Source organism: Furipterus horrens, unplaced genomic scaffold, assembly GCF_987537825.1.
Source record: "Furipterus horrens unplaced genomic scaffold, mFurHor1.1.pri manual_scaffold_1, whole genome shotgun sequence".
NCBI classification, from domain to species: Eukaryota; Metazoa; Chordata; class Mammalia; order Chiroptera; family Furipteridae; genus Furipterus; species Furipterus horrens.
This window is the reverse complement of record NW_028327171.1, coordinates 33,249,508-33,315,107: the sequence shown is the minus strand read 5'-3', so window position 1 is coordinate 33,315,107 and position 65,600 is coordinate 33,249,508. Positions and strand designations below refer to the sequence as shown.

Below are 65,600 nucleotides of genomic sequence, written 5' to 3'. Positions count from 1 at the left end.
CCAGAAGTGGGGAACCCCTGCCTTAGCCTATCTTGACCAGATCAAAGGCCAATTTATTGGTAGTGCTCTCCACAAGAAGGGATACCCCCAGGGTGTGGGGTGGAGGGTGTCAAAAGCAGAAGCTCCCTGGTACTCAGTGAGACCCACTTCCTTGTGCCAAGCCTTGAGGCCCCAGCTAAATTTGCTCCCATCTTGCCAGCTGGGTGGGCAAGGTGGTCATTGGGAATTGTCTGCAGAAGGGAGTATGTATGCACAGGGTGACGGAACTTGAAACATGCATGCCACTAAGCAAACACTTGTAGTGCTCTATAAATAAAAATGTGCAAATAGCACTTTTACAAATAGCACACTTGCACTGCATTGGATGATGCTTTTTTGCATCAACAGTGCCAATTTGGTATTTAACAAATGTTTGTTCAGCACCTAGGATCTACCATTTAAACATTTAAAATAGGGCCTCTTTTTTTTTTTTTCTTTTGGTAGAATTTTGAAAGAGAGTGGCCTAGGCCTTTCTTAACCACCAGAGGGCCTGGACTGTCTTTGCAAGCAACTTAGTGAAGTCCTGTCCAAGAGTGCAATAAGAACTGTGATAGAAGTGTGGTCTTTTAGAAGAAGGGCTTGATTGAACCTGCAGAGGTCAGAGAGGAATTCCTGGAGAAGAGGACAGGTGAGCTGAGGCATGAAGGACTACAGGGTTCACCAGAATGGGAGGTGTTTCTGTTGAGAGTCCACTGTGGGCAAAGCCGGAGGCAAAAAGCTGGGCAGAGAATGCATATTCTGACAGTAGGATGACAAGTGAGTGAGTATAGTTGAGGAAAGAATGTAAGCTGCATTAGAGCAGGAACATAAGGCCCAGATCATGCTCCTATCAAAAATAACAGCTGCCGCCCTGGCTGGGTGGCTCAGTTGGTTGGAGCATTGTCCAGTGCACCAAAAGGTTGCGGGTTTGATTCCCTGTCAAAGCACATACCTAGGTTATGGGTTTGATTACCCAGTCGGGTGCATGCAGGAGGCAACCAACTAATGTTTCTCTTTCACATCAATATTTATCTCTTTTCTCCCTTCCTCTCTCTCTAAAGTCAATAAGCATATCCTTGGGTGAAGTTAAAAAAACAAACAAACAACAGCTGCCATCTATGGAATGTTTAGTATAATACAGGAGCTGGACAGCCATTACTTCAAATTAGGCTCATACCAACCCTATGAGGTAGGATTACTACTACTCTTACAGAAGAGGAAAACATGGACTAGAAAGGTGAAGTGCCTTGCTGGTGACAGGGCCTGGAGTAGGTGCCTCTGAAGACACCAGCTCACACTCTTAATGCCTATTTCCAAGCCAATAGAGGAGGCTGACTTTGTCTTCAGATGTTCCCAGCATGACCATGTATCCCCAAATACCTACTTCTCTCCCTCCATTCCCAAAGCCTGTGTCACCAACTCCCCTCACACCCTTCCTGTCTAGAAAAATATATGGCTGTGCACACCAGACTTCTTCCCAAGGGGAACCCTGTCTCAGGGGCTGGTGGAAGAACTATGGCAGAGCCCTTGGTTGTTCCCCAAGACCCATTTTCTCCTTCTGAAGTAATAGAATTGAAGCTGAGCCTAGGGCTGCTTAGAACAAAGACTACATTTCCCTCTCTTGCAACAAAACTCATCAACAGTAGTGCTCAAAGTCCCTAGAAACCACTTACTCCAGAAACACTTCTGAGGCAGCAATTAGAGGAACATCCAAGATCCTCCACCTGTCAGTTAGTCTTCACGGGACAGATATTACTTACTGCTGCCTTGGTAGCCATTTCCCTTTCTTCCTTTCTAAGAAAACTCAGGTTTTGTTCTGGGGGGCAATATACCACACCAAAATGTCCAGCCTTCCCAGAGGTCCTTGCAGGGCAGTCACATGACTCAATTCTGGCCAAGGAGATTTAGGAGGACGTCGCCTAGAAGGTCCTGAGAAGGTTTTTGCTTTCCTGATGCAGGCACCATCACCTGTTCTGGCAGTGAGGTTGCTATGAGGTTGCTATGACCACAATGCAAAAGGAGGAATGGCGCCTACTGAAAACTGCCTAGCTTTAGACTTCTTATTACATGAGAAAAATAATCCCCTTCCTTGTTTAAAGCACCCTTGATTAGGGTTTGTTACAAGCAATTGAATGCAGTCCTAATGGATACGCTGTTCTTTCCCCATAAAACCTCGAAAATCATACAGCCAGCTTTTAATAATAACAGAGTGTTATAGCAGAAAGAGGGTGGGTTTTGCATGAGACCATCCAAGGAAGAGTTTCAGCTCTTTCATTTTTTTAGCTAATGACCTTGGGGAAATTGGTAAAATTAGATAACATATTGTAAAATTTAAAAGTTTTCATAAAAACACAAGGCACAGGGACTGGCATATGGTGAGTGATTAATAAATGATCATTGAGATACTTCTCATCTAACAATTTATGGCCTCCACTAAGTGGATACCTGGCCAATGTGTAGATTCAGATTCACACATGCACTTTCCAGTTTCACTCCTTAGACACATCTTTCCGCCTATCTAGATATTAGATGCTTTGTAACAGCAAAGTCACTCTTAAAGCTTCACTAAAAACTGCCACTCACCTACCGTCTTGTTTCCTCATTCCTAGATTATATCTGCTCTACCAAAAAATGTTTTATAGTGACCAGGCATGAATCACGGACACACTAGTTTAACAGGTACAGGGGCATATTTCTGTTTTTGATTCTGTTTAAATAAGGAGTTCTAATTTCAATGCTTCTAGGTTTGTATTTTTAACCAAACTAGATGTCTTAATGGTCCAAAAACATGCTTTTGTTGAAACTACAACATATCCCTCTATGATGAAATTGAATAGCATTAAAAATTAATGTTATTTGCTTAGATTTTAAAAATTTAATCTCTATTGTATTTTTTCCATTACCACTTAGTCCCTTTATACTCTCCTCCCCCCAGCAATCACTCACCACACTGTTGTCCACGTCCATGAGTCCTTTTTCCTTTTTGCTCAATCCCTCCACCTCCTCACCAACACCCACCCTCCCCACTACTAGCTGTCATCTGCTCTCCATCTATGAATCTGTCCCCATTTTCCTTGTTAGTTCAGTTTGTTCATTAGATTCCACACATGAGTGAAATCATATGGTATTTATTTTCCTCTGACTGGCTTATTTCACTTAGCATAATATTCTCCAGGTCCACCCATACTGTTGCAAAGGGTAAATTTTTCTTCTTTATTATGGCCAAGTAGAATTCCAATGTATAGATGTCCCATAATTGTTTTATCCACTCATCTATTGATGGACACTTGGGCTGCTTCCATATCTTGGTGATTGCAAATAATGCTGCAATGAGCATAGGGGTGCTAATATTCTTTCAAATTAGTGTTTTGGGTTCCTTTGGATATATTCTTAGAAGTGGGATCACTGGGTTAAAAGGCACATTATTTTTAATTTTTTGAGGTATCTCCATACTGCTTTCCACAGAGGCTGCACCAGTCTGCATTCCCACCAAGAGTGAAAAAGGGTTCCCCTTTTTTCACATCCTCACCAGCACTTGTTTGTTGAGTTATTGATGATAGCCTTTTCATGTCTATTGGCCATCTGTATGTCCTCTTGGGAGAAGTGTCTATTCAGGTCCTTTGTCCATTTTTAAATTGGATTTTTGGTATTGAGTTTTGTAAGTACTTTATAAATTTTGTATATTAACACCTTATCACATGAATTAGTGAATATATTCTCCCATTTTGTGGGTTGTCTTTTAATTTTCTTGATGCTTTCCTTTGCTGTACAAAAACTTCTTAGTTTGATGTAGTTCCGTTTATTTTTTTCTTTTGTTTCCCTTGCCTGGGGAGATATATCTGATAAAATATTTCTACGAGCGATGTCCAAGATTTTGCTGCCTATGTTTTCTTTTAGGATTTTTATGGTTTCAGGTCCAACATTTAAGTCTTTGATTCATTTTGAATTTATTCTTGTTTGTGGTGTAAGAAGGTGGTGTAGCTTCATTTTTCTGCATGTATCTGTCAAATGTTCCCACATCATTTATTGAATAAACTATCTTTGGCTCATTGTATGTACTTGCTTCCTCTGTTGAATATTAATTGACTATAAAGGTGTAGGTTTATTTCTGGGCTCTCTGTTCTGTTCCATTGATCTATGTGTCTGTTTTTATGTCAGTACCAGTCTGTTTTGATTACTATGACCTTGTAGTATAGTTTGATATTAGGTAGTGTGATTCTTCCAACTTTCTTCTTCTTCCTCAGGATTGCTGTTGCTATGCAGGGCCTTTTGTGGTTCAATATAATTTTTTGAAATATTGATTCTAGTTCTGTGAAGTACATCATTGTAATCTTGATAGGAATTGAGTCTGTAGATTGTTTTGGGTAGTATGGACATTTTAATGACGTTAATTCTTCCTATCCATGAACACAGTATGTGCTTCCACTTATTTTTATCTCCTTTCAATTTCTTTCTTCAGTGTCTTATAATTTTCCATGTACAGGTCTTTTACATCCTTAGTTAGGTTTAGTCCTAGGTATTTTATTTTGTTTGAAGCAATTGTGAGTGGGATCTTTTTCTTAATTTCCCTTTCTGTTAGCTTGTTATTAGCATATAAAAATGCAGCTGATTTCTGGATATTAATCTTGTATCCTGCTACTTTACTGAATTCATTCATAAGTTCTAGTAGTTTCTTGGTGGAATCTTTGGGGTTCTCTAATATTTTTTAAAAATAAGTTATTTGCTTGTTTGTTTGTTTATTTATTTTTAGAGAGAGGGGAAAGGAGAAGGAGAGGGAGAGAAACATCACTGTGTGGTTGCCTTTCATTTGCACCCCCAACCGGGGACCTGACGTGTAACTTAGTAATGTGCCCTGACTGGGAATTGAACCAGCAACACTTGGCTCACAGGCCGACACTCAATCCACTGAGCCACAGCAGTCAGGGCCTACTAATATTTTTAATTTAATAAATAATGCATGCTTTCAATCACTACAGAAGTTTTTTAAGTTTAAAAAAGTGCCATAATTTATTTAACCTTCCTTCTATAAATGGACAGTTAGGTTATTTCTAATTTCTCTCAATTATAAACAATATTGCTTTGAACATCTTTGTCCTCACAGTTTTGTCCATTCATGTAAGAGGACCACTTGTCCCTGTTTTCCACTGCTTCCCACTCCAGGTCCAAGCCATGATCCATCTTTTGACTGGGTTATTGGAATAGCCTTCTAAATGGTTCCCTGTATTTGCCCTTGCTCTCCTTCAACCCATCTGCAATACAGCAGCTGGAATAGTCATGTTAAGATGTAGGGCAAATAGCTCTCTCTGCTCAAAACTTTATAGTAGCCTCCCTCTCGGAGTGAAAACCCGGCCTAGAAAGCGACAGTGCCTGCCCCCATTGCCCTTACCTCTCAGAGCCATCTCTTTCCATACTCCATCCACTCTCTGCTCCAGCCACACTGGCTTCCTTGCTGTTGTCATGTACCCGTCGGCCTCTATCTTAGGACCTTTGCACTTGTCTCCTGTTTTTCTCTTTTTTTTTTGGAACTCTCTTATTCCAAATGTCACATGACTTAGTCCTTCACTTCCTTTGGGTCTTTACTCACCTAAGAGTTCCCTGACCACTGATCTCAAATTACAAAGTACCTGATACCTCCAGGTCCCCTTCCATGCTTTCTCCTTTCCCCTTAGCACTTTTCATCTTCCCACATACTGTCTCTTTTAAGTGTTTACCTTTGCTACTGTATGTTTTTGCTCCACCCTTCCACCCCAGAATGCGAACTCCAAGAGGGCAAAGATTCATTTATTGATTTTTAGAGAAAGAGCAAGGGGGAGAAGGAAAGGGAGGGAAGGAGGGGGAGGGGAGAGAGAGAGAAAGAGAGAGAGAGACAGAGAGAGGCAGACAGACATTAACTTGTTCCACTTACCTATGTATTCATTGGTTGCTTCTTGTATGTGCCCTGACTGGAGGTCAAACCCACCACCTTGGGGTATTGGGATGACACTCCAACCAACTGAGCTACCTGGCCAGGGCTCACATTATGTTTCGATTGCACAGTGTTCCTCTAGGTTTTTTGTTTTGGCTTTTTTTTCATGCAGCAATGGCTTAGGCAAGACAGGGGTGGGTGTGGGGGCTGTTGGTGGGGACAGCATGGATCCTCAAACAAGTGATTTAAATGCGTTGGTGGTGAACATGCTGTGGTGAGGGGAGGATTGGAGAACAAAAGACGGAGATGGTATGCTCAGGACACTTGACAGGGAGACCCATCACATTCCCTTGTCTGCAATCAAAACTTTTCACTCCTGGTGTGTTCTTATCTGCCTATGTAAATGCTGCCAATAATCCGTGCCAGTCCTCTGTCTTTTCTAAGGTCAAAATCACACAGCCTGTTCCTTTTTCTTGTTCCTCTTTTCCCAAATATCTTGCTGACCAAGTTATGTTTATTTATTCTTTTGATTCCATACAGAACATAGCATTCAGAATATCCCCAATTATATGTGCTTCAAAATAAAACGAGAGGGGGAAAAGGTGAAGGCAATATCAATGAAACAGATTGGCTCTGAGTTGATCATTGTTGAAGCAGGGTGGTGGGTATTTGGGGGGTTATTAACTACTGAGTCTACTTTTGTATGATTGAAATTTTCCTTACTAAAAATTTAAAAACAAATCCCCAGATATGTATAACTAATTATATCCTTTAAAATAAAATAAACTTCCTCTTCATCAGTACCCATCTGTAGAAGGGAAGCAGGCAGGTACACTGTTAAATGAAAAAAACAATGGAGAGCTTTCAATTTGGCTGAGAAAACAGGCTAAGTTCATGGCAGGCAATAGCATGACAATTTGAGATTTTCTAGCTTATTTCTCTCTATAGGAAAAAATTGGTACAAAGTCCAAATTCAATGGTTAGTGCATTGGGCCCACAGTAGCCTGGCCTTATCAGTAACAGGTTTTCAGCAGCTGCTGTTTTCCTATGAAAGCGTGCTCACATCACTCTGAAACCAGGACGCCAAGTGGAAAGCACCGATGAATTGGAAAGTGTCCTTCACTTTACTTTGTCTTGCAGCAGTACTTACTCAGAGGTTACCTGGCAGCTCCAGCATAAAGATACAGATGCTCCCTCTGGAGTCAGACTCCTGATTTCAAATCCAGGATGACTTAGAGTTATCTAGGTTTTTAATGCTTTTTTTAAAATCTGAAGAATTGAAATAACAAGACATATCTGAAAAGGTGTTGTGAGAATTAAATGAAATCAGGTATGAAATGTGCTTTGTACTATCCCTGCCCCAAAGGAAGGACCCAGTAAATGTTAGCTGTTGTTTTTACAGCAAACTCCTGTTTCTTAATTATCTGACACTTTACAGATTCTCTGGCTAATTAACTATTCTGGCTTCCTCTCTCTGTAATACGTGAAGAATTACCAATTTTCAAATAATTAAATGTCTTTTCCATTAGACTCAGCTCTGTGAGGAAGGATCTATGTATTATTATTCATCTTTGAATCCTCAGTGTCTAGCATAATGCATCTCGTACCCTTTTTTAAAAGTCATACTGAATGTAACAAAATACATTTAATTTAAAGGTCTGAACATTGTTCTGGGGGTTATAATATGTTTAGGATACTGGTCTATCAGCAATTTATAACATGAAATGGATGTGGCTTTTGTGTTTACCTTTCTTGGGGACCTCATTCAACAGGTATTTATTAAGTGCCTCCTCTAAGGATGTGTACTGGGTGCCTCATCAGGGAGTAAGACAGACACAGTTCTTATGCCCACAGTTTATTTTTCACATGGGAGATGACTTGCATGACTACTTACAAAATCATGTACATATAATTGGAGAAGCACCAGGTGCTGAGAGATCTGTCTGTTAGGGCACTCTTAAGCAGTGATGTGCAGGGTGATAGCAGAAGCAGGAGTAGCTGAAGCTGAGCAAAGAGAGTGAAAGAGGATAAAGGTCAGGCTTTCGCACACTGGGAAGTAGCCCAGCCTGAAGCCTGAGGACTAGGAGATGCCATAAAATGTTGGAGGAACTGAGAGATGGCTGTTTTAACTAGGTATCCAGTGGGAGAATAGCCAATTGTGATCTGTAGTTAGAGACATCAACAAGGATTAGATCATGGCAAGCCATGTAAAGGATTTAGAATGTTATTCTGGCCCTGGCTGGTGTGGTTCAGTGGGTTGGGCACCACCCAACATACCGAAGGGTCTCCGGTCGGGGCACATACCTGGGTTGCGGGTTTACTCCCCAGTTTAGGGGTGTGTATGAGAGGCAACCAATCAGTGTTTCTCTCCGTTTCTTTCTCCCTCCCTTCCACTCTTTCTAAACATAAAATAAAAAAATCTTGGAATGTTATTCTGAATTCATGAACATGTCTCCCAAAAAGACATGACTTCTGGAATTTGCTTCAAATAATCTGAAAATATAGGAAAAAGTGGGTGGGGTATATATGAAACAAAATTGGCCAATCACTGATCATTGTTGAAGCTATGTGATTGGTACATGGAAGCTTATTATACTCTTTATTTTTGTGACTATTTAAATTTTTCCATAATTAAAAAAAAAAAGGAAAAAAAAATCCTCTGGCTACAATGAAGAGAAAGGATTATAGAGAAGTAAGAACAGATGTGAGGAGACCTAACTTTGCTACAGACCAGCGGTAGTCTTGAACTAAGGCGGAAGTGAATAGGTTCTAGTGATAACTGTGATAACTGAGATTTCAAATAGATAGTTTGGTGACTGATTAGATGTAAAGAAGAGGAAGAAGGTGATGGTACAAATGGGTCTTTGTTTTCTGGCTTGAGCAACTAACTAGAGAAGCTCTCATGAGAATGAGTGACCTGTAAAGAGTAGGATTTTGGTATCATCTTAATACTTCTTCCCACTGACTTTACCATCTCAAGGTTTAATGTCAGTCAGCAAACCTTTGTTGCATTCTTACTATGTGCTAGTCACTATATTGGGAGATATGGAGTGCAGTAAAGAGGAATATGCAATTATAAATACAATAAGCTAGATGAAAGAGGCATTTTACATGCCTTACCCATAATCCTCACATCCCTGAAAAGTAGATATTAGGCCCATTTTATAGATGAGGAAACAGAGATTCAAAGAGGTTATGTAACCTGCCCAGAGTCACACAGCAGGTGTCTGAGATGGAAGTCAAATCAACTTTTTTGTTTCCCAAGACTGGCTCTTCAGTACTGCCTCATAGGAGTGCTGAAGAAGCAGATGAAGATGATCTAAAAAATATTCTATCCATTTCACAGTTGTTTTTCTCAGATTTGTACTGAGATTGAAAACCACAGTTTCATGACCAAAGGGAATCTAATGCTATTACGTTACCTGGAAACTAGTGCATGAAAATTCTGAGACAGGTCAAGCCAATTCATCACTTCCATCATAAAGAACCACAGGTATCTCTTAATCAAGTTAAACTATCTTTTCCCAGATAATATCTTTAGCCCTTTGAATCCAATTATTGGAATAATGTTCCAGAGTTTTATATGTTTCTTCCCTGAGAACAGTACCATTGTTTTTCCAACATGAGCAGCAGACAGGATATCTAGCACTTTCTCTCCCTGTCTGTAGCTCCAGTGACTAGAAAATGACTGGTTTGTCAAATATTTGTATACTTACACTTATTTATTTTTAAAACCTAGGCAATTATTAAACAATAAAGTGCATCCAAATGTTGTTTGTTTCAATGACATAAGGTGAAATGTGGAACCCTTTTCCCCCCATAGCCTTAAAAAATTTTTTAAATATGCAAAAGAAAAATAGAACAGTATATAATAAACCCCTGTGTTCCTATCACCCAGCTTCAACAGTTAACTCATGGCCAGGTTTGTTTCATCTATACACACCCACTTCCTCCCACCTGTTTTGTTCTGAAGGAAATCCCAGACTGTGTATCATTTCATCTGTAAATATTACAGTATGTATCTCTAAGATGTAAGGACTCTTTGGAGGCCAAGTGTTTTGTCAAGCATTTCCTGAGACTGGTTTATGTGGAGATTTGCCAAGAAATGGCTGAGATGTTTTGCAGAAAGCTGCACTTGGAGAGGCAGGGAGAGGTAAGAGATGATGGCTCTGGTCCACAGTGAGCTGTTGGTGAGTGTGTGAGTGGTCACCACAGCACCAGCGCCCACTCGGAAAGTCAGTCCCACACTCTGTGAAAACCATGACTTCAAATCTTGGCTCCTACTCTTTGTTGTTAGCTCTCTCCTTTTTATGTGAACCTAGTGAGGTTTAGACAGTGTTTTACTGACCCCAGCAGTGGAAAGTCAGTAGAGGTGGCAATGTGGTGACTGCCATTTGGAGCGCATGCCTTGTTTACAGTGTCCTAGCACAACAGCCAGCCCTCTTTAATTGGATCAGTAACAAAGGGGACAGCAAATTCCTGAGGGTAGAGTCTGGATACACAGTTGTCTCCCTGCAATACCTGACAGAGTGCTTAGCACAGAGTAGATGTGCAGAAGATGGTTGTTGAATAAAGGAAGGGAAGAAGGAAGGAATGGATGACAGATGGGAAAAAAATGGCAGAGCTTTAGTTTAGAAATGACCACATGCGGCAATAAAGAGAGCAACAAGGAAATAAAAAACCTATGGAGAGTGTGGTAGGCAGAATAATGGACCCTCAAAAATGCCTTTGTTCTAGTCCCCACGACCTGTGACTATGTTGCTGTATGCGGTGGAAGGGATGGTGCAGATATGAAAAAAGTGACAACTGATGGAACCAGTAATAGAAGGAGGCTCCAAGGTGCAGACCAGTGACTGCTGGAGCCAGGCAGAAGGGCGGCCAGGAAAAGACAACATGACATTAAGTGGGCAATGACAGGGACAGCAACTATGGCAGGGAGGGAGCCAGCAGCATAGCAAGGAAGGGTGGGTATACAGCATGAGGGGTCTCAATAGGACCACTGTGGCCACTGGGGAGCATTTTGGACTATGATTGGGTCTTCTTGAACAAAAAGGAGGGATTTGGGGGTTAGGCTCCAGGTAATTTTGGTGGCTGAGTCTGCATTAGACCACTTTGTCCCTCCCTATCTACACTATTATTGTAATTTTAGCCCTAGAATGAAGACTGGGATAGAAGAAGGGGTCCAAAAGCCAAGCAGGAAGCCTTTTGCAGTGGGGCTCATTGTCATTACTGAAGTCTAGTCTGGTTCTGAGCTTCTGGCTTCTGAGATGGATGCTGTAGTTTTGGGAGTCAAGACTTTTTACAGGCATGTTGTGATCTCCTATTGCACGGAGGAGAGGGGGAGTTAAAAACAACAAATCTGTTACTTCCGGTCAAGATGGTGGCATAGTTAGACATGTTTTACCTCCTTGCACAACCATGAGGACTACAACTACCTCAAAACAACACAACAACAACAAAACAACAACACCCAGAACTGCCAGAAAATTGGACTGCATGGAAGTCTGACCACTAAATATTTATAGAAAAAATATTCATCTAGATGGGTAGGAGGGACAGAGACAGGGAGCTGGGGCAGAGAGGGCGTGGTATAGCAGAGGTGAGGTGGCTGTGGTGGTGGCAAGGTTGCGGGTCCGCACGGCAGAATGAGCAGTCCCACATTCACATGTGGTAGATAAAAGCTGGGAGGAACACCGGGAGCTATCCCAACCCCAGGCTAAACTCAAAGCTCAGAGTTCCAGCTCCAGCAAAATAAAGCCTTATAGCTTCTGGCTGTGAAAACTAGTGGGGGTTGAGGTGGTGGGAGAAGCTTCCCCCTCTCCCCCAGGAGAGTTTGTTTAGAGATCCCCCATAGTCCTAGAACATATGCAAACCCATCCCTCTGGGAACCATCACTAGGGTAACAGCTAGAAAGGTGCCAGTCGCATACGGGAAGCAGGTGAAGTGTCTGGAAAAGGGGCGAGCATTGAGCAAGCGGCGTTGTTCCCTGTCAGACCCCTCTTCCACATACAGCCCTGCACTGGTGAATACCTAAAGCTCTGCCCCTAATAATGTAACAAGTGCAGCAACTCTACCTAATACACAGAAGCAAACACAGGGAGGCTGTCAAATTGAGTAGACAAAGAAGTATGGCTCACATGAAAGAACAGATCAAGACCCCAGGAAAAGAACTAAGCAATAAGGAGATAGCCAACCTATCAGATGAAGAGTTCAAAACACTGGTGATAACGATGCTCAGAGAAATGACTGAGTATGGCAAATGCATAAGGGAAGAAATAAAAGCTACACTAAATGAAGTAAAGAAAAATCCATAGGGAACCAACAGTGAGGGGAAGGAAGCCAGGATTCAAATCAATGAATTGGAACATAAGGAAGAAATAAGCAGTCAACCAGTATAGAATGAATAAACAAGAATTTTTTAAAATTAGGAGAGAATAAGAAGACTCTGGGACATCTCCAAAAGTGCCAACATCTGAATCATAGGGGTGCCAGAAGGAGAAGAGGAAGAAATTGAAAACTTACCTGAAAAAATAATGAACGAAAACTTCCCCAATTTGGTGAAGGAAATAAACATACAAGGCCAGGAAACAGAGAGAGTCCAAAACAAGTTGGACCCAAAGAGGACCACACCAAGACACATCATAATTAAAATGCCAAAGATTCAAGATAAAGAGAGAATCTTAAAAGCCACAAGAGAAAAGCAGAGAGCTACCTACAAAGGAGTTCTCATAAGATCATCAGCTGATTTCTCAAAAGAAACTTAGCAGGCAAAAAGGGACTGGCAAGAAGTATTCAAAGTAATGAGAAGCAAGGACCTACAACCAAGATTACTCTATCCAGCAATGCTATCACTTAGAATGGAAGGGCAAATAAAGTGCTTCCCAGACAAGGTAAAGCTAAAGGAGTTCATCATCACCAAGCCCTTATCATATGAAAGTTAAAGGGACTTATTTAAGAAAAAGAAGATTGAAACTATGAACATTAAAAATGTCAACAAACACAACTATCAGCAACTGAATCTAAAAAACAAAAACAAACTAAACAAGCAACTAGAACAGGAACAGAATCATAGATATGGAGATCATATGGAGGGTTGTTAGTGGGGCAGAGTAAGGGGGAGAATGGGGGAAAAGGCGCAGGGATTAAGAAGCTCAATTGCTAGGTACAAAATAGGAGGATGTTAAGAATAGTAAATGAAATGGAAAAACCAAAGAACTTATGTACACGACCCTTAGACATGAAATAAGGGGGGTATTGTGGGAGGAAAGGGGGTTAAAGGGGAAAAATTGGGGCAACTGTAATAGCATAGTCAATAAAATGTACTTAAAAAAATAAAGAAGCCTCATTCGTTCAGATGGGTTGGAGGGGCAGAGTCACAGAGATAGGTCAGAGAGGTGGTGTGGCTTGGACAAGCGGCGGTGGTGGCAGAACAGATGGTCCCACATTCACATGTGGTGGATAAAAAATTGGAAGGGAAAACCTGGGAGTGAGTGATCCCAGTCCCAGGCCAGACTGCACAGTCCACAGTTCCAGCACTGGGAAGATAAACCCCCATTACCTCCAGCTGTAAAGACCATGGGGGTTGGGGCAATGAAAGAAGCAATAAGGGACAGTGGCTTGGGGGCAATACCAATTTAATCCAAGTCGCATCTAGGATGTTTGCTTTCACTGACAGCAACGCTGGAGGAATCATCTCTGACTTGCAAGAAACCAGTTTGCTTGAGCTCTTAGCTGCTAAGGTAGTAAGGGGGCTAATGCAGGCCAACTAATTTTAGAAGTACTGCAGCTGGGAGGCTTTTCAAACATTTATGCTGTCCTTTTCGAGAAGTCTCATAGCTGATGCTCTCAGAGCAGCAGGCCCTGTGAGTGATCAATCATTTCTTCATTAATTAGGCACATCCTGTGTGCTGAGTAGTGTGCTAGAATGAGGTAGAAAAAGTACTTGAATGGGAGTGGGGAGACCTAGGTTCTATCCCTCTAGCTCTATGGTTAGCTGCAGCATGACCTTTCAAAGCCCTTGAACCTGTCTGTGCAAATGTTTCTTCATCTGTAAAACAAGATGCATATTTAAAATTACCTCTCATTCTAAAATTCTAGATTCTAAGAAGTAAAAAAAGAAAGTCATACCTAGAAATTTTTAACTGAACATCCACTAAGTGCAAGATGCTGCGAAGATGTTAGATTCCCAAAATTCCTGGGTTAGAACATTTGGGAATCTTGTTTTTTGAAGTTGTAATATAAAAGGAACTTCCAAATTATGAGACTTAATTAACATGATGTTCTAATCCAGAAAAGAGTTGACATAGGAGGTTATGTTTTGTGTAATTCTAGGAACCCTGCTGTAGTGAAGAGGAGGGTTGTGAATCCCCACTGCTGTCCTGCCATGTCTTGGGAGTTGTATCTCATGGATGATTTGGCATTAGATCTCTGGACTCATTTTTAAAAAGCAATAACCAACTCAAATTAAATTAAATATGAAAATGAAACATTTTGGCACATGACACTGAAATGTCAGGAGACTGGCAGGGTTTAGCACAATTTGATCCCAGAATTCAGTGATGTCCCCAAAACTGGGCTTCTCTCCATCTCTTTTGTCTGCTCATCTCCATGTTGACTTCATTTGTAGGCTCCACGTGGCCAGATAGCTGCCAGGAGCTCCAGGCCACGAGCCCTATCTGGACTGATGGCTGCCACAAAGGTCCTGGAATTCACTGTGATTAGATTAAGTTGGGAATGCCTTAAAATAAGACAGCATTCATACTCAATCTCCATGGTTTTGATGAAAGCCTTTCCTTCTACTCTACCTATGTCATTTGATATGAGTTGAAAATATCACCAAATAAATGGCAAAGCTTGATTGACAAAGACTCCCACCCCCAGAGTTACCAAGTTATATTAAGTTCTTAGGAAAAGTAGCCAGGACTTAATATGTCCAGTCCAAGCCCTTGTTTTTTTTAGCAAGGGTGAATGTCACTGAAGTTTCTCCCTGTTTGCAGGTGGTGATGGGAGGACCTGGGAGAGATGTGTGTGCCTTTTAACCAGCAAGGCCCTGATTGTTCGGCTCTCTTGGCTTTGGTTCCCTTGGAAGCAGGCCCTGAGGTAAAGATTTGGTACATGTTGTTATTGGGCAGTGATCTCAGGAAGCATGAACTAGGGGTAGGAAAGTAAAACAAGGAAGATGTTACAGGTTTAAATGGTGACCCTCCTCCCCACCAAATTCATATGTTGAACTCCTAACCCCCAGTACCTCATAATGTGTCCTTATTTGGGAAAAGGATATTGCATATGTAATTAGTTAAGTTAGAACAAGGTCATGTGGAATAGGGTGGGCCCTAACCCTGTACAAGTGATATCTTTATCAAAATACACACAGGTAGGACACCCTGTGAAATCAAGGCAGAGATCTGAATGGATGCTTCTACAAGCCAAGAAACAGCAAAGGTTTCAAATAAATCACCAGAAGCTAGGTTAGAGGAATGGAATAGATTTATTTTTCTCACAGCCATCAGAAGAACCAACATTGCTGATGTCTTGATCTTGGACTTTTAGCCTCCAGAATTATGAAACAATCTCTGTCATTTAAGGCACCCCATCTGTGGGACTTTGTTACTGCCATGCCAGCAAACCAATACAGAAAGGAAGGTGCCAATAAAACATGTGTTGTCAAGCAAGATACCATTGTGACCAAATGGATCTTAATCTCCAATGGAGAACTCTGAAGACAGGATAGAAAGTGCACCTCAGAATTATCCTGCCAATACAACCTTGCAATAAAAACAATCCTAATTTAAAAATGGATGAGGATTGATATTTCTCCAAAGAATACATGCAAATGGTCAGTAAGTAAAAGAAAAGATGTTTAACATGTGCCTTAGCTATAACGGGATACCGCAGACTGGGTGGCTTAAACAACAAATAATTATTTTTCACAGCTCTAGAGGCAGGAAGTCCCAAATCAGGGTGCCAGCATGGTCAGGTTCTTGCAGAAGACCGTCTTGGTTTCCTGACAGCTGTCTTCTCATGGTATCCTCATATGGGGGTGGGGTGGGGGCAGAGAGAGAGAGAGAGGGATATATGCTCTCTTCTAAGCAGGATGTTAACCCCATCATGGGGCTCTACCCTCATGACCTAATTAACTTCCAAAATCTCACCTGCAAACACCATGATTTTAGAGGTTCAACATATGGATTTGGGGGATCACAGACATTTAGTCTGTAGCAACATCATTAATCATTAGGGAAATGCAAATCAAAACCACAATGAGATACCACTTCACACCTGCGGGGATGGGTAATAATAAAAATAGATGCACAATAACAAATGTTAAAGAGGGTGTGGCGAATTGGAACCCTCATGTATTGCTATATGAAGAACTGAATTTATTGTTAAAGTCTGAGTGGCTCTGACACTTACCGGAAAAGCTGGAGAATCAGGCTCAAACCACGGGCTGTGACAAGAGAAGCCATGCTGTCCGAGCCAAAGCCAAAGTCACAATACTTTTGTTTCCAAGGCAGGCACCTTCAGTAGTGCAAGCTTGAAGAGATCTCACACAGCAAAGTCTAGACAAAGGCAGGATTAGGCAGGATTTTGAGTCCAGAGCTACCTGAATCTTAAGTCCACACCCTTTCTTCTGCAGGTCTGCAATTTCCTTATAAGTAAAAAGGATACCATGATGGCAGAAAGGGAACCATGAATGATGATGCCACCAGGAACTTGGACAGTGTCCCTATGTGCCAGACGCAGTTTCAATGGCGTTATTATTAAATGCAACCATACTCTGCAATCATATCTGTGTCTCAAACAACTAATCACTGAAGTTGCTGGGCAATTATATTTGCCAGGCACAACTGGTTCGCAGGGAGAGGGTAATGATTTACACCCTGAGATTATCTCCTCAAAGCTTTTGCCCCTCCTCCATTCTGTATAACCTCCAGATTGAGGTATTTTGGTCTTATTCTGTCTGCTTCCATTTCTAAAGTCCTTCCTTCATCTTTTTTTTTTTTAACAGCATGGCTCTGTGTGTCACAAAACCATCCCTACTTCAGCCACATTTGTCAAAGGCCTTTAAATGATAAGTTGCTCTGGAACAGCAGCTCTCACACTTTTTGGTCTCAGGACTCCTTAAACAGTCTTAAAAATTATGGAGGATGCTGAAAAGCTTCTTTTTCTGTGGATTATTTCTATCAATATTTACTGCACTAGAAATTTTTAAAACAGAAACAAGTTATTAATTTAAAAATAACAGCGAAAGAGATCACTGGTTACCATAAATAACACGTTTTATAAAAAATATATTTTCTAAATAAAAAAATTGTGAGAAGAGTGGCATCATTGTACGTTTTTAACAAATCTCTTGAATGTATGGCTTATTTGAAGAAAGCTAGATCCTCAGATCTGCCCCTGCCTTTATTCTGTGGCCATACCACACTGGAAAACTCCACCATGCACTGTGAGAGAGTGAGCATGAAAAGGCAATACATCTTAGCATTATTATGAAGATAATTTGCCCTTGCAGATCTCCGGGAAGGGGACACTGGAGTTCCCAGACCGTGTGTTGGGCACTTGCTGCCATTTTTGGTGTAATTCATTCCTTTGTGTGGATCCATATTTCCATTTGGCATCGTTTTCCTCCGGTGTGAATAACTGCCTATTAACATTTCTTGCAATGTGGGTCTGTTGGCAATGAATTCTTTCAGCTCTTGTATGTTTGAAAAGTCTTTATTTTGTATTGGTCTTTGAAAGATATTTTTTTGGGGGGTAGTAGAATTCTATGTTGACACTGTTTTATTTCAGTATTTTAAAGGTGTGGCTCCACCGTCTTTTCATTTGTATTGTTTCTTTATTTAATGAGGTATAATTGACATATGTGAACCCTGAGAAAGAAGACATGTGCTAAGAAGGGCTTCTGGTGGCTAACTAGGCTAAAATAAAAGTAATTTCTTTTTTTTTTTTTTTACCTACACAGGGGCCTCTCATGCAAACTGCCCTTCAGGGAGGAGTCTGCACTGTGTTTCTGTCATCTGAGTCAGCCCTTATAAAGGAGTTCCTGGAGTCCTATTTCGACCAATAGGACCGAGACTTGCCTCATCCAATCAGAGCTGTGCAGTTCTGACCTACCAGAATGGCTGTCTTCTGACCAATCAGGACAGTGCCTTTTGGACCAATCAGGAACGAGGTGCGAGGCCTTCTGTTCACATAAGCCAGCACCCCTCTATCTCTGAGAGAGCACTTTCCCTTTCCAATGAAGGCTGCATTTCTCTGGCTGAGCTGAAACACTGAAGATGTCTCACTGGAGCAGAGCAGACTGGCACAGAACAGTACAGACCAAAGCACATCAGAGCAGATCAAGCAGAGCACACCATTGAGGAGCACAACAGAGCTGTCTAGCTGGGGAGGAGCCTGGCCCTGGGGCTGCCTCACAGCTAAGCAGTCTTCACAGCCTTGCTGTATCACAGTTGAGCTGTTTTGCATGGAAGAAAGTTTCCTTCTTCATCCCACAAATTGGGGATTCCTGTTGGCTTTGAATTTGCACCAATGACTATGGGTTGACACATATAACATTATATTAATTTTAGGTGTACAACATAATCATTTGATATTTCTATATATTGTGTATTGATCAGCACAATGTTTAGTTAACATCTGTCACCACACATGGTAACAAATATTTTTTCATGTAATGAGAACTTTTAAGATTACTCATTTAGCACCTTTCAAAATGCAATACAGTATTAACTACAGTTATCATGCTATTGGATTTAGAAATTTTTCTTCTACTTATAGTTTGCTAAGAGTATTTTTTTTAATTATGAAGAATTGAATTTTAGCAAATGTTTTTTTTTGAATATATAGAAATTATGTGATTCTTTTTCCTTTTTTTCCTGTAAAAATAGTAAATTACATTGATTTATTTGCAAATGACAAACCACCCTTGCATTTCTCAAATAACTCACCTTGTTGTGTGTGTATATTTACATATACATATGAATATCTACATATGATATATAACAATATACATGTGGTTATTCTAGAAATGCAAGGGGGGTTTGCTCATTTTGAAAAAGTATATATAATGTGTCACTGGATTTGATGTTAATATTTTATTTAGGAATTTTGCATATATATTCATAGTAAAAATGGGTCTGTATTTGCCCTTTTTATGTCCTTTTCAGATTTTTATATTGTTACACTAGCCCATAAAGTTAGTTTGAAAGGTTTTTCTTTTTCTATTTTTCTGGAAGAATTTGGATAAGACTGGTGCAAAAGACCCCTTGGTTTAAAAGGGGTTGACCCACCCTGGTAGCAGGAGTGGGCACAGATTCCAGGCCTGGTTCATCTGATCATCTTCTGACCTTGACTGGTTCAAGTGATGGGAAGGTAGCCCAGGCCAGGCAGATGAAGTACAAGCCATAGACTCTTACTGGATATACTGGGACATACACATTTTCTTTGGTACTAGAGAACTGGAGAGGAAAGTGTAACAGGATTGCCAGATATTGTCGGTTACTGAAGCTAGGTGAAGGGACACAGGTTCATTACTTAACTTTTCCATATGTTTGAAAATTTTGCAATAAAGAAAATTTTAATACAAAAAAATGGTGTTATTTCATCCTTAAATATTTGGAAGGATTTCTATGAAGTCATCTGAACATGTAATTTTCTTTGTGGGAAAAATTTTTTAATTGGATTAAATTTCTTTAAAAGATATGTCTCTATTCAGATCTTCTACTTTTTTTTCTCAAGTTCACTTTGGTAAGTAGTGTTTTTCAAGAATTTTGTCCCTTTCATTAATATTATCTCAGTTCTCCTAATACTCCTTGGGAAGAATGCTGTTCACTGAATGTTTTTCTTGTAAAAAATTCCCTTGGAGCATTTCTGGTGAAGCAAATTCTATACTTTATTACAAATTACAAATGTGCACATGTACATAAATGTATAAATTGTGCTTCATCTATTCAAATATGTGCATATTTTCACATTTTAAAAGCTCACAAATGAGGATGTGTCTTAAAGGAACTATCAGTGGTCATAATTAATTATCATTGCCTATGCATAGGTAAATTTGGCCATAGTTGTTAATATTGTCAGAAGGTCAATTGAGTTTTTGTACTATTGGTTCTTAATGTGTTGACTTTATATTTATAACTAAAAGGAAGTTCAAAATGATTACTTTATGACTCAGCATTGGAATGAAAAGTATGCAGACATGTGTGGTGATATTAGCAAGTTGTAAATTTGATATTGTTTCAAAGCAAAAACCATGTACTTTCCAGGACCCAAGAAAGAATGGTAGCGCAAGTGAATGCAGCTGGGTTACATCTTGTTACTGAGTATGTTCAGTAGGATTGCTTATCACATGCCAAGTAATGCAGTCAAAAACAGAATAAACCACCAATTCTTTCAGAATAGATAAAAAGAAATGTCAGAGCAACATAGGCCTATTGTTAAAGCACTGTACCATACATTAATAATTGGCAGTATTTTATTTTTTTTCTTAGTGATATACAAAGGGTATGCTTTACAACTAATGGCTTCTTAAAATTAGTGAACTATGATGGTGTATATATATTAAGGGTAAAGAGAGAAGAATTAGGTGTCTATTGCCCACTTAACAGAGGGGGTACCTAAAAAGAGAAGGTCTCTGTGGGTTAGAATTGGAATTATTGGTTCAGTTCTTCATGCCTTCTCATATGTATACCCTTTGTCATGTGACTCTGTACTCCCTCCACTAGAGATAGTTATTTCCCACCCTTGACTTTGTGACTTGCTTTGGCCAATGGCACTTCAGTGGGTGTAGCCAGACCGGCACTTGAATGGCTGGGTTTACCCTCTTGTGCTTTTGCCATCACCATGAGAAGAGTTTCTCCTGCATGGCTGTTGCCCCTTTGGCTTGGGCCCAGAATGGGCATATGCTGGAGAGACCTGAATCCACCCCACAGTTAAGAAGTCAAGCTCGGCCAGGCTCACAGCTTGAAGCAAAACCGCCTAGCCCAAGCCCAGCCTAGATCAGCCAATCCACCCACAGCTGACCCATAGACCTACAGGCTTGTCCCATTTTTCATTCCAACCATCTACTTCATCTCACCCCTTCATACCACCACCCTCATCCGGACCTCAGATCATAAAGGCTTGAGCTAAGTGGCAAGCACAATGGTAGAGTCAAGAGGCATTTTAAATACCTCAGTAAGTTAAGGGACATTTTTGAAGTAGAATGAATAGAATTTGATGACTGATAATACATGAGGACTAGGGATGACTGATTTTCTAGTTTGGTCAGTTGTTGCCTGGGTCACTAAGGGGTGGAGCCCTGTAGGGATGGAGAGTAAAGTTCCATGTTGATATTGAAGTGTCCATGGGATTTTGGCCCAGAATGATATGATTGAGTCTAGAGTACAAGATTTAGGGTCCCATTTGGAGCCAAGAAAATAAGTGTACTCTCCTGAGAGAGTGTATATAATGAGCATGGACCAAGGAAGGAATCTTGGGAGTCCCAACATTTAAGAGGCAGATAGAGAAGGGGTGGCCAGAAGCAGAGAAGATCCAGGAAAACAGCCATATCGTGGATGCTGAGGGAAGAGTGAAGTTTAAGAGGGCTGGAGGTGAGGAACTGGCGGATTATGGTGAAGGATGATGCAGAGATAAAAGTGGAATGAAGGTTAAAAGAGGCTAATTGGCTTAGCAGTTGGGAGAGGTTATACTTATCCAAATACCTTACTATTTGTTGGTCTGAGCACATTGTAGGCTGAGGGGCAGAAACCAGTGGAAGAAGCCACTGGAATAAATTCCTTTCTTAGTTGCTATTTAAGGTGTCCAATAGTATAATTCTCACCTGGCTTTCTAGATAGACTCAATCCCCAATATTCCTTATGATTAGAACAATGAAGACACTTAACATTTGTCACAAAATGCCCATTGTCTGTCTTTGGTTTTGTTTGTTTGCTTATGTTTGTTTTTACTCAGAATATAGCATGCCCTGGAATATTTCCATAGGTCATCCTATTGATTCCACATCCTGTTGGCCAGCCAAGGCACAGTCTTTTTCAGATTGAAAGTGTGATTTCCTGACTTTAAAATTCCCAAAGCACCTTGTATCTCTCTTATCTTTAGTCTGATTATGCCCTTGAATAAGAGTTATTTGGGTTCTAGTCTCATTGCTCCTTCTTTTTAGTGTAAGCTTCATGTCTGCGATTGTTATTTCTGCAGCACTCACCCAGCACAAGGCTTTACACATTAGGAAGGGCTCAGCAAATACTAGTTGAATTCACAATGAAGAGAATAGAAAAAATTTTAATAGAGATTGAGGTACAGTGGTCAGAAAGTTTGCAGGAAATTACTCTTCTAGCCACAAATCCACTCTCATTGGACACTGGTGGCTCTGTTCATTCAATGTTAGGTTAGGGAGCTAAGGACATGGAGCTAGCTGCACTTGGGGGTCCCAATCTGAGGGAAAGCTCACATTCATCTGTGTAGTTTTCTCTCCCATCCAGGATGTAATTAATCAGCTGTGCAAAGAAAATGAAGGAAATGCTGTTGAAAAGTTCAACGCAAAAGAGTACCTAAGATGATGGCGTTTATAGGAAGTTAAAAACAGGCAAAACTAATCCATGGTGTCAAAAGTGAGCCTGGTGAAGAGGGAAGGAGTCAGGTGGCTGAGAGGAGCACCAGACTTCTCTGTGCTGGTATTCTGCTTCTTGGTCTGACTGATGTTGCATGGGTGTGTTCACTTTGTGATAATTCACGGAGCCATTGACTGATGATTTGTGCACTTTTCTTTAGGTATGTTACATTTTATTTAAAAATATCTCTTGTGCATGTGTGCATTTTAAAATTAATTATCCAATTAAGCTGTTCTAGTAAGGAGACATTAAAAGGCAGGAGCAAGTTGATCACACACGACCTTAAAGCAAGCAAGCCATATTCTCTAAATGCAGAATTCTTGGCCATTTTGATTTGTGGGGGCGATCTTATGTTGCTACAGGAGGGACTGGTTTTATAGCACAATTCTTTTTGAAAAAATTTCTATGATTATTTGTTCTATCAAGAAAAAACAGCCAACAGGAAGGAAATGGAATTGTTTTCAACTGCATAAAACAATGTCCTGGGTTGCTTCCTCTTTGTAATGTGATAGGTGGGGGTGGGGGTAAACAAACATGAGCATCCTGATGGATCTTATTTTAAGCAGGGTTAACCTTAACTATGATAAACACAAGACACTTGAAAGATAAATGGAATGCTTATTTGATATTGTCCCAGACGTAAAGGCTCTGAGCAAGGAAGTATTCTTTTGTTCCCTTCCTTTCTACTTGAACAGTTGGATTTATAAACTCCTAGAGTGCAATATTGCCAATTTTGGAAATCATTTGTTGATGGCAAAAAGAAAACACAGGGACCAAATGATGACAGCTCTAAAATCCTTGCTTGTTGGTTAATTGCTGTCAGTTTTCTCTGCCTTCCCAGTCTCTCCTTCGAGATCTCTCTCTCAAAGCCCCACAACACTGGTGTTTTTTGTTTTTGTTTTTTTGTCTCTAGTGCACACAGGGTTCCGCTTCACAGTTGCGTTATTCCTGCCAGGCTGGAAGCTTTCAGGTGGTAGAGACCGTAGTTCTTGGGGTAGAAGACCGATCTCCTTCTGCACTGTTTCTTCTTGTGTGGGTAGAGCTGGTTGCTTGCTCCTTCCCTGGACTGTGAGCAGTTCGGGGGCAGGAACTGGACATGAGAGAGACTTGGTAAGTGTTGGCTGAATGAAGAAAAGAAGGGATGGTGGATCAAGTGTCCCAGATTCAAGATTCTTCAGATGACCTGCCTCCTGATTGCTGCACCTGTATCTCTCTCCAGACTCATCTCTCTCTCTCTCTCCCTCCCTCCACCCCCACCCCTGCTCCTCTCTCTCTCTCTCTCTCTTTTTTTTTTTTGTGGTTCTGCAAAGACCTTTATTGGGTGGTCCCTTCCAGAGCAGGGCACGGCCCCACACAGCTGTGGTCAGGCATTGCTCTCATTCCACTTTCTCCATGGAATGAACTTGGGGCAAGACAGACTGCCCATGGTTAGCATGACAGGAGGGCAGGCTCCAGCAGGGTCACTTATCCAGCCTCTTGACCAGGTTCACGTGGGCCAGCAGCATGCAGTAGTGCCTCAGCGTATGCAGGGCATCCCCCTTGGTGTACTCAGCCTGCAGCAGCCCCACTTGCTGTTGACGATCTTGCCGTAGGTGAAGCAGGACACAAGTGTGATCACAGTGGCAGGACAGCAGTCAGCTGGCTGTCTGACCACCGGCCACACTCCGTGATTCTCCAGACTCATCTCTTTTCTAGCTGCACCTGAACGACTTTCAGTTCCAGGAACATGCCAGACTCACTCTGTTGTCCCTTATTTTGCATCTTTTGCTGCACTGGCCCCAAATAGCCTTCTTTACCTATGCCAACTTAGCCTTCAAGATCTAATTTGTGATACTTCTGTGGGATGTCTTTCCTGATCCTCTCTGCTGGGTGGGGATGTCTTCATTTATGTGATCTTATAACCATGTCATAAATATTCTTGACATCACACAACACTCTGTTGCAACTGTCTCTCCCTCACTAAACGAGCTCCCTGAGTGCAATGATTACATAATGCTTGGCACACAGTAATCACCCCCAAACGTTTGAGTAACTGAAAGAAAACCTCAGTGTGGATAAGATCTTGACCTGCTTTTTCCATTTATAAAGTTCACACAAAAAATCCTGAATTTTTGTTTAGAAGATATAATCTATTTTAAAATAAAACCTCACAGGGCACATGTAACTTGCTAAATATGTATTTATGAAGTAGATATAAGATGTGAATATTAGCTACTAAATTGTACTAAATTAAGTGTAATTGGTCTTTGAATGTGATGTTATAATCCTGCTTGAAATACTGGTGGGTCTGATTAGCTAGGTCAGGGGTTCTCAATGTGGAACTCACAGACCTCTAAGGGACTTAAGGGTAGAATTCAGAGGATACGTGAACTTTGGCGGGGGAGGGGGGATTATTTTTCATTAGACTATAACTGAAATTTAGTATTTTCTTTGATTATAAATGCAGGCAACAACTCAAGAGTTTATTAGGCGGTAACTATGGATTTGTCAATAATAAGAATCAGGTATTTTCATCACATTACAGCTGTTTCAAAGATCTCAATATATTGTTTATACTACTTCAATACCATAGCAGTTTTTAAACTCCCTTCTAGATCTGGTTATTAAATGAACTTATTAAACAAACTATTACTGGATCATATATTTACATAATTTTGATAACTTACACTTTAATATTAGTTTTCTTTGTAAGTCCCTGCATTTTGTTTTCCGCACTTAAAAACAGTTTTCTAAGAAAGGGTCCATGGCACATAACATTTTAAATGCTCTGGGCATTCACTTAAAAGGAAATGAAACTGAAGTGTGATGATCTGAGGAGAAATTCATCCCACCTGCCCTCCCTAATGCCATGCAAGACTAGAGATAATAGGCCTTTTGTACAATCTTAAAACTACAAAACTATGAAAAGATATCCTCTCTGACTGAAAATTTTATCTGGATGGAAAAGCCATGTGATTTAAGTTCAAAGGGTCTCTGGACTCGGTTGGAAAAATTGGACTTACTCAGAAACTTGCAACTAAATGTTGCAGACATTAGCTTTTAAGAGTTTACCAAAGAAGACTAATTTCTTTGTGTAGTTATCCTCATATATATGTACTAGAGCAGGATTTTGGCTATTGAAACTCTGAGGACATACTCAGTAAGGTTGTGAGATCCCTTCTAATACATGTTGGTGATCAAGTCTGTCGAAGAAGTAAACAACTCATCAGAATTCATTTTCTCTTTAGTTTATTGGTCTTGGTTCCAACAGGAAACAGATGCTTCTTAAATTAAGATACTTTGGGGAGATACTATACAACGATGTGCGGTTGGGGACCCACGGGAGGAAGCGCAGTAGCTTCAGCAGCTCCATACTAGTAGCAGCAGAGCCGGCATCATCCCTGGCCAGAAGGGAAGAGAACAGGGAGAGGCAACTCAAGAGGAAAGCAGTGAAGGGAAGTTTGCAAGTGGTGACCTCTGACTGCTGATGCAGCCCCACTAGGTAAGGCAGAAGAATAGGTACCCTGACCATCCTCAGATCTCTGGCTAGGGCATTCCTTGGTCAAACCCACCCAGAAGTCAGGAGGCAAAAGAGCCCACTGCTGTGGTCCATTCATCAGTCTCGTGGGGCAGAACACCGGCGGAGCTGGAGAGCTACAGCTAGCTATCCAGCACATTTGGCAAATCCCTACCATAGCACTTACTACACTATTTGATGGTCCAAGAAGGCAGAACTGTATTTTTTATTCATGGCTGTGCCTAGTAAAATTCTGGTACATGGTAAGAGGTCAGTATTACTGAGTGAATGAACAAAGAACTGAAATGTTGCTGAACAAAGAGTAGAAGCAATCTATCTACTACACACAGTAAGGAACTAAGTACTTTTAGACAGAGTGGATATTTAAAATGTTACAGAAATACTGGAGCATGATCCAGCAATAAATTCCATTCTTTAGATATGTCACAGCACCCTAGTATAGTTAAGTACAGTCGATCTTCACTATTAGTGGATTCCATATTTACAAATTTGCCTACTCTTTTAAAATGTTTTGTTTTCACAGTCACATGTAGAGTGGGGAAAATTTTGACTTGCCCAATGCATGTGTTTCCAAGTTGAGGTTCACAAGGTGACATACCAGTTTCTTGTTTCACCTCTCATCTTGTTAATAAATGTCCTTTGCTCTATTCAGTGTTTTTGCATTTTTGGGTTTTTGATGATTTTGCTATCTAAAATGGCCCTCAAATGTAGTACTGAAGTGCTGTCTAGTATTTCTAAGTGAAAGGAGGCTGTGACATGCCTTAATGCAGGAAATATACAAATTAGATAAACTCCATTCAGGCATGAGTTTATAGTGCTGTTGACCATGAGTTCAGTGTTAGTAAATCAACACAACAGAAAGACACCTCAAACAAAATTGTGTATTGTTGGTTGATGAAAATGTGACCATTCCCCCATACACTTAAATCAATAAATATTTTGCTAGGACAAAACTTTAAAAATGATAGATTGCAGCCTTGATAGAGTTGCATTAACACCAAATAGCCACATTTCTGTCCACTTACAAGAAATACTATAAGGAAGCAACAAAGCTATGTGTAATAAAATGTGTCAGTGTACAGAATTAGAAAAATTTTACATCTTTAGTCAAACACTTAAATAAGAAACAGCCTAAAGGCCCACACACGCCACCTATTTCAACTATAAAGCAAAATGCTCTCACTGTGACTGAAAGAAAATAATTTAATATTCATGATCAAGTTTATAAGAGTATAACTCCAAGGAATGATTATGCTCATAAATAAATGCAAGATTTTACCAAAGATTTATAACTAAGATAAGCAAGACACAAAATCAAACTGCAAAATTAGCCCAAAGCAATTAGAGTCCAATGGTTCTATTATGTTTTCTTTTATGCTCTTTATTTTAAATTGATATTTTAGAACAGTTAATTATCTTTCATAACAGTGACTCCTGGTCTGATAATACAGTACCCCACTTCCGAATGTAGATTTAAGATAAATCAAAATGAACATTAAGGCGTACAAACAGCTACTTGAAATCTGTTCGTATTTAATAAGGATCGTTTTAATTCATTCAAATACATGGAATGTTGGCACAAAACTTGAAGCTGCTGTAGAAAGATCACAGATGTTCTGTGGGTTATTGAAACTTCCATTTCTCTAAAAACATACCATTAAATGGTCTTAATTTTACAAATTTAAGTGTTAAGAAAATGTCTAAATAATAAGTAACAATTAAAATAAAATGTTTATTTGTAAATTATATACAGAATACACTTTACTCTATGACAAGGAAACGGGAAGAGGAGTCGCTCGCTTCCCCAGTTGGAGATGACCACCTTTCGCTGAAGCACATGTACAGACCAGTCTGGATTTCCTAGGTTGGAATAGGAGAATTGGTAGCTAAACTAAAAGTGCTATTGCAGTATTACTAGTTGGCTTGTTTCCACAAAATGCTTTTGTACCCTGTTAACTTAGAATCTTAGAAATTTCTTGGTGTAATTTTATAATCAACAAAAGTTAACTATCAAAAACAATGAGTTTACGCATTTCATTTCAAAGAAATTTGAAATGGCTACATAACAATTACATAATTTGAAATGTTGATGTTTCTTTTTTATCCCTTTTATTTTGATTAGTCTAACAGTAAAAAGCCATATGACTATCAAAAATGCCATTAATCTAAATGTCAATGTGGAAAGTGCATCTTTGACAACTATCAAAATTAATGAGACCTACTTACTGTAAAATTATCAAATAGATAAAACTTATAAATGGCTTCTGAATGTACCAATAATAGTACTCTATGAAATGAAGGACTGAACAGTCCTTGGATGTCAAATACACTTCAGTGAATGGATTTAAAGAATGCTACAAATGTCATGTGTACATTATGATGATCCTCCAACGTAGAAAATCCAACCTCTTGCACTTTTTTAGTCCCCAAATTAGGAAGATTATGATTTTTCATGTGAAGATTTAGTTGTTTCCCCATCATTCTCATCTTCTTCCTCCTCTTCACAATCCCCATCTGTTTGTTGTTCCAGTTCCTCTTTTGTGATCATTTCAAAATCATTCCCATTTCCACTACTGTGCTGGGACCGGTCATCTTCCCTCCTGTCACTGTCTGTGTCAGAATGCCGTTCTCCACCTGAGCCTTCTGTTCCATGATTTCCTGGTCCTACTTTTCCTTCCTCATCTTCCTTTTTCTCACTGTCTGACTTTTCCTCACTGTCGGACTTTTGCTGCTTTTTGGTTTCAGATTTCTCATCTTTCTTTAAGTCTGCTTTTGGTCCTTTATATTCATGTGTGTACAGAGGCCTGAAGGAGTCAATGAAGCCCACATCAGCAGTCAGATTTGGCAGGAACCAGAAGTGGTGCCTTCCTCCAGTTATGAGCCAAATGATAAGAAACAGAATGCAACGAGCTGTGGGAGAAAAATTTCTCTAATTGAATAATTCAAGCATTGACTTTGATAGCAGGATATATGTTAATAAAAAAACTGGGAAAACATTCAGTTATTATTTATATATTACATGCTCCTTAAATTAAACAATTAAATCCTGATTAGTTCAGCAGCTATCACAGTATTCTAGGCACAGAGCATTCTGCTCTGAACTTGAGGGCCTAATTCTACAATGCCATTCAAAAAATTATGTTTATGTTTTTGTCATCTGGGTACTGTTTCATAGATGTACACTTATGATTTATGCATTTTGCTATGTTATAGTTCAATAAGCATAGCCATCAGCTGGATGTTTAAGTATGCACAAGAGCATCACATAAGAAAAATGAAATAAATGTGAGTAAAGAATGAAGGTATCTTAAGAAGCCTCTATAAAAGAAAAAGCAGGTCTGCATGATGACTTGCTTAAACCCTAAGCACTTTAGCCTTTGTAAGGCAATTCCTCCGTAAAAATATATATTAAAAATTACACTTTAATGGCCCTGACTGGGTAGCTTAGTTGGTTAGTGTCATCCCCATACACTAAGGTTGTGGGTTTGATCTCTGGCAGGGTACATACAAGAAGCAACAATGAATGCATGGGTGAGTGGAAAAACAAACTGATGTTTCTCTCTCTCAAATCCATAAATATTTTTTTAAGTATACGTTTATGACTGTATTGGTATAAATACAAATATAATCCTGCACAGGATTCATTCCTGTATGCATGTATACATATTATTACTTCTGATTTTAAAAGAAATGAAAATGAAAACACTTCTATGGGTCCAAGGCCATGTGCCTGCTCTACCTAAAGCATAAGTCTTCTAAGTAAAAACTTTTGAACAATAAAAGAACATTTTCCTAAAAGTTCTAATTTCTATTTTTATTTTTTTAATAGAGAGGATGGTGAAGAGACAGATTTGTTGTTTTACTTATTTATGCATTCATTATTCATTGGTTGACTCTTATGTGCCCTGACTGGGTTTCAAAGCTTCAGCTTCATTGTATCAGGATGACGCTCTAATCAACTGAGCTACCCGGCCAGGGCTTCTAGAAGTTGTAACTTTAAAAATTAAGTAATGAAATAATGTCTGCTTTTTTAAGGACCAACCCTCTCCCAATATTAGGAAACAATATAATGCTAATGAAAGCCAGATCACTTAAACAAATAGCGTTTGTGGTTACTTTTAAAGCAATATATGACAAAACTGTGGTTAGTAAATGAAAGAATTAAAGAACTTTAAAGTTTATTGTAATGCCTTACCACAAACATAAAGCCCAGTATTTCATATAGTTTTCTCTTAATTTACCAATTACATTGAGCTGAGTGATTTTCCTCTTTTTTAAAAAAGATTTTATTTACTTTTAGAGAAAGGGGAAGGGAGGGAGGAAGAGAGGGAGACAAACATCAATGTGAGAAACAAACTTGGACACTTGGACCAGTTGCCTCTTGAACGCCTCTAACTGGGGACCTGGCCCACAACCCAGGCATGTGCTCTGACTGGGAACTGAACCAGGGACCCTTTGGTTCACAGACTGGCGCTTAATCCACTGAGCCACGCTAGCCAGGGCTCCCTTTTTTATGTCATAATAATTATGTGCATGTAATCAACTAGTCAATTATGACAGGTTTTTGGTTTCTTTTGTTTTCCTTATAGACAATTATATCACTGTTTTCATATAAGGCTTAAAAGAAGCTCATGTATGCTTCTTCCATTATTTTGCTTTGGAAAAATAAAAGGAAATGGTTTTAGCTGTCTTGACTTTTCTGAGGTAGTAATTTCTACTTTCACACAAGAACATAAATATTCTGAGAGACTCTACACATTAATATATTATGGTATAAACAGAAAAGGCAAATATGCTTGAAATTATGATTTAAGAATAAATTCCACTAATAAAAAAATGAACATATTTTAAGGAGGCTGTATAACTTTTTCTTCAAATATAATTATAATGCTGTGATAGGCTTTATAAAACTTATTATTAAGACAGATGCTTCAAAGCCCTGGCTGCTGTGGCTCAGTGGATTGAGCGTCGGCCTGTGGGCCAGGTGTCGCTGGTTCGATTCCCAGTCAGGGCACATTACTGGGTTGCATGTCAGGTCCCCAGTTGTAGGCACAAGTGAGAGGCAACCACACAGAGAAGAAAAAAAAAAAAAAAAAAGACAGATGCTTCATAATAAATCTTGCCTCAAATCCAAGAAAAAATAGTATAGAAATAGTACAAAAAAATCTAAATTCTTACCATATCTAAAATGCCATAGCAGAATTCTAATATATTTTATGGTTTTTCTCTGTGTGATGTTAGATTACCAGGGGCAAAAGGGGAAGAATCATGGGAAAACCACTGTGACGTATATTGTCATACTGTTTCTATTCTAAAAGTGACAAATTTAGAAAACTGCTGAATGTCTTATTTTAAATGGCAACATTAATAATACATATTCAAAGTAGCACCAAATATAATTTTGACATATATATATGTGTATATATATATATAATACTTCATAGAATAATATAAAAGAAATATTCAGTGAGCTATAGATCAAAATTATTTGAAAGTATGTTTGGAACTGCATTTTCTAACAAAAATAACAAAATGCTGCATTTATTTTCTGGTTTAATTCACAAGATAATTTAATGCACAATGCTATTTAAACCCATAGAATATTTAAAATTTAAAAAATTATAGAAAATACAACTGAAGAAATAAGAATTTTAAAGAGCAAAACAAGATAATAACCATAAATTACTGTGAATAGTGGTTTAAGTAAAAGATAAGGAAGTGGGTTAATTCTATTCAGTGGAGTTAAACCTTTGCTGAAATTTTCAAGCATTTAGGAATCGGTGCCAGAAGATACCAACTTATATCTAATGTGAGATTCAAGTGTATGGCCTTTCACTCTTGATACACTACCACAAGCTACTACCTTCACAGTCTTAGGTACTATGCTGTGTTACATGCAGAAGCCTCAAGGGATTTTTATCAAGATCACTAAACTAGACGAAGGGAATAAATGAAAGACAGGTGGAAAGTCTTCACACAGAGTCAGAGAAGAGGCCCATAAGCATGATGACTTGAATGAAAACACAAGATGAGCTCCTGGGCGATGGATGGTGGCACCAACTCAGGACATTCCATGATGTCCATGATGAAGGGATGTACAGAGGGAAATCACTTAGGGCTGTATGAGTAATACTTTATAAACATAAGAGTCGAGATCACAGAACCTCAGAATAACATGCACACACTTCAGATACTCTTGGTGAAATTATGTCCTCTAACAACAGATATTAATATTAGATCAATAATGTGGGTCTTTGATTTTAATTTTTATACAGACTAGGATTTTAAGTAAAATAATATTTGTTCGATTTTTTTAAGTAACGTGCTCATTGTAAAAAATACAGACAAGTGTAAAAAATAACGTTAAAATCATTCAGACAAGTGTAAAAAATAACATTAAAATCATTCATAACTACTACCACTATTTATATTTAGGTGCATTTCCTTCCAGTCAAACCCTCAGCACTATTTCCCATTGCAAAAAAAATCTTCCTAATTAAATAGGAAAAACCCATTTCATTATCTTAATTTTACTGTTTGATTACTAGTGATAAGCATTTTTCATGTTATTAATCACTTATTTATAATTTCCTCTTTTGAATTGGGGTTTTATATTGCTTCATTTTTAGCTATGAAAGACATCCAGAAATATAAAAAAAAATGTTTTCTTGTTTATTTTTTAAAAAGCATTTTAAAACTCCTTAATGAATCTAGAATTTATTTTGGTACATGGGTATAAATTGAATTTTTTCTAATGGCAAATCGATTGTTTAGAATCATTTGTTAAATATATACGTAGAATGTAAACACTTAATACAAGTTTCATTTGTCAAATGTTTTACTGAAAATATTATGTCTAATAAATGAACCACTGTAAAAATATTAACATCCTTGTGATAGCTAAATTTTAAAGCATATCAATGTGCAGATTAAGCCATATTAAATCTTTTTCTTCAGAACAGACCAAATCTAATCGTGCAGATATACTTACTACTTTAAGCCTGAGTCAAATTTGGGATATGACCCAAAAAGTAGGCCCATATACTTCTTGATTTGCCTACATTAATTCTGGTATTACACTTTACTGAAGCTCCAGGCTACAGTTCTAAATGCTCAACATCTACCTTACTGAAATCAGTTTTACTAATAGCAATACTTACCAACAGCAAGGAGAAGAATGCTGGCTACAAAACAGCCTGCACCCACACTGAGGTAATAAACACCTACTCTCATTTCTGCTGGCCAAAGTGGGAAGAGGGTGGCTGCTATCACTGCAATCACTGGAACAAGAAATGACAAAGTTACACAGATAACTTTTAGATTAAAAATTTAAATGACTTGGTTGAAATAACAATGAATATATTCCTAGGGGAGGGGAAACTGAAACATAAACATATTGATATATATTAAAAATTGCCATTTTTATAGGTAAAAAGATAGTCAATCACCAGCCATTTCCCATAATTCAATTTAACATTTTAATGACTGTTCTTAAACCAGGTTAGGATTTTTCTAGTATAAATTACACATAGTTAAGAAGGAAGTGCTGTCAAAAAATGTGACATTGTTAGCTCCTTAAATGATGAACTGCTACTGGTATCCAGCAATGTCTACTTTATTTTTTGACTATAAGATATCTGGCTACTGAATAGGGGAGCTTAAAGAAACAACAACTTAACAATAAAGCTAACCAAAAAAAAAAAAAAAAAAAAGAATCCACAGATCGTCCCTAGAGATTCCGATTCTGGGGTGGAGCTCTGACAGTTAAGCTATGAAAAATCCCTATTTCTTTCCCAAAGTAAAAAAATTAAATTAGACCTGTCCACACTATATAGGAAAATCTTAAAAGACTAGGATATTAAGTAAAATAATATTTGTTGGATTTTCATGGTATGTAATACACTCATTATAAAAAATACAGACAAGTGTAAAAAATAACATTTAAATCCTTTAAAACTACCACCCTATTTATATTTAGGTGTATCTAGGTGGTGATACAGACAGTTTCCGGTAGTTCAGGAAACTGTGTACAGGCCTCTCCAGTTTTTTTCTAAGTACAGTGAGACAACATTGAATAAACATAAGAAATCAGCAGTCTGGTTATTAGGTCTTTAGAGCAAAGGAGATCAGGATTCAAATTCTAGCTATATCATTGAGAAGCTAAGTAACCCTGGGCAAGTTATCTAATCCCTTTGAGGCTATGTTACTTTATATTTAATATGTGTCTGTTCCTATTTTTTAAAAGGTTGTTTTAAGGATGAAATGAAACAATGCATTTAAAATATTTAGCGAAGTTACTAGTACATAGTAAGTGATCAACAGTTATCAGATATTTGGGTTGGAACTGTTTGAGTTTCAACCTTGAGAGTTATTTTGAATAGCATCCTATGATACCTTACTAATCAAGCTTGTTTGTTTAACTGACGTCTTTTTTTTTAACTTGTTAAATCACCCCCCCCACCTAAATAACACATAGCCATGGCTACAAAAACAAATAAAAACTAAGTAAAAGCTATAAAGTCTTTAACCAATTCTTTGTCTACTCCCCAGAGGTTAATTAGTATTATGTTTCTTATTTGTACTCCCAGAGACTGACTATATAAAATTAAAATTAGCTACACAGAATTTCTTTCTATATTAATAAGCTTATACTATTCTTACCCTTTGGCAACTTTTTTTTCATTTAATTTATTCTAGATACCTTCGTATCAGTACATCTTATCTAAATCTTTAAAAGCTGTATTGTATTCTAGTGGGCAGTTCCACCATTTTCCTACTGAAGAACTTGAATTATTTCCAGTTTTATCCTATTAGAGACAGAGACAACAGTGCAACAAATACTGAAGTACATGTACATCTGTGCAACAGAGTACAGCACAAGATAAATTCTTTGAGGTATAACTGTTAGGTCAAAAGGCACAGGCATTTAAAATTTGGAAGAAACTTGCTAATTACCCTCCTAAATATAATCTGAGGGATTTGGATTAGAATAGATAGCACTGTCGATGCACATTTCTGAATAGATTCTTTGTGCAACTGTACTAAGAACAGTCATGGAAAAAACTCCTAGAAGTAGAATAGCTGGGTCAGTGCATATACATTTAAAATCTGAAAAGGTATTGCCAAACTACCCTCCATAAAAACAAAAACAATGGACATACCATCAACTGTTGGAGAGTGTTGTTTTTTCCCAAGTGTTGGACCTTCACTAAGACTAGGCACTATCAAACGCTGCAATCCTTTTAATCAGTGTTGCTTTAATTTGTATTTATGAGTATGATTAAGTATCATTCATAATATTGGTCACTGTATTTTTTTATCTGTGAGCTACCATTATCTACCAGATTGTTAATCTCGTAAATATCTTTGCTTTAATGTGTTGTAAATACTTTCCTCATTTTATCATTTATCCTTTGACTTTAAAGTATACTTTTAAAAATAACTATTTTTTGTTAAATATATTTCTTTATGGCTTCTGCATTTTTATTTTCCTTTCTAAATTTTAGAGACTATACTTACCAAGAATTAATCCCATGACAAACGTTTTAAAGTGAACTGGGTCATAGATCCACACAAATACCTAGAAGAATCAAGAAACCACAGTGCTTTCAGTTTTAAGGTCGTATTAGAAAGTTAAGCTTAATTCTATATTTTAGATCTTCTAAAAGGGTAACTTCCAGCCTGTTAACATGAGAACTTCCTTTTGAGGCAAACAAATTCCAAAGACCTTTCCTTCAGTAATCATGTTTCTTTTGGTGTCCATTCAGTTAGAAATTTGTTTAAAAAACTATACATTCTGTAATGCACTTAAATAAATTTCTACATACTTACATGCTTTTAACAATTTGTTCATGTGTGCAAACCATTACTTATTCAACTTGAGGACCAATGATTGTATAACTTTTTTGTCTTTGTATATACACTGGCATGAGTAGAACCAGTTTGGGCTAAAAGCACAGTTAAATAGTTTCCAGCCAGGCCTATTACAGACCCAGCAGCTCTCAACTCCACCCTGTTCTTTCTCACTGATGAGATACAAAACCAAAAACAAACGAAAGAAAACCATTATTAAAGATCATGCTTAGTGAACATAAAGCTGCTGTGACTCCTTGCAATAATTTCATTGCTTACCTCCCCACAGAGGGTCTGTAGCCTGTAAACTGGGAACCACTGCTTTAAAGCTAAATTTACTTTATAAAACAGAAATTGACTTCATTCAGAACAATCAGAACTCTGTTTAATCACTGTCCATAAAATTCCTAGATTTCTCTCTTAATTTCTATAAATAACAGTATTCTTCCATTTCCTGATTCTATTTTGGACAGAACTCTTTGTTGTCTTTTGACTTGGTTCTACTTCTAACATTGGGGGTTCCATTCTTCTTTTTTTAAACTCTGAATATTTCCCCTGGAAATGAGATCTACTTCTGCCAGTTAGCATTCTAAAAAAACAAGTTTTTAAAGACATTCCTCACCTTTGTAAGTTTGAAAGCATGCTTCTTTTCCCATCCTTCTACAGAATAAAATCTAGCTTTTTAGGAATGCAAGCACCCATGGTTTTGCTCAGACTACTTCCTTTGCCTAACAGATCTATCACGCCTTCCCAGTGCATGTAGCAATATGCCAGTCATCCTTAAAGGCTCAGCTCAAGTGTTCAGGATCTCCAGAATCCCCTTACCCTCTCCTGATTAAATTAACTATCCTTAATTGGTGTTCTCATATTGTAACACTTAAACACTGTACCATCTTTAAAACTTTGCATGTTTGCTAGCCTATAAGAGCTTCTAAGAAGAGAATTTTATCTTACTAATCATGCTGTTCCTAGCACCTATAAAAATGTCTTGGCATATAACTGATGCTTCATGTCTAAAACTGAAGGTATTTGAGCTTTCATGTTGGGTCTTCAATTATGTGATTCTTAAGTATGGGTTCACATCAGAATCACCCTGGGACACGTTATACAACAAACACACACACACACACACACACATGACGCTCTCATGCAAGTGTACCTAGAATGAGCCAAGGGCATATGTTTTCCGAAAAGTTTTCCTAGAATTTCAAACTCATAGCTCCCAGAATCATACTTTATACACTTGTTTACTACTTTTGTATTAGGTATAGAAAGAAGAAATATATCTTGAAATTCACAACAATTCAATGGCCAGTATACAACTAATGCTTTTGTACTGGTTTGATGACTAAATTAAACAGTCTTCATGAAAGGTTATTACCACACAAATGTCCCATTTAAAAAAAAGACTATCTCCTTGAGGAAAGCATCAAGTAATGTTGAAAATCTTAGCCCCTCAAGTAGTGCGTCTGATTATAAGAGGCAAAACCAAGTAGGCATCCCTCATTAACCGTTCTGCCATTCTGCTCATTTTTCTTTTCTAGTAATGGATTTTGGCTGGGCAAATGACTGCCCAGTATAAAAAGCACATTTCTAAGATTTTACTGTAGGTAGGCATGACCATGTGACTAGTTTCTGGAGAATGGAATCCAAACAGATGTGAAACTGCCAGCTTCCTGAAGAGAAGGCTTGTCCCTCATTTTCCTTCACTCCTTTGGATGCAGATAACAAGGTTGGCAGTCACTTTGGACCATTAGTAATAATGGTAATCTTTACTACTAATTCCCTCACACTCGAGGGAGCGCACAGATGTACCATGGAGCTGCCATTACCTGTAGTGCTTACCCTTCAGATTTCATTGCTGACAGAGAAATAAGCACCTATTTTGTTTTAAGCCATTTTTATTTCAGGTTTCCTCTCACTCATACACAGCTGAGCCTAATTCTGACTGATTTTTCACAAAATTAAAAAATCTAAATTATAGAAATTACTGATTTTAAAAATATAATAGATTTTATATAGACATGGTTAGAGTGATCTAAATTGTTTTCTTAGTGAAGGCAACTCAGATAATTCTAAAAACTCCAATGGAAAACTGGATTTCTACCTATCAGCTACTCTTACCTCATTTCCATCCAGAAAAACTTGATCATCATGTGGTTCAAGTTTAAATTTTTTCTTAGTTTCCTTCTTTTTGGGAGTTCCTGGCATTTCCTCCTATTAGAACACAAGTTTAATAGAAGAAAAAACACATGCAAAACGCACTATAACATTCAAACAGTCAAAATTTTTAGTCTTTTAGACACAAAAATCAAAATTCTCAAATGACTTTTAATTTTTACTTAATCTAAGTTGAAATCACCTTTTTGGATTCTTCTTTTTCACCATCTTTTTTTTTTTCTTTTTCCTTTTTGGTCTTTTCATCCTTCAGATTTTCTTTCTTGCTCTTTTTATCTTCTTCTTTTACATTTTCAGCTTTTCCTTTTTCTTTTTCTTTTTTTATGTCTTTATCATACTTCATTTTCATTACTTTTAGTGCCCGGTGAAAAAACTGTTTCTTTAAAAGCCTTTAGAAAAAAAGGTATGACAATTAGAAGATATAAACTAAAAAGCAAAAATATCGAACAAGCCCTGAATGAAACAAGCAAGGAAAGATACCCCTTGGCAACTCATAAGAGAAATTATAATTAGTAAACCCATGGGAGGGGGGGAAATCAACCCCACTTCTAATCAAAAGAACTGTACAGCCAATGTGATTTTATAAAAGTTGTCAACCTAACTTTCACTTTTTAAACTACATAATTTAGATATGAGATTATAGGTGTGAAATTATCCTTATGAAACTTTTCTCTATGTTCATTAACAGTAATCAAGACTCTGCTTTCTTTAATGTTAAGTCTCAAATTCAAGAGCACACATAAGGGTTCAATGAATATAAGTTTAAGAAATGTTAACAGATTTAAAATACATCCGTGATTTGACTGATTCAGATAGTGTCTTGTGCTATCTTTTTCTGTCGTTGTTGGTTTGTTTGTTTTTTTCCTCCATGTACTTCACTATTCAGCCTGTAATTATAATTAAATATGCTAAGGTGAGATTTCTGGACTCTAAATAAACAACTTTCACAGTAACAAACTGAAAACTGTACAATATATTTGGCAAAACAACTACGTACTCTTTGTTTCACTAATTTCTCTCATGACATTGTTCTTCTCTCATTTTAGCAGTTATTTTTTACATTCCTACCTCAGGGTGTTTACACTGACTGTCCCCTATACCTGGAATGCTCTTCCCCCAAATAAGCATGTCCTTTTGGTTCACTACCTCACTTTCTTCAAGACTTACCTTCTCACCTAGGCCTACCCTATTGAAAATTATAACCACCCCCATCCTTCCTCCTATTTCCTGTTATCCTACCCATATTTATCTTCTAATTTTGTTATACAACTTATGTCATGCCTATTTGCCCTTACGAGATCCCTGCTTTATTCATTTCTCTTACCTGATGAGTTTAGAAGCTCAGCTGACACAAAATTAAATCAGTCTTGGTGGTAGTTACTAACCTCATAATCCTACTAAAAAACTGGTTGCCCTTACATCTGTTACCTAAAAGTCATCTTTAAAAATCTTTTGTTCCAGTTTCAGAGTTCCTCATTTGTGCCTTCATCTCTGCCTGATAGAGTAGAATCACCAAAACAGAACTCACTTGCACTATCTGTGTCTGTTAATGGTGATTATCCACCTTCTACCTCCATGGTGCCTGCTCAAGCACATCATATCACTTGGTAACCAGAAGCCTCCCTCCTGCCCAATGGCCACTTATTTCTGGTCATTATGTTGTGCCCTCTGGAGCACCTGTGTTTTTACCTGCTAGGCTGGGCTTCTTTCTACTGGCCGGTTAGTACCCCAATGAACATCTCCACAAAGATAACTTCTAGGTCTCCCCACCTGGCCTTCTACTTGTTCAGAAGATCTAGATAGCAAATCATTGTCCAACTGTTGAAATGCCCCCAAAGGCTTCACCATTAATATCTGTTATACATATACATATGTATGTAAACAAACAAAAAAACTGAATTGAGCCCCCTAATAATTAATTACGTATGAGTAGAAAATGAGACTTGAGTAGTGGTGGGTATATGAAGGGGTATTTTATTTATTTTTATTATTTTTTAAGCAGGTTTTTAAAAAATTCTCACCTATATTGATTGATTTTAGAGGAAGGGATGGAGGGGTGGAGGAGAGAGGGAGAGAGAAGAGAAAAACACCAACTGGTTGCCCCGGAAATCCGAGGAATTGAACCTGCAACCTTCCAGTGTACAGGATAATGCTCCAACCAATTGAGCTGTTCAGTAAGGACTAAAGGGGAATTTTAAATTTTGACTCTACTTCAGAATTTCTTATAAAAATTTATAATGAACATATTCTAATTTTGTTTACTCTTGCACTTATGTGATTTCCAGATTTTCTATCAGGAACATTTATTACCACTTAATATGACAACAAAAATATCCTAGTAATTGTATATTAATTGCAAACCAGCATTTTGTATCACAGTTCATATTATGGACCTCCACATATGAAGAGTATATGTATACAAACATAGGTAGAGTACATATTCTCAAATGGTAATGTGGTTATATATGTGACAACATTAGTAATTTGGATTTTCTTCTCTATCATTTTAAGAGTGGGAAAAATTGTTCTTAATAAATAAATAACTTCAAAAATAAAACACGGGCCCTGCTAGGTGCCTCAGATGGTTGGAGCGTCATCCCATAGACTATAAAGGTTGCAGGTTCTATTCCCAGTCGAAGCATGTGCAGGAGGCAACCAATTGATGTTTCTTTCTAATGTCAATATTTCTCTCTCTACCTTCCTCTCTCATTAAAAAAAAAAAAAAAAAATCAGTGAACATATCCTCAGGAGAGAATTAAAAAAAAAAATTTAAATTATAGAACTGTAAGAGGAAAAATAACCTTTTCCTTGGTGAGCAGACATAGAAGAGCACAGAACCAGTAGGAAAATCAGCTTCTGTCACCCCTCCTGCACAGTTTCCCAACTCCCATGAAAGAAAAGTAGACTAAACCAATCAAATTCATGTTGAAAAGTTTACATTCAGATAGATGGATTCAAATACCACTTAACTAGCTGTGTAGGGTTGGGTAAGCTACTTAATTTTAGTTTATTTATAAAATGTGGTATCTATCTCATAGGGATTTCTAGGACTAAATGAGAAGCATAGATTGTTTAGCACAGTCCCTGACATATATGCACTCAATGTTAGCTATTACTGCTATAACAAAATCTTAAATTTAATAGTATGGAACACACATACACAAACACATTTGGTTTCACTAATTATAGCATCATTCCATTCCCTAATAAGTATTAGTAGCAGTAATAAGTAGAATCCCTGACTTATTCCTTGATAGGTCTTCAGAGAATGTCTACTTTAACTCACTCTATGCTTTAAAAGTGAGATGACACTATTATAATATCAGTGCCTCCAATAATTAAGCTTTAAATACACCATATAGTACAAATCACACAAAGGTCTCTGACATCTTCACAGTACTATTCATAATTTCCTATCTTAGTATGTTGTGTGCCCTTTGCCAGAATCAAATGTCCTTTCTTCTACTGTTTGCTGGGAAATCACCTATTTATATTTGAAAATTTGAAAAGACACATTTTTCTTGTGAAGCCATTTTTAAAGCTTCTCCATCTCTGTCTTCCTTGCAGAAAATACTGCATTGTAATAGTCCTGAATCTTCTTTAACAGACTAGAATAGATGCTTTGAAGGCACGAACCAAGTCACAGTTATCTTTGTATTTCTGGGGCTTAGCCTATAATATTTGTCGAATAAACAAATGGATTAAAAGAAGCAAGTTATTAAATTGCTTTCCTCACCTCTTAATTTTTTTTCAGGTTTAACAAACATTTATTGATGCCAGATATGTGTTTAGAACTTGCACTAATGTGACAATGGTGAGGTTCCATTAAATGCCCACATTGTGCTGTGGAGTTACAATAAAGTATAAAACAGTCCTTCACCTGCCAAGAAATTTAAAACACTAACACGTGCAACAATTCTAAAATAATTAAGGGCACAACTATATGAAACCAGCTTTATAAATTCTGTACAACTTTAGATACAAGGATTAATGTGGGCTGGAGGACCTGAGGAACACCACATGGTACAGATAGATGGAACTTGAGAGATAACGTGTATTGAAAAGCAGTAAGGATAGAGGGAGAACCGTTTGGGAAAAGCGGCAGGTTATGATCAAGTAAAGACCAGAAAGGAGAATGAGTGTGGGATATGAATAGGAGTTGGAAAGACATTATTGGCCCACATGTGTGTGGGTTGGCGATACAAAGTCCTTGGGAGAGTTGAGATGGTGTTAGATTAAAAGCTGAGGAGTTTGTACTTTAAACAGGCCATAAAGAGGCATTAAAGCATTAGGTTAAATTTATTTCATGTATTATCCTATACTTTCTTTCTTTTTTCCTCAGACTCCCTTAAGCCCACTAGGCAGCTTCAGAAAATGAGACTTGGAAGTGTCCTTTTGAATTTTTGTCTACAGCCAAGCAGGAACCCTTGAGGGACAGCTATCACGAGGTCTCCATGGCTGTTTTAGAAGTGGCTTTGAAGAATCTAGGTGGTTATGTTTCCCTATTTGAGTGCAGAAAGGACACACCGTGGCATGAATGGAAATCATGTATACAATGACACTGAGTGTATCTCTAGGACATTCTCTGTACTCAGGTCTTTTGGGTTTTTCATTTAACAAGGTGCCAAGGCTCCTAAAAGGCCAAGAAATGTGGATTAATGCTGGCTGTTCTCCTCAGAGATTTGGGCTTACAGATTTAATATTCAAACTGTACTGTTTCTCTGCTATCTGAAAGTACAGTGTTTCTATGAAAACTTTTGTAAGCTGAAAGGGCAAATAATGAAGAGGATCATTCCCCACTCCTTGAAAATTCACTTTATGTCACTTCACTTTCACAAAAGACTTGCATTAGTACTTGTTTTTGTTAACCTAAGGAAATCTGAAGAGGATTTTCGCTTTTACAAATAAAGCTCTTACCATACTAATGTAGGTTTTTCACAAATTTTTAGAAAGCAAGATTATACTTGCATTGACAGGTGAATCCTTCATCTTAATTTTTGCTTCATTAAACACATCATTTTGTTGGAGGCGTTAATATAGTGTGCAGTGGTTAAGAGCATGGACTACGGAGCCAGGCTGTTGGATTTAGAATTCTGGCTCTCACACTTACTAGCTGTGACTTTGGGTAACTTGCCTAACATTCTGTTTTTGCATTTATTGCATCTCTTAATTTTTATATATAAACAATAAAATTAATTTGAGGCAAGGCAGGAAAATTAGCATTTTGGAGTTCTAAACACACAAATGGCTGTAAAGAAAAAAACCAACTACACTATTGTTAGCTTATCCCTGCCTCAACAATGAAATTTTCATTGTTTCTAAAAGGTCCATTAGTGACTCTAGTTTTTGACACCTACAAATTTTAAGAAATTTAAAATAATTCTTTATAGTTTCAGAAACAAGGTTTTTGAATAGTGGTTTTTAAAAGAGGCCTCATGTGGCTGATATTTTAAATGCCATTAAACAATATATTAGTAAGCAAGTAAATATGTGTACCTCCCTACTAAACATAAAATCTAAAATGTCAAATTTCCACCTATTATAAACTATCGTGTCACAAACACAAAATATGACTTATCAACAGCTTAATAAATATGATAAATTTTCTTGTTTATGACTTTAGAGAGAGAGAAAAACATCAATTTGTTGTTCCACTTTTTTATGCATTCATTGGCTGATCCTTGCATGTGATGACCAGGGATTGAACCCACAACCTTGGTGTTTGGGATTGACGCTCCAACCAACAGAGCTACCCACCCAGGGCCTAATATGCTTATTTAAAACAAGGGAAAAAAATGAAAAGAAAAACCAGCATACTTATTTCCAAGAGTAAAGTGATTTTTGTATACCACTCACCATCAAAAGATTTTTCCCCAAAGGAGAAATACTTATTATGAAAAACATGACTACGTTAATGAATTGTTTATTCTTCATCTTATAATCAAGAAAAGGTATATGTTATAGCTGCCTTGATCTCACAAGGAATACATTAGCAATCACTAAACAAAATAGGGAAGGGTTCTGACTATTAGCTCAGTGTGTAGGCTCTAAAAGAACAAACACACAAAAAACCAGAACAACACATCTATTAGAAATTCCTGACAAAGTTCTGGAAAAGACTCCTCAACCACTTGCTCTAGAAAAGAAAGACTTTGTTATTCACTGTAGGCACTAGTATATGATTTTTATTGCTGACCCTTCAGTTTAGTTAGACTGGCAAATGTACAAATGTTAATAGAACACAAATAAAAATTATAAAAATACGATAATCTTAACACCAAATAAATGTATTTCTAGAGGTACTAAAGAAATCCAATATGCATGTAAAAGCTGTTTGAGGTATGTTACAATATCACTATGTTTAATGATGAAAATGGATAAGAAGCTTCAGAACTATGGAGAATATTACTAAATTTGGTTATCCTTCACTAAGAAATAAACACTACCTGTTGCAGTAGTCAACCACAGACTCCCTTGTTGTAAATAAAGCTTCCTCTCCTTTCTTGGCCTTTGCCCACTTTGAATCCAAAAGGCAATCCACTGCTTTTGAAGCTAAAGAAGAAATTTGTTATTTTAAATTTAGTATACATAGAAATGTATTTCTATCTAAGTAATTTTTCATAAGGCAAATTTCAACCTTCTGGCATCAGAAAATAAAACCAAGTTCAACAGAAAATTTAAGTCTGACATGACCATGATAAACATTTCTTTAAAACCTTAATTTGTGAATCATATCAATAAGCATCTTTTTAAAGTAATGCTGGGAAATAAATGACATTCAACAATATTAACTAAGGCAAGATAAATTAATGGGGAAATGTTTTTAAAAAATTCAAAATAAATGTAAATATCACTCATCAAATAATCACCACTAAATATAGGATAAGTAAACCAAAAATCTTCTTATCCCACAGTAACATAAATTGTCATCATGCTTTACTGTAACCCACTGAGGAATAAACTCTGAACAATCTACTACTGTCACTAGAAGAAACTAAATATATTAGTTCTGAAGCAAATAGCATGTCTATTTTTCTAAACTCTTAATGAATATCAAAATCATTAATCATAATGGCAACTCAATCTTAATGGATCAAAGAGGTGAACTCAACAGCTACTTATAAACTATGGGGCTATTCCAAATGATATTAGCTTATAATGAGGGTGCTTGGATTATGTGAAGATCCAGAGCTCCTAAATTGGTTCCAACAGACCTGCTTCACATGTAATTCTATTCCAGAGTTTTTTACAAAAGGATTACCTTTAAGCATATATACTGTCTGAACAAAAGGTAGTATTAATACCGAAAATAAATTCTATTTAAAAAATTTCCAATAAATGTTATTATGAAGTACTTCCTTTTATCTTTTTACAACTGATAGTCTCAATTATAAAAAGAAAAGGATCATCAATTGTCATATGCTTATCACCCAACTTCACTAATCACACTTGGAAAAACACTTTTGAAACATCTACATATCCCAAATGTAGGTATCTTCATAAGATATGTACACTAATATAATTTTACTTATGTAATCCTACCAATAAAATAATCAACCCGATGACCCATCATATTGGTGGACTTTGTTGGACAATTGAATCGAAGATACTTGGCTACAGCCTTCTCTTCTTTGGATGGTTCACCAACTTCCTGCAAAGTAAAAAATATATATATTAATTTAATGTAATCATTTAGTTGAGAAATTCAGTACTAAAGAATAATTTACAGATCTGTTCTGCAAATCTTTTTAAGTGGAGCATAGTCCTTTCTTTCACACTTTCTCTGGAGTAGACCTGGTAATGTATACAAAAGACAGGATGAAGAATTTTTAAGATTACACGTCTTTCAAATACAATACATGTTGATAGAGTTAAAAACTGTCTGTCTCTTGGCCTCAGCTACAAGACATTTATTTTGAGTTGTTTTTCCAGTATGGTAACTACACTGCACTGGTTTACCTTCTTCACCCTTGCCTGGTCTCTTTTTACAAGCCACAGAGCAATAACTCAAAAGATTAAGCAGCTGCTAACAGTGAGTGCCCGAATGTCAAAGGAAGTAGAAATAGATTAACTAATGTTAGATGTCCCAGTGTGGTAGCCATAAGAACTATTTCAGTTCTGAGATGCTGAAGATTTGTATTCCCTTCCTTTTCCCCTGTGGTTGCAAATCCTAGATACTGTCTGGGACTGCTTTCTCACCTTGTCTTTCTTTTTTTTCCCTTATAAGAGTAAAGTGAAAATAAAATGCGACAGATAAATTATGCTGTTTTTAAAGAACTGTTTATGAAAGTGCACAAAGAGTTTTAGAAAGCCTACTTTAATCCTTCCCCCTCTTTTCTTTCTTCCATTTCTTTCTCTAAACTTTCTATTACTTTCTTCATTGTTTATCATTCCCCATCTTCATTTTATTTCCTTACATTCTGAACTACTTCTTTAACTTGATAATTCCTCCTGTGTACTTATTCTCCCCATCCATATACTAAAGAAAATGAAGGCAGTCTACATCTGTATCTTATATATATTTACTTTAGAAGTTGTGTTATTGCTGTAAGCTGTGGAAGTAAAAGTACTGTCTTTAACTGTATGTTTAAGCATGATACATAGAGAACACAAACAATATTTATAGCAATATATAATCTAAATGTGCCTAATTTCAGGAAAGTCTGTTTCTAAATGAATAAAGAGCCAAATAACAGTAAAGAATTATTTGTCAAGAATCTAGGATGGCGAGAACAATGTTAAAGACAGCTATGTTTCAGGCATTTTACTAGCACGCAACAGGAAAAAAAAACTACCTAGGCCATCTGTTTTTCAGTCCGTTTTCCCACAAATTTCACATAAAGCTGAATTCAGCTACATTTGATGAGACTCAGGAACAATTAAGAACCAAGGTTTAAGCTTTAATTTTATCCTGAAAAGGCATAATTTGTTAGATGAAGTAAAAGCCTGTGCTTTGGTTGTTGAGTCACCTGGCAGCTACTTCTCATATTTCTTCCTTTGCATTTAGGAACTATCCCACTTCCAGTAGCCCAACTGACAATATATGATTCTTATACTGTAGTTATTTGTGTCAATAAAAATTAAAAGCCCAAATCATTCATTACAAATAAAGACTATAGTAAAAACAAAATATTTATATGAATACAAAACCTTTAGCTTTATATATTAAAATATCTATCACAAAAAAATAAAATCTCAAAATATTTCAAATTCAAAATCTAACACTTCAAGCTCACTAACATCTACAAGGTTGATAACAATTTAATTTGGAATCTAGTCGTAAAATATTTCTGATGTGCTAAGAGGTTAAAATTATGTATTTTAATTTTTGAAATCACACTAAAATATACTAATGTTAGTTTCATTTGTTAAATAATAGTACTTAATTATGCTTGTGTAATATACTGAATTTCCAGAAGCCTCATCTATTAGTAAATAATACCCTATATACCAATATTTGTGATATAGCCAAAAAGGTAATACTATAGTTTAAAATAATGAGATACTAAAATTGGCTTATAGAAACAGAATATTTTACCATTATACCCATATATGTTCATCTTCCCCTTCATTTGATATATCTGTTTCAATTTAAAGGTTCATCTAGTTAACTGATAACTTGTTACTGGGATATGCTTGATTAAATCTGATTGTGGGTAAGAAGTCTCAATAAACATAAATCATTCAAATACATACTTACTGAGTTTTTATCCTCTATCTTTGGATGCTACAGGTAATACCAGAATCTATAAGGCATGATACCTATACTTTGTTAAAACTATCCAAAACAACAATTGATATTTTCCAAAAGGAGTGGCAGAAAAAAAATATTTTAGGAGTAGGATGATCAATGTGGATGAGAGTAGCTAAGACAGACCTCTTCGTAGAGGGAGTTGCATTTTGAAAGAAGTTTTGGGGTAAGCTGAATGGACAGTATAAACATTATGGCTGAGAATGAATGCAGAATTTGGCTCCAGTAGACACAAGTTAGGAAGCATTGTGAGGTTAAGAATGTGTAAGCAGAATAAGTCTAAAGAGTCTGAGAAATTTCAACTTTGCTCTGTAAGTAGCAGAAAGACCATTAGTAGTTTTTGAACAGAACGTCATTAATTAGAAAAAAAATGACTTAAGACACATTATTCTGGTGCCCCTGTGTGTAATGCATTGGAAAAAAATGCAAAAGGCAGGACAACTAGTTAGTATTCAAGTAAAACGTGATTAGGAAGGGAAGGATTACTGATATCTGAACCATTTCAAATGTAGAACAGATAGAACTCAATGATAAAGGATGAATAAGATGGCTGAGGAAAATATGTCGAACCTCTAATTTGACCAATTGAAAGAATAGCTTTTCAATGTCAGAAATTTGGGAGGAAGGTGATTCTGGGTGGGGAAACAATCAACAACTTTAGGCATGACAAGTCTATATTCTTGCTAACAAACAATTTACTGAACACAGGCATAATGCATTAATCTACTGATTGTTGATAGAGGCATGACATGTAAAATCTGATATTAAGATTCACAGGAACCTGAAAAGTACATTCTATTATTATACAATAAGGAATCTAACACCACATGAATTCACAATAATTTTAAACCTCATTTTAACAATTACTTCAGGTTCACCAAACTCACTTCTAAACTGCAAAATAGACTCAAGTACAGTTGACCCTTGAACAATGATGGAGTTAGGGGAGCTGACCCCGCTCAGTTGAAAATCTGTGTATAACTTTTGACTACACCAAAACTTTACAGATGTCTCCCATGGTATTCACACAGGATTGATCCAGGACCCCCAACAGATACCAAATCTTTGGATACTCAAGTGTCATACATAAAATGGCATAGATCAATAAATGCATATAGTCAAAACTGGCTGAATCCACAGATGTGAAACCCAGGGATACCAAGGGCAACTTATATTTATTGAAAAAAATTCACATATAAATGGACCCGCACAACTCAAATCCATATAGTTGAAGGGTCAACTGTCATCTATCTTCATTCCTTTCACCTCCTGATAAAAACACTACTGAGCAACAATGAACAAAATAGACCTAGAAAACATGGAATTAGATAATCTCTCCCAACCAGACATGGTTACTTATCCATTGATACTTTTTAAGTTATCAGTATCTTCCCTTGAAATTGTAACTAGAAAAGTAGTGAATTCTATCAAGATACTGGTGTAAGAGAACCCTCCCTTGATCCTTGAAATTCAAATCCTAAAAAAGTTTCTAAATGACTAAAGAGCCAAATAACAGTAAAGAATTACTTTGTGAAATATCATCAAATAAATATTAATTAAACCACATAAAAGTTATATAAACTGTAGACTGTCTTTAATGAAAAGTATAGAGCTTGTGCATCTGCTAGGATTTTGAAGCCACAAAGAAAGATTGCTACAGAAGAGTACCTAGAGAACAGGACCATGGGAACATGACCTTGGGAAGTGGGTAATACAGAAGTTCCTGCCCTGGAGTCTTCATTCTCACTGCTCCCCTGCTGCAGCCTGAGGAGGATAAAGCAGTCTTAACCTCGTCCTTTTTATATATTAGATGACAGTACCTCCTCTCTTTTGTTCCCTTTTGATGTGAACAAATCTTCAGAATATTTTCATAACTTTTCTAGAAAACTTCTAACATAAAATGAAGGCCTTTTGGGAATAGCATGACCCACTAATCAAGAGAAAGCAGCTCATCAGCCCTCAAATGAAAAGAACTTTATATAGCTCAGTGAACAAGCTCAAAAATCTTAGAACGAGGAAGTAAAGTACCAATGTCCTGAGGCTGGTCTGCCATCTTTGCATCCAAATACCAAGATGCTAGCTGCCACAACTCACAATCCAAAATTATATAAATTGAAAGTTTGGTTAGAACCCTCTTGTGTTATTTAACAAATACTATTTTTACTTTAGAATACATCAACACTCAAATACTATAGTAAAATAGAAATTACCATTTCTAACTATATACATTTTCAAGCCAGTACTTAAGATAATCTTTTTAACAAGAAAAATTAAGATTGAGTCAACAAGCCACAGCCTTACAAAATTTTTGATTTAGAAGAATTTAAAAAATTGCTATTCAACAGATATAAATGTAGTTGATTTGTTGAGTGAATTCAGCAGAAAAAGAAAAAAAGGTTAGTTCACAAAATGAATTTGTATCTCATACAAGCAGTGAAAAAATATCGGTGAAAATGCAGGTAAGGGTTAATAGAATAAAATCTGAAAGCTAGAGGGGACCTAAGATAAATCATTTGCTTAAAGTCACATAGCACATTACTAATAAAGTTTTACAAGTCTCTGTATCTTAACTCTGACAGTGCCCTTCTGTAATATCTCCTTGCTTCACTCCTATTGAAAGCCCTCCATTAAACTTCTGGGGGAAGTTTTCACTTAGGACCTGCTTCCTGCATTACTTCTTTCTTCAGAAGGTTGCAGAGAGTCAGATTGTATACAGTAGTCCCTCTCTATATTGTGGTTCGCTTATCGTGGAATTTTTAAAAATAATATATTTAATTATTGCGGATTTTTCGCTATATCGCAGGATTTTGTGGTACTGTATACGTATGTTGTTAAAAGTTATGTAGGTTTAAGAGTGTAGAATATGTTTAAGAACATAAGTAGTGTTTATAAAAGTGTGGAAAAGGTTAAGGGAGTGGGAAAGGTTAATAAGGGACTGGGAATGGTTTATAAGTGTGTGGGAAGGGTTTATAAAGCCTTAAAATATATATAAATACTAAAATAAATGCAAGGTTCCTACTTCGCGGATTTTCACCTATTGCGGGGGGGAAGGGATGAGGGGGTGGCAGTGTCTATAATAGTAATACCCGCAATCCTCAACTTATCGTGGGTATTACTGTTGTAGACAAGTAGGAACCTTACATTTATTCTACTCTTAAACCTACGTAACTTTGACAACATACGTATACTGTACTACAAAATCCCGCGATATAGAGAAAATCCGCGATAATTATAATACTTAAAAAAATCCCACGACAGTGAGGCCGTGATAAGTGAATCGCGATATAGAGAGGGACTACTGTACTGTAGTCCTGAACTTTCTCTTTTCTTTCCTTTTCTGAAACTAAGCATATTGGCCCATGATCTGTTAGAATTTTATTGCCAGGGGGACAGACGGGGGCAACAAAATTAACTGAGATGCAGATTATAATAGTGATGTTAGGAAGCTATTTAATGTTCTGAAACTCATCTAGATGCTTTCCATAAGCAGAGCACTAAATGGGATGATTCTTTCTTTAACAAAGACAAGTTGTGTTAAGTATGTTATACAATTTAATATTTCAGGATTAAAGAGTTTCAGAACAATTTATTTTTATTCTTATCAATGTTGAGGTGGAAAGAACATTCAACTGGGAATGAAAAGACTTGGTGTAAATCTGATTTTACTATCTTGATGAGTGACCCTGGGTCAAATCATATAACCTCACTGAACCTCAGTTTATCTGTAAAACGAGGGTGATGGTTTAGAACACTAAGTTTTATATCTAGTATTACTTTTTGATCAAGGTCCTAAAAGTAGCTTAAAGGACAATGGTGTGTAGGGGTGATGGTAGTGGGGTACTGAGGTGAAAGGGCTTTGGGTCCACCACTCTGCTTTTATGTAAGAACCACATTTGTGCAAAAGGATTCCAAACAAACCTTACTAACTGAAAATCTGTTTGAACTCTAAAATTTCATGATACTAGGATTCTAAATCAACCTTTCTAGGAAGCAGCACTTTGTTAACCTACATGCACTTACTGTATGTTCTTAAAACTCATATAATTGCATTTCTTGAATAACTTAAAATTATTTTCAAATGGTTCATTAATTTAGATTGAGATCACTTTCATTTGAGAATCTCAATCATTAAAATTTCCCAATATAATGTCAATGAATTTGTAGCTCACTTCTGGTTTTCAGTGACGAGTAAAGTGAGCCCAAAAAGGAAATGTGACAAAATAGTCCTATTTCTTCCAACTTTGATGGGAAAGCAGAATCTACATTATGCAACGCTAGAAAAAGCAAATGAATTAGTGACTTTTTAACACCCTGAACTTGTCTGTATCAATTGTTTTCCCGAAAGTACAAATTACAATTCAAGGTCACTAAATCTACTAAACATAAAAATCTTTCCTAAACTGAAAACATCAAGTAACAAACAGGGAAGTAGGTGGATATGACAAAACTTTTTGCCTAAAAGTCTTACAATAGAATCTTTTCTGTAACTTAAACTCTGAACTTCGCCATTACATTTGATCTTTTTGTCTAAAGTGATGCCAAATATTATAGTTTCTGGGTCCCTGGGAGAAATAAACAAGGAATTTCATAAGATATTGTATATTTAAATTAATTTGTCAAAGACTGTATAGTAGTACTCCCAGTAGCACCCCCAAGACCTTTACATTCTAGCACAGCTATGTAGAAAACTTAGAGGATGAAAAAAATAAAACTTAGTTTGATTTAGTAGTATGCCAAGCTGATTTTTAACAATGAGATCCTCACATACTTATCTGATCTTCAAATAAACAATAGTAAGTAAATAGCTATACTTTGTACTCACAACCTAAATGTTTATTTACTGAATAAGCAGTGGTTAATCTTTCTTCAGCATATCAGATTGCTTAACAAAAACCAAAACCAACCATCATAAATCTTTCACTCCTGGGGATGCAGAAAATAAAGGAGTTATATGCTAAACATTTTTAAATGTATTTTTTCACAACCCTATGAGGTTCCCCCGCCATTTTTTTTCAAGATAAATATTCCTTTTCACAGATTTGGTAATTGAGGTAAAAAGTTAAGTAACTTGCCCAAAGTTACACAGCTTATAGTTAGTAAAACTGGGGTACACACAGGCCAGTCAGGCTCAAGTTTTAGCTCCTAGCGCTACCATTACAACCTCTTAATTCACCTTTCTAGTGAATATAAAAATCACAATGGAAATACAGCAGCTATTCAAAAAGTGAATTAAGATCACCTTTACAACAATGTCAAATCATGGTTGAAATGGTAACAACAGTGTTTATTGAAGGGCATAGAATGTACCATATGTGTAAATATAAGGAGTCTAGAAAATACAAATTCGACAAATTCAATACAAATTCTAATAAGTCATATATTCATACCTGACCAATAACACTAAGTTCTGTAAGACTACCACAAGTACCATGAGCAATTTCTTCCCTAATAAACTTAACCCTTGGTTTTTATGACCTGTCTGAACTGGGGGGGAGGAGGGGGGTTTGTTTATGATCTCCTACTTCACCCCGTAAGGAACTACTTTCGTATTTCTGCCCAGCTCCCAAATTTCAAAGTTTTCAGGAGCATTGGAACTTGCCTGGCTCAAATCACCACTGGTGTAAGATTGTGTGTGTGTGTGTGTGTGTGTGTGTGTGTGTGTGTGTGTGTGTGTGTGTGTGTGTGTGTGTGTGTGTGTGTGTGTGTGTGTGTGTGTGTGTGTGTGTGTGTGTGTAATGGAGAAATAAAACATTAGACAGAAAAAGTCATTCTAAGCAATGAAGCAGTAAGGAACAGAAAGAAAATGAATGATAACATTAGTCGGTGATTGAAATATTAACAGTTCACAACAAACTATCAACTCAGGACGACAGGTGAAGGTTTCCAGGCACAGGAGCTGATGAGACTACGCACAAATCGAAGACGTTCGGTACATTTCATCCTCTTGGCGGAGAGCAAGGACGACGGTGGGAACCGCAGGGCTGAAACGCCCCGATGGCGCGCGTGTGGAACAAGGGAGCGATGTTTATGTAGGTTACGAGGATGACACACTGAGAGGTTTCTGGGCGCGACCGACGCGTCGCGGCAGCCACAGGGCTGTGTTTATTTACACTGTGCCGGCTGAAAGGACGCCGGCGAGCTGCAGCTGGACTGAGCTAATACCATGGAGGAGAAAGGGGGGTGCACGCCACCGAACATCTGGATAGGCAGACGGCTGCCGGGCCCCCGGGTGGCGGACCAAACCCACATCGCTCCCCTTTCCACGGCCCTTCGGTCTGCGCACAAAGGACGGGCTGCTTGGGGTCAGCTCTCCGCCCGCTTCTACCCTAATTCCCGTGGCTTTAATTTCGAGGTCGCTACGGCGAGATGATGGGGTGGAGAGGGATGGAGAGGAGCCCAGGAAGGGGACTGACTTCCCGGCGCGGCCACCGGAACCCTGGGCTGCCCGTTCCCAGCGCGGCGCCTTCTGCTTTCCACTGCTGTCCCAGCACCTCAGCCTTGGTCTCCGCCGTCGCCAACATCGCCTTGCCTCAGGCCCCTCACAACAACGCAGCACGCAGCCAGGCGACAGAACCTCCCCGTCCCCCACCTCGCTGTCCCTTTCGCTCGCCCTTCCAGGGGGCTTCCCCCCCTTCTTGCACTTCCGAGCGCCCCGAAGCCCCCTACCCCAAGACTCGGCTTGGCTACCTGAATCCGCTTCTTGTGTCGCCTGCGTTCCGCCATGTTCGCCGCTCCGCCCGGTTCCCTCTGACGTGGAGCGAGGAGGGGACGGTGGAAGCCTCGCGAGAGCGCTCCGCGGGGGCCGTTATGTAACCTGTGGGCTGGCGGCTGGGGGCTGGCGAGGGTGGAGGCCGGCGGGGAGCCTGGAACCCCGAGGCCCCGCGGGCCTGGGCGGCGCCTTCTTCTTTTGCCCTGGTTCCTTTTGCTGCGGAAGCTGGAGATCGCTGGGATCAGAAGGAAGTTGAGAGGTGGACTAGGGAGCCGGAGAGCTGGAAAGAGTCCTTGGCTGTCAAACCTGACTGAGCAGCTGAATCACCTGGGAAGCCATGAAATACAGATTCCTGGGCCCCACCCCCTGGGAGTCAGTACGTCTGGCTGAGCGTTTCACAGCGATTTACTGAGACTGACCTTCCCAACGAGCCCTGCCCCACACATCCCCACGAGTCAATCCTCCTACCTCCATTTTAAAGATGGGAAAACCAAGACAGCTGCGACGCAGCGAGGTCAACTGATTTATCTAAGGCTCCACAATTCGTAGATGGTGGAGCGGAGACCTCAGTCAATTATCTTTCGCCGTACAATATACGGGGTTGTTGGGCTCATCTAAAACAAACTTCGGGTTCTCCATTCTATTCTCCATGTTGCTTCTTCAAACTCACCTTTAGAATCCAAGAGTCTGAGAGAACCTAGGGAAGTACAAGCAACTTGTAAGATGAGTAGGAAAAAAGATGCCAAGAAGACTGCGGGTACTTCACGTCTGGTGAATTACTATGATGAATATTGTTAGAGACCCTTAAACCAAAGGGAATGGGCTTCAATTGCTAGTAAGTGTTTAGAAATTCCCATAACTTCATGGAAATTTTAAGGCCTTTTTAATTGTAGAAAATTGGGAAAATGTAGACAAGGAAGATAAAGAAAATAAAAACCTCTAATTCTACTGCCCAGAGATATCATTTTAATTTATTTTCTTTTAGTATTTATTCATACTTTGTGTATTTTTATATTTATATATTTTCCCTTTCCCCCATATTGAGATCATGCTGTATGTGTAATAGCATAGCTTTTTTTCCAGTTAATGTTATATTGCAAACATTTATTATATCATTAAAAATTCTTCAAGTTTCCCATATTAAATATGTAACCTAATAAAAATTAAGTGTGTGACTAAGACAAATAGCGGCATCTTTTTACAAAGAAAGGTAGCTAAAGCTCTTTTTATTGACTATGCAATGCTGCACTTGGGACCAGATCAGCAAGTCATTTAGTTCCCTTCCCCTGTATAATCTACAATAAGGGTGTGTGTGGTCAGGGAGCAGGAGAAAAAGTAATGATTCTTACCCATTATCCCAAAACTACCTTCAGTCCCTCTTCCCATTCAAAATGATGGATCTGCTTTGTACCATTTTATTTGGCAAACACTGAATTCTTTTCATAGGAGAGCTGGTTTATAAGTGAAAAGATTGTATTTAATAGATATTAAAAACCTACTAGAGGCAAAATGCTAGGCTAGATTATGAAGGGGAACAAACATCCTTTGTGGACAATGGCTCCCTCTCTAGCTATTGCTCTACCACCTTTTTCTTCAGAAGAGCTTTAACTTACTACCCCCTTGTTCTCACTGACATTTACTTCTCAGACTACAACAATTCGGTTTCTACCCCCACCATCCATTAATAATTTCCATCAAATCCAATAGCTTCTTTTCAACCAGCATCTTACCAAGCATTTGATAATATTGACCATTCACTTCTTGACTTATTCTTCCTTGGCATTTATGATATCCAGTTCTGCCTGCTGATTTTTTTGGCTCCTCTATCTTTACACAGGTCTTATTTGTTCCTGACCACCATGCTTCCATGCCCAGCTTCTTCTCTGTTCTCTATGCATTCTGGGAATTCTCATTCATGCTTACAGCTTAAGGTAATTTCCAATTACTGCAAAAATGTTTATTTCCAGCTGTGTTCTGGGTAGCTCTTAAATGTCCAACTAGACATCACCATTTCTCTCACAAAAGCTATCCCTTTTACTTTTTTTAAAACTTTAATAACTGCATCATTGTTCACTCAGTTACTCATGATTAGAAACCTTGGAAGTATCTCAACAATGCCCCTCTGTTAACGAGTCACCAATCCTATTGATTCTACAACTAAGATGTTTGGTATTCTTCCCCTTCCTCATCATTTCTACTGCCATTGCTTTGATCAAGTCTTTATCATTACCTACCTGAACTATTGTTGGAGGAGCCTCGTCAACATTCTCCCCAGTTCTTCCTTCTCTACATTCTATATTACCTTCCATTCCCTTGTTGAACCACTGTTCCCACCCACCGTTACTGCCCAACTGTGTACAGCAGCATTAAGAATGGCTAATGTTCTCAACCAACTGTCAACTTTCTGATCCTCCTTTCATTTAATATTTATATAAAAATAGTTCAAACACTCTCCCAGCATCCCATTTTATATCTTCTTTTTTCAATTTTATTTATTTATTTATCTATTTATTTATAGAGAGAGGGGAAAGGAGAAAGAGAAGGAGAGAAACCTCACTGTGTGGTTGCCTCTCGCTTGCGCCCCAACTCGGGACCTGACGTGCAACCTAGTTATGTGCCCTGACTGGGAATCAAACCAGTGACACTTAGTTCGCAGGCTGATGCTCAATCCACTGAGCCACAGCAGCCAGGGCCTCCATTTTATATCTTTGATGGTAGCAAGGAAGAGTTTCTCCTAGGCACTTCTTCCTCTGATTTCCCTCTGAATTTAAATCTCACTCCTGTCATCTGAATTTTCTTTCCTGAATGAGGAGTATTGTCCCTATTTCCTTTGCCAAAGCAAAACCAGGGCTTCTAGACCTGAATCTCACATGGACATTACTTAGATTCTTGGAATCTTTTAGTACTATTTTTCTATCTTATATTAGCCTCAGATAATTTTCAGGCAGCAAGTGCTAGTTCAATAATGCTGATTTCTCTGAAATGGAAAAACAATAGGCCAGTAGGTCTTATGGAGTGAATATTTTAACTTTTAGGTAATTAAATAATTTGGTGGAGTCTGGGGTAATTATGGATCTACCCCCAAATTAAAGTTACTAATTATTCAGTTATTTTTTCTTGTATATCTATTTAAGAAAATACTAAAACATAACATTATATATTCCTATGTGACATGTAAGATGTTCTGCTTCCTGTGGCTCCAGTTACTGTTTTATTTTCTCATAGGTTGCTTCTAAGTTAGGCAGGGTTACTCCTCTGCCCCTGGACATGAACTCACTGCATTTGAAGTGATATATATTTCAGACCAAACACAAAAATTACTAGATTCCTTTCCTAAGCTATACTTCCTAAGGAAAGCAATTTGGGGGTCTTCATTTTTCATTTGCCAAATGAAGAACTTTCCTCTTCCATCCATCTTCCACCCAGAAACTGCTGATCTGAAAGATCAGTGTATTTAGTGTTTGACTGCCATAATAAAACAGTTTCCAGCAGAGATTTATTCATATTGTTATGAATAAATACAATTGCTATTTTTATCTTCAACTTTTGGTAATAAAATAAATGCTGGGAGTTTAGAATGTGCTTTCAAAAAATACTTGACTAATCCTGCACATGACTAATCAAAGGCAGAGTGTGCTTGTCTAGTCTTAAATTCAAGAGTGAAGATATTTATTTAAATTAATATGCATTTTTTACTCTGCCCACAAACCAATATTGTAATAAGTCAATTTTGCTCAGCCGGTTTTTTAAATTTCTTTTAAAATTTTCAGCTATTAATTTTGATACACTTTCAGTTATGAGAAATCTGCAGTAAAAGACATAGTATAAAGAGTTCCTATATACTCTTCATCCAGCTTCCACAAATGTTAACATCTTATATAACCACAGTACATTTTTCAAAACAGGAAACTAACTTGACAGAGTATTACTAAGTAATCTATAGACCTTAGTCAAATTTTATCATGTCCTACTACTGTACTTTTTCTGCTCAGTATCCAATCCAAGATCCTACATTGTATTTAATCTTCATGGTTTATTAGTCTTTTAACCTGGGACCAGTCCTCAGTTTTTCTTTGTCTTTTTTTTTTTTTTTTTTTTTTTTTTTTGTAGAATGTTCCTCAATTTGCATTCGTCTGATATTTCTTCATGATTACATTCAGGTTACACATTTTTGGCAAAAATATCATAGAAGTGACATTGTGTCTTTTTTAGTGCTTCCTGTCATGAGGAACACAGTTAATGTGTCCCATCACGGGTGATGCTTTCTTTGATCACTTTGTTAAAGTGGCATCTGCCAGGTTTCACCACTGTAAAGTTACTGTGCTTCTCTTTAAAATCAATAAGCATCTAATCAGGGTATCCTCTGAAACTATGTAAATATTCTGCTTTTCATCATACTTTTGCCCCACTCATATCAACATACATTAATTACCTCTGCCTAAAATAATTATTACTGTTGTGTCTGCCATATGGTGATTTTTCTATTTTCATCATTCCTTCTACATTTATTAATTGGGATATTATGATAGAAAATAGTTTATTTATTTATTTATTTATTTATTAAATTATTAATTTGGCTTGACTCTCTAGAGGCCATCGCTTAGGAATGTTTGTGAATGAGAGTTAACAGAGTAATATTTGGGTACTGTACTCTCCATCCTACCCCCAAAGAATGACTCCCTTTTATGATATCTGTGCAGCTGAATTTTTTTGAAATGGGGGTATGGTCTGGAAAAGAGCTCATGTGGTTTTCCGGAAAGACCTAAGGAATCTCTTTCACTACTAATCTGTTTGCATCCACTGATCTATAACAGGGCCTGACACCTTTCCAAGAAAAAGACTTTGGACTCTATAAAGGCATACACAAAATGTGTCATGAACTGGCATGGTCCTCATGGGGGCCAGGATTTTGAAAAGAACAATGTGTGGCATGAGAGCAATGGGAGTGCCTTATAAGAGAAGAAGGAGCCTGGTCCAGCAAGTCAGACCCAGAAACAGAACACGAGCTTCAGAGAGATTGTTGATTTTAGATCACTGCTTTGGAATTTACCGCCACACAGACCTCCAGTAGGAGGGATGACCCTTGGTAAAAGTTGCATAGTGTATTATTTAAAAGAACTGTGAGACTAAAATACTAACACTTTGGGTCCATGCAACCTTGTTGTGGGACCGTGTACTACTGCACCTGAATGTAGCCCAGAGGGAGTATTCTCCTAACTTTATAAGATTAATGTTTGGGCCTCTAACCTCATGGGCTGCATGGCAGTTCCAGTTTCACCAGACCAGCTAGCTGCATGGCTCTATCTCAGAGACTTTAGCTCTAGGCTTTTTGAGTTCTTGCTCAATTAGTACTCAGGGGACAACCATGGACACAGGAGCAGTTTCAGTTCTGTGTGATACTCCCATAGAACTGTCAGTCCCTGAGGCTGTAGAACCCTAGTTCACCTTACTAGAATAGCAAATAATGACCATGATTGACTCATGGGCACATGTAAGATCCCTGAGGATTCTAGGAAATTTCCAGAAATGGGGGTACTGTTAAAAATTAGGCCTCTTAACATAGTTGAGCAAGTGAAAGTGAGGTACTATGAGATTTAGATATTGATATCAGTGGGGCTTCAATTGTACCCATTGTCTTAAAACAGTGAGACACTATGATTCTAGAATTAAAACAGTAATTTGCTTTAGCCTACTTAGCCTACTTGGTCTCCTACTTAGCTATTTTCAACCTGTGAAACAAGAAGATCTTCATGAAACATTATCTGGCACTTGGAAATGAATAATAATAATTGCCTTTTCCTTATTCAGATCTTTTTCTTTCATATGAGTCTATGCTAATCCAAGATCCAGATGATCAGCTTTGAAAGCTTTACAAGTGACCCAGAGGCAATATGGCTACTGTGATGCTGAGTGTCCATCTACCAGAAAAATCTTACATAAGGGGAAGCATGGACAGTCATTACTGCAAACTGTAGACCCATTAGCCTTTGTCTTCCAGGAGCTCAGAAAATTCAAGAGGCAAAGTAAAGAGTCTGAGGGAACAAGTTCCACAGGAACTTGGAATTATCGTTTTGTGCACATGTTGGGTGTCTTCTGTTTGCTCTTCCAGCTCCCCTCTCTGCCTTTCTCCATTACTTTGTGACTTAGTGGCTACATCAATGGTCTCCCTCTCTCCCTTGCTTCTGGTGTCGTTCAGCTCAGAGCACTAGCAGGAGATGGAGGTGGGAAGAGAGGTCAAGTTGTTTAGTCTGCTGGTTCACCTCTCTGCTGAGAGGCAGTGGTCTGGCTGTGTTCTTGGTTGAAAGTCACAGCTCTTGCTAGGTGGTCCTCTCTGTTCAGATCTCTCAGCTTGGGCTCTGGAAACAGTTCCATACCCCTGGCCCTTCAAGCTTAGGCTCTAGTTAGTTACTGAGTTAATAGAGATTGCCAGCCAAATCCCAGGATGGGGGAGCTGCATGCCCATTAGCTCAGGGACTACTTCAGAGGGAAAGGACCAGGAACTGAGGCAATGCTGGATGCCCTGGTGGGGCTGGCTTGATGAAGAAACCACTTGGGCCAGTTCTCTCCTCTTCCAAAGGTACAGAATGAACAGGTAATGCCAGCAGGCATTTTTGTTATTTTTTATGGGAAGTATTCCACCTATATTGATATTTCTCACCTGACTAACAAAGATAAAAAGTTTTGATACAATTGTTTTGGTGAGATCTGGGGCAAGAGGCCCTTCCTTACTCATTGCTGGTGACAGTGTAATTTTTGTTACATGAAAAAAAGAAACCCTCTCAAATGTAGTTAACATTTACAAAAAAAAAGGGGGGGAATAGATGTTCATTTTTACTTGTTACAGGAGGGCAATTAGTGGCTGGAAGACAAGGTCAGACAGAGGCTTATCATTGCTTACCCTCTTGAGCCATAAGATCATATGCACTCATTTTTTTAAACTGTAAAACTTAAATTTTAAAAGGATAATCAGGAGGAGGAACATCAGGAGCAACTATGACTAAAGAAATGCTTTATTAGCGAGAAAAGCAGCAATAGCCCCCACTACTGTAGGAAGAGGAGGGCCCAACTGTTAGGGGCACATCCTGTTTGGTGACCACAGCAATGATAGCTAGGTCAGCAAGACCTGGCCTAGACCCCAGGAATCAATGACAACACTTCCAGACAGGCTGGCACCATGGTGCTATAAGCACAGGGGCACAATGTCCCAAGCTAGAGAAAACCATTACAAACATTGAATGCATTTCACCCGTCTTGGGAGTGAACAAAGCTGTTCTGATTAATTACTTGGAAAAAGCAGACACTCTAGAGGTGATGAGTTCCAAAGCCATGGTGCATATGAGTGGACAAACTTCCAGGAGCGAGGTTTTCCAAGTCTGGTTCCCTCAGGTCTCCTCTGCCATGCTTCACCTACCTCTTCTTAGACAGGGTGAAGAGACACATGTAGGAAGGAGACTTCAGCATAACACAGATCAGGCTGGAAACATCTCATTTCTTACATGCTCTCAAGGAATTGGTATGGTGTTTTGAAATGACTCTGAGGTTGATGGGAAGGAATGGGTAGGCGGTGATAATTCATAATCTTTTCCACACAGACACTTGAGTTACTAATCGTTTTCCTGTCTTAACCTGTTTTGATGTTAAGATTTCTTTTGATTCAGTTGAGTTCTTCAGAGAGCCAAGTGGGCTGTGCTCAGGTGTTCTTGATCCAGAGGCCAAGGTGTCCTTGGGTTGTCTCTAGTTTCCCCCAGAGCTGGGGCTTCCAGGAAGCCCTGGCTCCATGAGGGCATGGGCAGAAAGGCTTGTTCCTGTATTTGCATGGCATCTCTTGCCCCACCTGCCACCTGTTGAGCAACAAGTGCTTTGCTCTAATTCTTATGGTCACGTCACTCTCTTGCTTGTTATACCTGTCAGTGCTAAATAAGAGACAAATTGCTGTCACTGGTATAGATGGAACAACAGACACACTCACTGGTGACCAAAAGAAGAGATTAATGAGAGTCAAAAACATTAAATTTTTTTTCTGACTTAGAAGTATAAAAGATAAACATGTTTTTTTGAGAGAAGTTCTGTTGTTTTAAATCTCATACAATATTTCAGTTAAACAAGGGCAACTGTCCATTGCTTGCAGGGAAAAACAAAGGACTTGAAACAATGAGAAACTTTTAAGCGTACTCCGCGTTATCTTGTTCTTTAAATTTGACATTACAATGTTATTAGAAACATTGTGCCCACAGTGAAAGTCTTTTCATTTCAAAAAATCAAAACTGGTGTGTGTTTTGCTGTCTTTGGTTACTATAAATAAATCATTTACTGGTAGTGCCCTTGGTTTTCCTCAGTCTTTCCATTACATGAAATCATTAGGAGGAACCGGAAAATGTTTTGGAACAGAGGGGCACAACAGTTGCTATACCATCTTCAGCATTATGTGAAAGAAAATACTTAGTTTGAACTTTCATTACTCATCAATTTATTGAATACTTACCTTGCAGGGACTGTGTTAGATACTGTGAATCAAAGATGAAAAGAATTAATAATGTGCAATTCTTATTTTCCCTTGAGGTTCTGTATATTTCAATGGAGTTAGTTTTTGCTTTTGGCCTCTGCAAGTTCTCATTTAATTTAAAATTCTTATAGAGTGCTAATATCAAATTCAGAAACAACCAGTGAATGACCTGCTTCATTCTTTAGTGTTCTTAACAACAAAATGGAGCAAGAAAACTTACTCTTAACTCTCCTGCACACAGATTTAATAATATTATAATTAAAATAACAATATTATTAACAAGTCCCTCTCAGTTCTAAGAGCCTTGTCATCATTTGAGCTACTGCATTGGCTTGAAACAAGACATCTATATTTTTTCAGTTACATGATTCAAAAAATTCCATTGATGATTTAAGCCAGTGTGGGTGGAGTTAAGGAAAGCCAACAAGAACTCACAATAGCAGGGACCCTTCTAATCCCTAGGCCTGAAATGATGAGGGCAGAGACTGGCTTCACAGAATCCAGAGCTTGAGTAGAGTCATAGAGAAGGCTGCTTAACAGGAGCTATGGCCTTTAAGAGAAAAGCAGCACTGCAGGGAAGAGACCCAAGAAGTAAATACTTTGACCTCTCTTTTCTCCCATCCCTTATACCTCTCCTACTGGTATTTCCCACAGGTCAAACCCAAGTGGAAGTCAGAGGGAATTAAAGCCATTTGATGCAGTCTACTGAACCCAGGCTCTTGGGGCACTGAGCATAGTGGAGGGGCGTGCAGGGAGAATCTAGAAAGACCATGGAGAGCATTCATCATCCTACGATTCCAATATTTTTTCCAATGTATTTTGGGATTCCAGAGAACAGTTAATCAAAATAAGTGACTATTATGATCACCACATCATATAACTTAATCCTATTTGCTGAACATTTATTGTGGGAGCTTCGAAATAGTGAAGGAATTTAGAAGTCATAGTTGCTGCTCTCAAGGGGCTAATAAACAAAAAGGTGAGATGAGATATTACAAATGAAAAACAAAATTATGGGTCTACAAAAATATAAAATTTCAGACTTTAGGCATGAACCAAGCAGTGTATCCAGCCTTCCTAGGCACAGGGATTGAGCCAAGGAACCAAAGAAGTCAATGAAATAGAGTGACTCCAAGGACTTTGAGTCTATTAGAAAAAGAAGCATATGCACTTCCTTTCTATCCAATGATTTGAGAATATTAGAGTTAGACAGCTACTGACCTTTTGCTAGCAGGAGAGGAGGCCCTGGAGCTTCTAGGAAGCCACTTTTATAGAACCTAAAGATGGAGTGAGACGAAGGCAGCACAAGGAGAAACTGGACCCTTGGTGATATCATTTGAACTACTAGATAAGCCTTGCCTGAAGCCAGACATCTAGACTTTCTAGTTAAAAGATCCAACAGGTTTTCTTTATAGTTTAAGCCAGTTTGAATTGAGTTTTCTGTCATTTGCATCATAGAGCATCCTAACTGATATGCCATCCTAAAACAAGGTAGTTAAAATAAAGTAATAGTTTAAATAAAAGATTTTGATGTTCATAGAAAGTGTTCCAGTCTTCACAAGAATCCTTGCATTTTATTGTTATCCTTCATGTTAAAGTTTAAAACAAAGTCCTGATTTTTGAACTAACAAATATTTCAGAAATAGTAGTGAAGGAAGTAACCAAGTAAGACCATTCACTGTGAAAAGATCTCTGTAAGGGAAGCAGTGCTTAGAATCTATTTTGTGGATGTCATTTGCCTAAAGAGTTGGTGAAAGTAGACACAGGCTGGTGAATAATGATTTTTTAACATCTCTGGCATGGGAACGGTCAGATTTTTTTCACATCTTATCAAGAATAAAAATGTTGCCTTTTATAGATTTTTCCTTTGGAGTTGCTGATATCTCTCTCATGTACAATCTATACAATCAGATGGCCAATTCTTTCTGATTCCTGTGCTGTGAATCTTTATTTATTTGTTTGCTCAGTTAAATGTGTGATTTTAGCGGCAAACCATTGGTGTTAATACAAAGCACATAGAGCCAAGATAATAACTTAGGAAAAGCTGAGTGTTAAAAGATTCTAGGAACTTCTGGCCAAGACAGAGGCATAGACAGACACACTACATCTCCCTCCACAACTAAGAAGAAATACAGCTACCTCAAAACTAGAGACAACCAGAAGTTCCAGAAAATCGAGCTGCATGGAAGTCCAACAAACAAAGATATAAAGAAGAGATAATCATCCAGGTAAGAGGTGCAGAGAGGATGTGGTGTGGAGGCAGCAGCAGTAGGAGGGAGCTGTGGCCGGCCAGCAGAAAGTGCAGAAACACATCAAAAAAAGCAGGGACACCTGGGGAGCGCTCCCAGCATCAGACCAGACCATGCACCTCATGGTTCCAGCACCGGGAAAATAAAGCCTCATTGGTTCTGACTGTGCAAACAAGTGGGAGTTGGGATGGAGTAAGAAACTGCTGGTCTCTCAGTAGATTCCATTTCTTTAAAGGGACCCCATGATCCTAGAATGTCCACAGACCCACCCACCCTGGGAACAATGGCCAGGTCAACAACTA

At 38.0% G+C, this 65,600-nt stretch overlaps 1 protein-coding gene across 1 annotated transcript; it reads right to left on the bottom strand.

The window, feature by feature from the left end:
• Positions 1 to 25,750: 25,750 nt before the first annotated feature.
• Positions 25,751 to 54,833, bottom strand: SEC62 (SEC62 preprotein translocation factor). The gene is made up of 8 exons (XM_090273664.1): positions 54,525 to 54,833; positions 45,629 to 45,737; positions 44,533 to 44,638; positions 38,271 to 38,475; positions 38,033 to 38,125; positions 35,576 to 35,636; positions 33,217 to 33,336; positions 25,751 to 28,966 (listed from the first exon to the last, which is right to left on the bottom strand). The coding sequence occupies exons 1-8, from the start codon at positions 54,558 to 54,560 to the stop codon at positions 28,497 to 28,499; spliced, it is 1,200 nt and encodes a 399-aa protein (XP_090129790.1). The 5' UTR covers positions 54,561 to 54,833; the 3' UTR covers positions 25,751 to 28,496.
• Between the last annotated feature and the right edge of the window lie 10,767 nt (positions 54,834 to 65,600).

What these genes read in the sequence shown, in the direction of transcription:
- SEC62 (XM_090273664.1), bottom strand. Translation starts at nt 54,560, where the DNA reads ATGGCGGAACGCAGGCGACACAAGAAGCGGATTCAG. An exon ending in TTTTTCTGGATGGAAATGAG is followed by an intron (nt 35,637 to 38,032) that starts GTAAGAGTAGCT and finishes TGATTCTTCTAG; the next exon opens with GTATTTGTGTGGATCTATGA. An exon ending in CATTCTTCTCCTTGCTGTTG is followed by an intron (nt 28,967 to 33,216) that starts GTAAGTATTGCT and finishes TTTCTCCCACAG; the next exon opens with CTCGTTGCATTCTGTTTCTT.